This window comes from Musa acuminata, chromosome BXJ3-11 (genome assembly GCF_036884655.1).
Source record: "Musa acuminata AAA Group cultivar baxijiao chromosome BXJ3-11, Cavendish_Baxijiao_AAA, whole genome shotgun sequence".
Taxonomy (NCBI): Eukaryota; Viridiplantae; Streptophyta; class Magnoliopsida; order Zingiberales; family Musaceae; genus Musa; species Musa acuminata.
In genome coordinates, this window is record NC_088359.1 from 6,375,443 (window position 1) to 6,436,390 (window position 60,948).

A 60,948-nucleotide genomic window follows, 5' to 3' on the forward strand; every position below is an offset into this window, starting at 1 on the left:
ATCCACCGGCCCGACGTCCAATCTTCTGACATGTTCCTCCGGTACAACATGATGTTCCTGCTTTAATTGTCTCATCCTGATCAAAGCATCCTGCGTCACTCAAAACGCATATTAAATCATAAACATATATCAAGTAGTTTCATCATCAAAATACGAGATTCAACAATCTCCCCCTTTTTGATGATGACAACTACTTGATGACGGAGTTAAACTTAACTCCCGGAGTTTAAACAAACTCCCCCTATCAATATGCCATATTGATAGAACCTTGAATTCAAACTGAATTCAAGTCATTGCAATATTCATCATGAATACTTGCAACACGTCAACATGAACATATGCATAAACTTATGCATCACATGTCATGTCATCAACATACTTCTCCCCCTTTGTCATCAACAAAAAGGAGAAGTACCACAATCAAGTGTTTGTAATATAAGTTTCAACTTATTGCATGAAAAACATATTATCAAGTTTTATCATCATGCAGTTTTGAAGCCAAAAAAAAAATTTAGCAAATGTTACATCATGCTTAGAATATTCAGGCTATCAAGTTTTAGATATGCAAGTTTTACAGCATACAAGATTGCACTTTTAGAACATGCAAGCTAGTAGTTTTGAGATGTTCAAGAAAGCAACTCTTGCTTCTTGAGATATGCAAATTTGTCAAGTTTTGCTAGATGTGCAAGTTAGCATTTTTGCCTCTTGAGATAGGCAAGATAGCACATATGCTTCTTTTGAGATAGCAACTTTTCGCTTCTCTTTAGACTACAAGCTAGCAATTTTTACGATATACAAGTTTCGCACTATACAGGCTAGCAAAAATTTCGAAAGCAAATGCAAGATAACTTTCTTGTGTAGGCTCATGATTATTGCTTCCTATTGTAATGTGCAGGTTGCAAGTCTTGCTTCTTGAGATATTCAAGATAGTGATTTTCAAGAAGACAATTTTTGCTTCTTGAAATAAGCAAGTTAGCAATCAAGTTTTTGCATCTTCTTGACTTGTGCAAGCTAGCTATCTCCCCCTTTGTCATTGTCAAAAAGAAAGGAAGAATATAGTTTTGTAGTTCTTTTTCCTTTTACAACGATTTCAAAATCATGACAAAGGATGAATAATCAAGTTATGAATGTCAAGATAATTTTTCATCATGCATATTTTATCATTGCATGCATCATTATCATAGGTTGAAGTATTACATGCATAATTTCATATCACCATTCATAATTATATTAATGTTTCAATATAGCAATTTCTTCTCAAAGTGTGTAACTTAGCACTCATCATGATTTACATCATTTGCAATACATCACATCATAATTAGAAAGCACAAGTATTGCATGCATAATTGCAAATCATAAATGTTTCATATCATGATGGTATCAATTTTGTCAAATTATATCCTACCATGCATGATCAATAACTCCTCATTTGTATTGCATGCATTATTTCATTTCATCTCTTAAGGAAAATATCAAGAAAAGTTATTGGATGAGGAGATAAATATTTTATGAATACACGGAATTGTATGAAAATCATATCATAAGTGTTTCGTGTATTCATATTATCACATGAAGCATATTATCATTTTTGAGATTCATAACATGAATAACGTTATTACTATTTCATCAAAATCAATTTCGAGATTCACACAATATCATGAAATCATTAATCTCGATAAGATGGGAAAAGCATTTTGTTTTTAAGTGATTCTTTTAACACATCATAAGAAACTCATTCATAATTCAAGTGATTTACAAGATATCATAAATGAATTTATCACTTGTATTTCATCAAAATCGAGAACTCTAGAGATAGAAAATGATTGAAGCATTTAACATGATTGAAGCATGTTTCATATTTAAAGTGTATCTTATGTCGTAAATACGAATCAAGCATTTGACAAATCTGAAATCATCCTCAAAATTACATTCAATAAATTCATATATGAAAAGCATAGATTTATTGAAAGATCAATAAGATAGAGGATTACATTTCAAGTGTTCATCAATTGTAGCATTTCATCATATGGTAAGATATCAATGCGTAAAATTACGATACAAGTTCTTGATATCTTAACGCATGATGCAAACATGGCATAATGCAAATTTAGCAATCATAGCATCAATTCATATATCTCTTGATGATGCAAGCATGGGATAATCATAGCATAGTGTTTATAGCATCAATTCATATATTTCTCCCCTTTTTTAAGTGTTTCATCTTAAGTGATCGATTTCATGTTAGCATGCCTTTTCATTTATGTCAAATGAAAACATGCATCAACGTTTAGGATCGTAAAATGAATTTCATCATAAAACCATCAATCACAAAAATCATCATGTATATCTCATGCATGAAATTGTCAATCGAAATATTTAATTTCATCATTATGCATTTCTTCAAATCAAACATGATCTTTAATCAAAATCGAGAAATAACAATGGAAATCAACGTAATGCACATTATTACTTCTTAACCATGATTTCATATTTTCAATCAAGATCATTTTATTTGTTTATCATAAAATATGCAATATTATCATTTTCGAAATTACTTAGTATGATCATAATAATTTTTTTAACATGTAATTTTTAAGAAAATTAATTCTAAACTAAAAGAGAAAAATACATCATGAAAGCATCAAGTAATTTCAAAATAAATTAGGGGGATTTCGATTACCTCATCATTGTGGGCTGTTAAGGCGTAGTTTGCCGCCTTGCTTTTGTTGACTTTCTCTTCTTCGGAGGAGCTCGATTCATCCCAGTTTTTGTTCTTCTTCTTGCGTTTAAAGCAAGTAGTTCGATTCTTTTTGCTTTTTAATTTTCGTTTCATTTGTAGTTTAAGTTCACCATCACTTGAGCTTATGCTCGAGTGGTCTTCAAATGTTCTATGTCCCAAATCCTTCCTGTTCTTTGGAAGGTTGTTTTGTTCATTATCGTCCTCATCACTTGAGTCATCGCTCAAGTGGCATTCATTTGTCCAGAGTTCCAAATCCTTCCTGTTCTTTGGAAGGTAATTCTCAAGTTCTTCACGTGCATTGCACGTCATTTCATATGTGATCAATGAACCAATTAATTCTTCAAGTGGAAATTGGTTCAAGTTTTTCGATTCTTGAATAGCAGTTACTTTTGAATCCCAAGTTTTAGAAAGTGAGAGCAAAACTTTGTTAACGGGTTCAAAATCCGAAAAGCTTTTACCAAGTGATTTTAAACCATTGACGACATCCGTAAAACGGGTGTACATGTCAACAACGGTTTCGCTTGGTTTCATATGAAAAAGCTCGAAATCATGCAGTAAAATATTAACTTTCGAGTCTTTGACTCTACTAGTTCCCTCGTGCGTGATTTCAAGTGTTCGCCAAATGTCAAAAGCTGTTTCGCACGTAGAAATCCGATTGAACTCATTTTTGTCCAAAGCGCAAAATAAGGCATTCATAGCCTTTGCGTTTAAAGAGAAATACTTCTTCTCCAAATCCGACCATTCGTTCGTCGGTTTAGAGGGAAGTTGAAAACCGTTTTTAACGATATTCCATAAATCCAGATTTAGAGAAATCAAGAAAACTCTCATTCGAGTTTTCCAGTAAGTGTAGTCCAATCCGTTAAAGAACGGTGGACGAAAGACCGAAAAGCCCTCTTGAAGAGCCATTTCTCTCGGGTGTAAATCCGAAATGAGAAATACCCCGCTCTGATACCAAATGTTAGGATCGAGAGCACTAAGAGGGGGGGGGGGGGGGGGGGTGAATTAGTGCAGCATATATCTTTTAGCGATTAAAAACAAAAGCTACGTTCGTTCGATAAAAATCAGTTTTGAAGCAAAAGCCGACTCAAAGATAACTTATGACTAAGTGCAGTTTACGTCTAAACGTAGTTTACGTCTAAACACAATTTACGTTTAAATGCAGTTTGCGTCTAAACGCAGTTTTACGTCTAAACGTAGATTTACGTCTAAACGCAGATTTACGTCCAAACTCAGTTTACGTCTAAAACGTAGTTTTACGTTTAAACGTAGTTTACGTCTAAACGCAGTTTTACGTCTAAAACGCAGATTTACGTCTAAACGTAGATTTACGTCTAAACGCAGATTTACGTCAAAACGCAGTTTGCGTCTAAGCGCAGTTTGCATCTAAACATAGTTTGCGTCTAAGCACAGTTTACGTCTAAACGCAGTTTACGTCTAAACGCAGTTTGCGTCTAAACGCAGTTTGCGTCTAAGCGCAGTTTACGTCTAAACGCAGTTTGCGTCTAAACGCAGTTTGCGTCTAAACGCAGATGACAGTTTGCAGTTCTAAATGAAATCAAGACGTAAACGTAAACTGCACAGAACCTTGTTCGTAAAAGCGCAGAAGACAGTTTGCAGTTGTAAATGAAATCAAGACGTGAACGTAAACTGCACAGAACCTTGTCCGTAAAAAAAGCGCAGAAGATAGTTTGCAGTTGTAAGTGAAATCAAGACGTAAACGTAAACTGCACAGAACTCATTCGTAAAAGCGCAGAGAGACAGTTTGCAGTTTGTAGATGGAATCAAGACGTAAACGTAAACTGCACAGAATTCGTTCGTAAAAGCGCAGAGAGCAGTTTGCAGTTTGTAAATGGAATTAAGACGTGAACGTAAACTGCACAGAACTCGTTCTTAAAAGCGCAGAGAGCAGTAGCTATGTAGGAGGTTTGCAGTAATGATAAAGTGCTCAAAATAAACGCAAACCAGAGATTTAGAGTGGTTCGGTCAGTCTTGACCTACTCCACTTTTGGCTTCCTCCACCGATGAGGTTACCGACGTCAACTAGAGGCCTTCCTTCAATAGGCGAAGGCCAACTACCCTCTTACAGATTCACTCCTTTTGACGGGCTTAGGAGACAACCCTTACAGATGTTTTTCTCTCCTCTCTTTACAACTCAAACTTGAAGAACAGAAGGAGGAAAAACTAGCAGTTTTGAGCTCTAAGAACCACTGAAAAGATCAAGATTTCGGGTAAGTTCTTACTCTTTTCAGTGCTGAATGGGTGGGGTATTTATAGGCCCCAACCCAATTCAAATTTGGAGCTCAAAACGATCAAATCCCGGAATTCCGGGATCAGGCGGTTGCACCTCCTGACTGGAGAGGTTGCACCGCCTAGCAGAGCTCGAAGACTGAGCCCAGGCGGTGCCACCTCTTGACAGAGGCGGTTGCACCTCTCTGCCAGAGCTCGAAGACTGAGCTCAGGCGGTGCCACCTCCTGGCTGGGGCGGTTGCACCTCCCAGTCTCGCTGGGAGACATGGCCTGGGCGGTGCTACCTCTTGGCTGGGGCGGTGCCACCTCTTTCACTATTTCAGCTCACTTGGTTTGGCTCCAAACTTGGCCCAAACCAGTCCGAACTTGGGCCAAATTGGCCCCTACTTGGGTTATAGGATTAACACCTAATCCTAACCCTAATTAATGTGCTAACTATGATTTTAAAGACATTTTCTAAGCTATTACAAAGTCCGCAAGTCAAGACTTCTTCTGGCGAGCTTCCGGCAAACTTCCGGCGGTCTTCCGATGAACTCTCGGAAACCACCATTCTGCGGACTCCCGGCAAGCTCCTAGACTTCACGATTTGTTCTTAGCGAGTTCCAACGAGCTTCTTCGGCAAGCTCCGATCTTTCTCGGCGAGCTCCGCGAACTCCCAACGAACCTTCCGGCGAGCTTCCGAAAAACCCTTCGGCAAGCTCCCAACTCATTCTCGGCTAGTTCCGGTAGCATTCCCGACGAACCTTCGGACTTCCGTCGAACTCTCGAACTGGCAACAAATCCTTCGCGCTTGACTCCGACACTTTGTTTCGCTTTATGTCTTCATCGTTATCATAGTTAATCCTGCACAATTAAAACAAAACTTTGATCGAGACAATTAATCCTAAGCAATTAACCAAGTTGTCCGGCATGTCATTGGTCCCTCGACGCTTCGTCTGATTCTTCGGCGCATCGTCCTCTCCTGCGGCCTATTGCCCAATCGGCCAGTTGACTCTGCAACTCCGATATCCTTGGCACAATAACCGCTCTTCTTGCCCCGATGCTCGAGTCCACGGCCCGAAGCCTTCTGTCGATACGTCGATCGATCCACCGGCCCGACGTCCAATCTTCTGACATGTTCCTCCGGTACAACATGATGTTCCTGCTTTAATTGTCTCATCCTGATCAAAGCATCCTGTGTCACTCAAAACGCATATTAAATCATAAACATATATCAAGTAGTTTCATCATCAAAATACGAGATTCAACAATAGGTACACGGTAATTGAGGACAGACATGTCTAATGGATTGGTTTCCCTATATCGTCTAGGGACTACGGCGTAGTGGCCTAGTATGTCCGTAGTCGATGAGTCAAGTGAATTATTACAGAGATAATAATTCACTAAGTTAGAAGGAGTTCTGACAGGTATGACTCACGGCCAGCTCGATATTGGGCCTAGAGGGTCACACACATATGGTAGGCATTGCGATGAGTAGAGGTTCGGATATGAGATATCCGACGGAGCCCTTGTCTTATTGGATGCAGATCCAATACCTACTAGGGGAGGACCCATTAGGGTTTGGCAGGGGACCTCTATAAATAGGAGGAATTCAAAGCCTCATAGGCTAGAGCCTTTGCTTGCCTTTCCTATTCTCCTTCCCATCTCCACCTCAAAGCAGGCCTGGAGTTTTGAGGAGTGTCGTCGCAGCCCTACTGTGTGGATCACTGCTAGAGAGGAGGACACTTGACTTCCTTCACCCTCTCCTAAGGATCTGCAAGGAAACAGGGATATACGATCTCCCTATGTAACACAATCTACTCTATAAGCAGTTTTAAGTTTCGCGGATTTTGCGCACCAATCTTCGCACAATGACAAACATCTCTTTGGGAATTGGGGATTTTGTTTTCTTGTTCTTCCGCTGCGCATGTGATGTCGCCCCCAAGATTTCCCAACACCCCGGGCATGTGCAGTACCACCGCCTAGTGTCAGTTTGGCTGACACTGTCCTATGCGGTACCATCGCCTGGTACCTTGCCAAGGGCAGTATAACCGCCCAGACTGACGGTACCATCGCCTGACATAATCTCGAAGACTATGCCATGACGGTGAGTCTTCTTAGGGCACTGTTTGGGCCTCTTATTGGGCCAAACATAGTTTTTACATGGGCCTAGGTGGGCCCTAATTGGGTTGGCCCAAATCCAATCCCAATTACGTGCTAACTATGATTCCTAAGACATATTTTAAGCTAAACAAATCCCTATGTCAATTCTTCCGGTGATCTTCCGGTGAACCTCCGACGAACTCTTGGCAATGTTCCGGTGGACTCCCGGCAAGCTCTTGGACTTCATGACGATCTTCTTGGCAAGTTCTGACGAGTTTCTCTGGCAAGCTCCATGACTTCTCGGCTGGTTCCCGTAGAACTTCCGACGAACGTCCGGACTTCCGACGAACTCTCGAACTCCCAACGTGATCGCATCCTTGACTTTAGGACTTCATTTTGCTTCATACCTTGCTATCATAGTTAATCTTGCACAAGTAAAACAAACTTCGATCTAGACAATTAATACTAAGCATTAATCAAGTTGTCCGACATGTTATTGGTCCCTCGACGCTTCGTCCGATTCTTCGGTGCATCGTCCTCTCTTGCGGCCTATTGCCCAATCGGCCAATTGACTCCGTAACTCCGATATCCTTGGCGCAATGTCCTCTCTTCTTGGCTCGATGCCCGAATCCATAGCCCGAAGCCTTTTGTCGATACGTCGACCGATCCACCGGTCCGACGTCTAATCTTCTGACATGTTCCTCCGACCCAACATGATTTTCCTGCTTTAATTGTCTCATCTTGATCGAAGCATCCTACGTCACTCAAAATGTAGATTAAAACATAAACACATATCGATTGGTTTCATCATCAAAATCTGAGATTCAACAATCTCCCCCTTTTTGATGATGACAACCAACCGACGACGGAGTTAACCTTAACTCCCGGAGTTTAACCAAACTCCCCCTATCAATATGCCATATTGATAGAAACTCTTGGATTCAAAAATCTAAGCAAACATGCCATGATCAAATCATGCATGTCATCAACATACTTCTCCCCCTTTGTCATCAACAAAAAGGAGAAGTACAATTCTCATGTGTTTAGAAGTAGGAGTTCAAATCGTTGCATAATAAACATCAAGTTTTATCATCATACAAGCTAGCAAAAATTTGAGTTTTGCAAGTTTGTAAATTTTGCTAGATATGCAAGTTCAGCATGTTTGTTTTGCAATGTTCAAGCTAGCAAGTATTTAAAAGAGAAAGCGAGTTTTGCAATATACAAGCTAGCAATAATTTAGAATTGTATAAGTTTACAAATTTGTTTTTCTTTGCTATGTGCAAGATAGTAATTTTGCCTCTTTTGAGATAGCAACTCTTTGCTTCTTAAGATAGGCAAGCTAGTAATGTTCAAGATAGCAAGCTCTTTCTTCTCTTTTGAGAAGTGTCATTATTTTTGCTTTCTTTGCAAAAATGCAAGCTAACAAAGTGCTACATTGTTTTACAACATGGAAGCTAACAATTTGAGATGTTCAAGAAACAAGTTCTTTCTTCTCTTTTGAGAAGTGTAATTTTTTGCTTTCTTCTTGAATTGTGCGAGCTAACATCTTTTATCTCCCCCTTTGTCATTGTCAAAAGGAAGGAAAGACCTTTTATATCAATTTTCAGATTTTGACAAAGGTAAGTATCAATCTTATTTGTGCATCATTATATTTTCAAAGTAAAATATACACAATTTCAAAATCTTACATTTCATTTTTCATACACGATACCGAAAAATCAATCATAATTCTGAGCATATCATACATGATACTAAAAACATTAATTTTTTTAAGTATTTATCAACATTTTGATCATGATACCAAACATTTATCATTTAGAGCATTCATAATACATTATAAGCAATACATCACATACATCATTATAATAAGTATTGCATGCATCATTTCAAATTCATGAATATTTCATGCATTCATATCATCACATAAGGAATATCAAGAAGAAAATAATTGGGTGATGAGATAAATATTTCATGAATACAAGGAATTACATAAAAGTCATATCATGAAAGATTAGAACATGTGAATACCAAAAGGCATGATTCATTTTGACACATCTCCTCTTAAATAAATAACGTAAAGAATCTTAGGAGATCATGAAAAATCTTGATTCATATAAAAGATTTCATGTAATAAATCTCAAGAAATCAAGATCTTGATTTCGATAAAACCCATTAAATTCAAACCATCAAAATCAATTTCATGGTTCAAGAGATTCATAAAGATGATATAAATAGATTCATTAATCTCCTTTTTGAAAAAATCGATAAAGTCGAAAAAATAAATTTTTCAATGAGAAACCTTTCCACTTTTTAGCTGTTTTAATTCATGTGATTTATTTCATACATGCATGTGATTTATTTTTATGGGTCTAGTTGGCCCCTAATTGGGTTGGCCCAAATCCAATCCCAATTACGTGCTAACTACGATTCCTAGGACATATTCTAAGCTAAATAAATCTCTATGTCAATTCTTTTGGCGAGCTTCCGACGATCTTCCGACGAACCTCCGACGAACTCTCGATAATGTTCCGACGGACTCTCGGCAAGCTCTTGGACTTCACGATGATCTTCTTGGCGAGTTCCGATGAGCTTCTTTGGCAAGCTCCGTGACTTCTCGACTAGTTCCTGCAGAACTTTCGACGAACGTCCGGACTTCCGACGAACGTCCGGACTTCCGACGAACTCTCGAATTCCCAACGTAATTGCGTCCTTGACTCCGGGACTTTATTTTGCTTCATGCTTTGCTATCATAGTTAATCCTGCACATGTAAAACAAACTTCAATTTAGACAATTAATACTAAGCATTAATCAAGTTGTCCGGCATGTCATTGGTCCCTCGACGCTTCATCCGATTCTTCAGTGCATCATCCTCTCTTGCGGCCTATTGCCCAATCGGCCAATTGACTCTGCAACTCCGATATCCTTGGTGCAATGTCCGCTCTTCTTGGCCCGATGCCTGAATCCACGACCCGAAGTCTTCTGTCGATACGTCGACCGATCCACCGGTCCGACGTCCAATCTTTTGACATGTTCCTCCGGCCCAACATGATTTTCCTGCTTTAATTGTCTCATTCTGATTGAAGCATCCTACGTCACTCAAAATGTAGATTAAAACATAAACACATATTGATTGGTTTCATCATCAAAATCCGAGATTCAACAGTTCTTTCATTTGTCAGATCTCAGAGGTATACATCTGAACCATTGTATTGATTATTTGGTTGGTAAACAACACAGAGTTTCATTTGCTAGTCTTACACATGAGCGAGAAGGGACTGCAAGTTCTTTCATTTGCCAGATCTTAGAGGTATACATCTGAACCCTTGTATTGATTATTTGGTTCGTAACCAACATAGAGTTTCATTTGCTAGTCTTGATTTATCTAGAAAAATACATGTCTTGGACCATGTTTATACAAATGTGTGTGGTCCTCTAAGGACAAAAACTTTTGGTGGATCTGTTAATGTTCCTTGTATTGGTGGTACACTTTATTTTATTACTTTTATAGATGACTTTTCCAAAAAGTTTGAGCCTATGCTATAAAGACAAAAAATCATGTTATTAATGTCTTCAATGAGTTTTATACCAGAGTTAAAAGGGAGACAGAAAGATAATTAAAATACATAAGATCATATAATGATGGTGAGTATATAGAATTATTTAATTATCATTGTATGTCATATAATATCCAACATGAGATAATAGTTCTTGATACATCTCAGCATAATGTAATTGCATAAAGGATGAACCGCACCATTATAAAAAAAATCAAATGTATGCTTTTATAGGCTAAGCTATCCAAAAATTTTTGGGATGAGACTTTAAGGACTACAGTTGATATGATCAACTTGTCATCCTATACAACTCTATATTGTGATATTGCAGAGCATGTATGGTTAGAGAAAGATGTTTCCTATAGGCATTTGAGAGTGTTTTGTTGTCATGCACTTACACATATTTCAAACAATGAGAGGTCTAAGCTGGATGGTAAGACTAAAGAATATATTTTTCTTGGCTACTTACATGATCAGTTTAGTTACATGCTTTGGGATCTAAAAAAGCAAAAAGTATTAAGAAGCAAAGATGTGGTCTTCTTTGAGGATCAAACCTTTGAGGATTTAAAGGAGGCACTAGCCAAGACTTTTGTAGAAGGATTAGCAAATTATGACCTAGTTACTCCTCCAATATATCAGGGTGATAAGGATATATGTAGAAAGATGGTGTAGAGCCCGATATTGATATACTTGTAGGACATGTTGAGCAAGAAGTTCGGAAGCAGCTTCTCATAGAACCTCAATTGAGAAAATCTTCCAAACTACATCAACCTTCTATAAGATACTCTACAGATGAGTATGTGATGCTTATTGATGCATGTGAACTAGAGAGTTACTAAGAAGTAGTTGAAAGTGAGCAAGAAAAGAAGTCGTTAGTTGCTATGCAGGAAGATATGGATACTATGTAAAATAATCACACATATGATTTGATACAACTACCAAAGGGAATAAATGCCTTAAAAAACAAGTGGGTTTTCAGGTTGAAGACTCAAAAATATTGTTCTCAATCAAAGTACAAGTTGTAAAAGACCTTGGTCAAAGGAAAGTATTGACTTTGAAAAGATTTTTTCTCCTATTGTTAAAATATCTTTTATTTGTGTTGCTCTTGGTATTACTGCTAGCCTAGATTTGGAGGTTGAGCATTTAGATATGAAGACAGCTTTCCTTTATGGTGATTTGGAGGAATAAATTTATATGGAGCAACCAGAAGGCTTCAAAGTCAAACACAAAGAAAATTTTGTCTACAAGTTGAGGAAGAGCTTATATGGGCTGAAGCAAGCTCCAAGATAGTGGTACAAAAAGTTTAATTTATTTATGATTAAAAATAGATATAAAAGACCAACTTCAAATAATTATATATATATATATATATATATATATATATATATATATATATATATATATATATATATATATATATATATTATAATAATAATAATTTGGTGATGTTTTTATTATTCTCTTACTTTATGTTAATGACATGCTTATCTATATGAAAGATATGTTTATAATTGATAGGTTGAAGAAGGTACTGAGTCCTTTGCAATGAAGGACATGGGGCCAACAAAGCAAATATTCGACTTGTAGATTTTTCATGACAATAAAAATAAGAAGATTTAGTTGTTACAAGAGAAATACATCGAGAAGATATTGGAAAGGTTCAGTATGAACAATGCAAAACCAATTGTTCTCCTTTTTCAGGTCACTTTAAGTTATGCTCAGAGTAGAGTCCGTTAAGTAATAAGGAGAAGGAGAAAATGCAAAAGGTTCCTTATGCTTCAGTAGTTGGAAGTTTAATATGTGTGATGGTATATACGAGGCCAGACATCGTATATGTAGTGTTTGTTACTAGCATATTTCTTACAAATCTAAGCAAAGAGCACTAGACAATAGTGAAGTGAATTTTCAAATATCTCAAAGGGAGCTCTAAAGTTTATTTAAACTTTGGGGGTGGATCGCTTGTGTTGACAGGTTACACAGATGCAGATATAGTAAGAGATATTGATACGAGAAAATCCACATTAGGTTTTGTACTTACTTTTGTATGGGGAGCTGTGTCATGACAATCCAGATTACAAAGGTGTATTACTCTCTCCACCATAGAGGCAGAATATATTGCTGCTACAGAGGTTTGCAAATAAATGCTATGGATGAAAGAATTCTTACAAGAATTGGGGCTGAAACAGAAAAAGTATATGGTGCATTGTGATAGTTAGAGCGCTATCCATTTGTGTAAAAACTTAACTTTTTATTCCAAGTTAAAGTATATAGTTGTCAGATACTACTGAATTCGAAATGTACTTGAAGAGAAACAATTACAACTTTAGAAAATTCATATATATGATAATAAAATAGACATGCTAACAAAGACCTTACTGAAAGAAAGTTATGAGATGTGTTGACAGTTGGCCGGTATGATTTCATATTGAGGAGTCATAGGGCAGCCTCCCTTATGTGCTGAAGGAGGTTGTTGGGTAGACAACCCATTAGTTCAACCCATAGTAGACTTTAATAACCCTAGTCCACTTTAGCCTTAACTCTTTTCTCTTTTAACTTCAACCCTAACTCTTTTAACAAAATGGGTGTGGCGGCTGGGGAAGAAAAAGGGAGCAATGGTGGCTTTGAAAAAGAGAGTAGCAGCAGTGGCAATTAAGGGTAGAAAAATAACAGAAAAATGAAAAGAAAGAAGACAAGGATAATACAAATGTTGTTCTTAATCATCCAAGTAGTATTCTCATATTAAGTTAGATTAGATTTGTAGTGAATTTTTTTATGATTACTTGAAGAGATTTTAGATATTATATACAGGGATGTAATCCTTATATCTAAATTATTCTCTTATGATTATTACTTAGGTTTTAGACAATAGATTTTTAGATTTGTATATTCATTATTCTTATAGTGGATTTCTCTAGCTTACCCCATAATTTTTTATCTTTCATGTTGGAGAAATTTTTTTATGTAAATCTTAATATCCTATTTGATTATAATTTTTATTTAATTCTACTGTATTATATCTATTTATATTTGTTTATATATAAAATTCATCCCATCAATCGTGATAAGACATATTTTGGGTCCTAGTTACGTCATAACCAATGCCACCACCAGGTCAGTAAGAGGAGCACTCCCACATGCTGAACCGGAATCTGTACCAAGGCGTTCCTCGGCACGTCCCATCCCGAAAAGCTCGGGATGGCATCGTATGGCGTCGTCCCATATTTCCTGGATGGCAGTCGCACAAAGGTACCATCTCGTCCCTCGAGGATCGGCTGCTACACCAAACCAGCGCACAGCCGACCCTCATACAGTAGTATAGAAACCCGATCGGTATCTGGCCCAGGGAGGAGAAGACAGAAAAAAATAAACTCCCACCAAGCATTGACTTAATTGTCGGAGGGACTAAAGTCGGTAACCAACTGACGAGGGCCTTCTGTGCAGAAAAACGGCCATCATAGAGCCACAATCACTATCCCGATCGAGAGACGTCAACTAACACTCTGCTGCCAGCACCACTGTCGCGTGATCGACTTCGGTAACCAGCTAAACTGATCATGGACTCCCGATATCGACCCGTGGACCAGGCGTCATCAGCCACATCACATAAATTCATCAACAAACCGCAGCCTACAGCTCTTGCCCCAGCGATTGTGGTCGGCTGGGGATCCGCTGTCGGCTACCGTGCCCGTGCTTCTCCACGTACTCCACCAGCTTCTTTACCCCTCCCGACTCGTCTCGGTTGGGAGACTTCACCATTGCTGCCGTAATCCAAAGGAGTCCACTGTTGAGTTGGCTAACAACACATGCATATACAAAAAGATGAAAGCAAACCTAATGGTGGAGAGAATTCCACACAAACAAGGGTTGGAATCTGAACTCTGTTTCGGCTCAGGTTCTGATGGGATTTTATAGTCTCTTGCTTACACTAACAAAAGGAGAACAGTGACCAACATCAATAATAATTATTATCGTACTTGCTTGCCCTCGCTAATGGATAAACACATGCATGCTTGTATTTGTTTTTTAAATAAGACATGGGTTCAGCTCATACGTGGGCTTGGACAATTGGGCCTATTGAATCCAAATCAGAATTAAAAGAAAAAGATACGAGATAAGATAAAATACTGAGAGAGAAAAGTTTTTTTTTCGTACATGGTGTGAACGGCGGAAGCAAACGGCTAAAGAGAGAGAGAAAAGAAAAGAGACAAGGAGAGAGAAAGATTAGGTTTATGAGTTTTCTATTTGAATAGCCAAACGTTGTTAGTTTTGACCCAAATTTTATGTGGAGAATCCTTGCAGCAAACTCTATAATTCTAACGGCGTTGATCTACAGTTTACCATCTCTAAGGTACTTTCTTGCTATACCCATTTTGTGAGATCTAGAATTCTCTTTTGAGGAGATCCATCATAATGATATGCTAGAGCCAATATCTATGTTCTTGATATTATTATGATCCTCTAGTTATTCTAGAAAAGATTTACTGTAAATCTGTTATCATTATTATTGATGGTGAAAGTTTGAGATAGACTACAGTCCCATGATTTTTTCCACATTGGGTTTTCCATATTAAAAGATTTGATCCCACTGTGTGATTGATTAATTACTCTATTGTTTATGTTGTGTTGATTGATATTTACATTTTTGATATCAAGTTGGTATTTTGATGAGGAACCTATTTTGATACACAAAGACAGAAAAACATTATTCCGCTTCCGATTTTTTCCAACAACATGTCCTTTAATATGTTTATGCATGCATGCACGTACCTTAATATGTTCATGGATGCAAGAAAGAAATTCATACAAATTACAAAAAAAAAATTATTAACCAAGAATGATGAAAAAAAAGGGGTTCATACATGGGAGGAGAGAGCAAGACTCAGAAAAGGATGTAGCCAAAGAATCATCGAATTTAGGATGAGATTTTAGGGTTTTTGGGATCTTTGGGTTGAGTTATATTTTTAAAATTATAATCGGTTCTGTTGGAAATGAATCAAATAATTGAACCGAAGAGGAATATCCACTCAAACTAGAATCATTTACGGTCTTCAAAACTAAATTATTGATGAATCAATTCGAACCAAACCAATTCGATTCCGATTCGATTCGACTTTTCAATTCAATTTAAACACCTACTTAGTCCATGTGTATGTGTAATTTTATGAGGTCAAATGTATTCTTATATAATCACTTATGTTTGTACTTATTTACACATGAATTTTTTTAAAAAAATCTCAAGTTTCTATTTTTTTTTCTCGCATAAAATATTATTTTATTTTATTTTGAAGATTACTATTTGTAGCCTTTTATTTTTGTTTACAACCTATTAAGAACTTTGAATATTCTTAAGTTATTCCTTTATAAATAGACATATATATCCTCAATTTATAATTTAATTCTAATAAAATCTTTTCACTCTTTAGTCCTGTAATCTTTTTAATTATTATTATTATTATTATTCTCTCCACCTCTTAATTATTTTTTATGTTTGTTAAAAGAATTTAACATTTTAGAGTTATGTAAACATTCTATAATAATCCAAGAGACACCATCTTCTAGATTAATTGTATTAACTCAAAAGATGTTATATCATGAATCTTTGCAAACTACCCAATAGAGTGCGTGAGTGTTGGGGAGAATCAATGGACGTAGTCAATGTAGGCGGGGAAGGAAAAAAGAGGATAAAATATAAAATTAGAGAGATTGTAAATAGTAAAATATTATTTTATTAATTTTTAAGAGATTATGAATAATAAGAATTAGGCAAGCCCCATAGTATTTTTTATTTTCTAAAAGATGACATTACCCTTGTACGTTTCGTCGCCTTTTGTCAAGTCCTTCTCACGCATCATGGTCATATACCTACCTCGAAGGATAAATTTGAAAATTATATACTTTATTTATTTCTATAACATATATATATAATTAATTATCTTTCGTAAATTAGGTTTTGATTAGAACTCTAATCTGAATTGATAACCTTTAAAACCCATATGATAAATATTTAAGGTACTTTTATATTTTTATGGACATCTTTAATTCAAATGTCATTTTATCATTGTTAGAAATAGTTAATTTGGTTTTTTTTTTTTTTGAATGGAAGTTAAATGCTTAAAATTCTTCTTTATTCTAGTTTAGATAATATGTATAAAAAATATTCTATCACTCAATCAAATAATCATCCTAATAGTTAAGTTATTATAAGAATATCTATTTATCTCTTTCCCCGGTGAGAAGATGGATATATTAATCTCTTACTTGTATTTATTCGTCCTATGTTGCAATGAATATGTGACATAATAACGAAATGGGCGAAGAAACGAGGACATTAGACCATACCGTATTTTACTACCTTTGAGCATCATTTATCAGAAATGAGGGACTGAGATAATAACTAATGTTGTGATGGAGAAGACCTATTGCGATTAATATTGAGCATGAGTACCTGCACATCTGAAGAACAGAAAACCAGTTCGATGACAAGGTTAATTTGGATTGTACTCGATATCTCAACTTCAAATTTTAAGAGGCTAAAGAATGCTTGGTTGTTCTTCCAAATGAAATAATGAGTTCATCCAACACACGACATCTTCTTCCCCCACATATATGACGCAGTAATACCGTGAGAAGCTTTAGGGTGGAGATTAGGTGGATGGTGGTTCCTTACAGGTGCGTCGATCACCTACTTTGCTCCTATCATGTTATCCCCCTCTGGAAACGGCTTTCCCTTCTCTCTCAGCTTACCACAACCTTCATATCCTTCTTCCTAAATTTGTATTTCCATTAATGTTTCTGTTCTAATTGCATGTTTATGAGTCAGTTGTAAGCAACATGTTTTGAGTAATCAAAACAATAATATCACATGACTAAGAAAATAAAATAGAATCGATAAAATTGGCTCATAAAATATGAACTCAAGATAATATCCTTATTTATTTATTGCATGGATATCCTTAGCCCCATGATTGCACCGTGACACGAATAATTTCAACAAAAGGATCGTCTTCTTCATCTCTTGGAATATGTTCTATAGGCTCCTACCACTGTCTCCTCGAGTTCTAAAGAGACGGATTACTCGAACAGGAATCTGACACTTCATCACGTCCTACTCGGTGTATTACTTACTGTTTAGGATGCAGTTTACTGACTCGAGTCAAAATCATTTTCATGGTAAGAGATTAGGTAGGAGTACTTAATGGTAAAGTCAACGGCTTGTTGCTAAAGTAACCGAGCAAATGGGTGACCTGTTCATGTGGTCAACGGACAAAAGGCCACATAACTTTGAAGATGGATGTTTTGAGGCCAAAAACATTAACCCCAACGTCTCGGAACTCCGAAACTTGAATGGCTGTCTCCTTGTCGCCTTTAATCAAAGTCAAACCTGTCGGCCAATGACCTCGAAAGCTTGTTGCGTGCATGACAACGTCCCCTCTCAGCTTCTTATTTCCTTAACGTAAGATGCAACCACAACTCCGACCCAACTATATCTTCCTGTCTTTTGGTTACGTGCAGCTCACCAAACGTCTCTGGCTGTCAGCTACTGCATCCTACTCGCTCCTCGGATCACACACCCAACAGAAGTATGATGATCGAGAACTAAAAATTGTTGCATCTCAAATCTCACATACACTGAATGAGAAAAGAAACCCCTTTTATTCTTTATCTATCGGAACATATACAGCAGCTTGTACATAAAAAATGATGCTGGAGATGCTATCTGTGACGTACGCTGGTGATGCATATTGCCGGTTTCCTCGTGTGATCGATGAGCTCCTGTGGTCTCTAGGGTGCATCAGGCCATGACATCTGGCTGCAGCGGACGAGGAAAGAAAGAACATGTTATGCATGCGAAGTCGTATGGTGGAGAGGCAAAAGAAGATCTAAGAGTCTTACTCTATGATATCTTTCCAGCCAAAATGACTGTCGAGGTTATCCGACTTCATCAGGTTGTCCCAGCAGGTCTCGAAGGATTCAGAGGCCAGTGTGTTGGTGTACAGGGTATCACTCGATTGGACCAGGTCAATGTTCTTGGTCTCGGAAGAGGCAGAAACCAGTGGATGGGTCGAGCTCGACGCCGGAATGGAACTGGTGCTACTGACGTTGCTGATCTCCGCGCTCGGCTCCTCCGTTCTTGAAGCATCTGATGCTGTAACTGCTGCCGCGTCCGATGGAAAGCTGCGCTCGGGTGTAGGCTGCAATCCAATATTGTTCAGGTAGTGACTCAAGATCGAGAGGTTTGGGATCATCGGAATCGAGTTCTGCAGGCTGAGCGAGCCTCCGAGACCGCCCTCGATCTGGCGGCTCAGCTGCAGGAGATCGCTCGGTTGGTGGTTCCCGAGAGGAGGCGACCGGAAGAGGTTCATCAGGTCCATGTTTGGAGTACCGTAGCTGCTGGTTAAGACCTGGATCAGGCTCTGCACCAGCTGCAGCTTGAGCAGGTGCGCGACGTCGGCCTGCAGCTTGAGAGCGTTATCCAAGTGGCTGGCGGTGCCGCCGAGACCACCAGCCGAGAGCAGGTTGGAGAGGCCGGTTAGGAGATTGAGGTTGGTCGCCGGCCGATGCGTCACCGGATCGATACCCATCCGGATGAGCTTCTTCCTCAGGTGCGTGTTCCAGTAGTTCTTGATCTCGTTGTCCGTCCTCCCGGGCAGCTTCGTCGCGATCGAACTCCACCTGCATGCCAACAAGAAACGCACGCGTTCGATCAAGCCCGATGGGAGATGAGTCGATGGAGGAGGTAGCCGGCCTTTACTTGTTTCCGAGCATGGAGTGCAGGTGGATGACGAGCTGCTCTTCCTCCTCCGTGAACTTGCCCCTCCTGATGTCAGGACGCAGGTAGTTGGTCCACCGCAGCCTGCAGCTCTTGCCGCAGCGGTTGAGGCCGGCAATCTTGGGGATCCGCTGCCAGCTGCCGCGCCCGTGCTTCTCCACGTACTCCACCAGCTTCCGGTCCTCCTCCGGCGTCCACGGCCCCTTCTTTACCCCTCCCGTCTCGTCCCGGTTGGGAGACTTCACCATTGCTGCTGTAATCCAAAGGAGTCCACTGTTGAGTTGGCTGACAAGACATGCATATACAAAAAGATGGAAGCAAACCTAATGGTGGAGAGAATTCCACACAAACAAGGGTTGGAATCTGAACTCTGTTTCGGCTCGGGTTGTGATGGGATTTTATAGAGTTTCCTGCTTACACAAACAAAAGGAGAACAGTGACCAACATCAATAATAAATATTCTCGAACTTGCTTACCCACATTGATGTATAAACACATTCATGCTTGTATTTTTTGGCTAGAAACGAGACACGTACTTTAATATGTTCATGCATGCAGACATATCAAATTACTCTCTACCTAGTATATATATATATATATATATATATATATATATATATGGCTATCATATAGCTATAATATTGGAGCTTTGAAGGTGGGGGAGTAAAAGGGCTTTTTGGGGATGGAGTTCAAGAAGTAGCCCTTCTTTGTGGAATTCCACGTTTGCTGACACGATTGCAGGTGAGTAGCTGAGGATTAGGTTTTGCCATGCCATTTGAAGAGGGGTTTACAGTCAAAGAACTTACTATTTGTTTTCCAAGGGGAATTGGCTCAGAAGAACAACCTGTTCCACTGCTCTGCAGTTTTATTGGGGTTCAAGGATCGACTTAAATGTTCCTAATGCAGGCGCATCCTTTTCACTAGATTTATATACATACATACATACATACATACATACATACATATATATATACATATATGTATATATGTTGGTGACATAAGAATGCATGGTTGTTAAATAATCTGCAATCAACACAAAACAATGTAAAACAATTCCTTAGAAATTAGCTCAAAACAATACAAAGAGTATGTTCGTTATAAACTACTATCACATTACTGATGGTGGGTGTTCACTATATGTATAATTAGCTAATTAATTAAAATAAGAGCAAGGGTGAGAGATCCAAATTCCTGTTGGATTCTCTAGATGACCAACAGATACTCCACCAGTCATCTCTGCAGGCTGAGATCAACTTGCAGTATTCTTTGACATTGCTTGCTTTGATGGGAATGCCTTCATGACCTGGTGTTGTTATGCACGCATGCATGGCTCTTGAGCTCCTCCATGCATCACTACGAGTACAAACCATTTTGTAATGGATGAGCATGAGACACCCCCACCATAATTCATAATAGCTCAGCCCAATCAGAGAGAGTGTGTGTGTGTGTGGCAGAGTAAGATAGTGTGGTGTTTGAATCCCAAGATTCCTTGCATTGTTGAGCAAGAAAGGGACGACTTTGATGAATACATATGGTTCTGATCATTATGTGATGCCAATCTTAAGATAATAGATAGAAAGAGTTCTGATCACTTCTACTTGCTGGAGGCCGAGAAGGAACAGTGATCAGGAGGCATCTTGCAGGAGCAGCAGTCTAATGATGGATGCTCAGATTCATGCATGTTTTGGAGCAAAACTAAGCTCTATCCACAGAAAAAGATTTCATAGTTAAGGAGTTCTAGCGATGGAAGCCATCTTGAAAGGCTGTTTGTTCTTAATGTGTTGGAGTTCAAGAATGTCACTGGGAAGAACAGTGCCAGACAATAACAGGATAAGGAATGTAGAGTGACCGTACTTTGATTTGCAGCAGCAAAGTCTTTAGTTTTCCAACCACTTTCTTGCTTGTTCAGCTCAGCCATCAACCAAATCTGAGACTTTTATAATCCACCACCATGATCAAAACTAATTGACTAATTTGTCAAGCCGAGACCGGTATTACTATGATGAGTTTAGTATTTGGATGAAGCAACATACCACTTTTTTGCAGAAATATTTTGAGTCATTTTCATGTTAGTTGTGCCACACCATTAATCAAGCATTTGGCATCTAACTTTGATAATTCAGTAGCTTTTGTAGATTTTATTAGATCTTATTCTTCTTTTTTTCGGTCACCATTGTCGTCACCCATCAGCATCATGAATCATAAAATGAGGAAGCAGTCTCTGCATTCCTTCCTCCTCCTTGATCTCAGTGTTTAGTTAGGCTCCCTTCACCAAACAAGTTGTTAAGTACAAGAGTCTTTTAATGCCCATCATGCTTACTGGTCCAAGCTATGCCCACTTGCAATAATAAACACACAAGGGATTCACAATGCATCAATGCCATTTCTATAGAAATCTTGTCTCATGACATGGTATTCAGAATCATTCTGTTACATGTTAATCTTAATAAATCCAGATCTTGTGTCCAATCAGAAGAAGTTTGCATATGTTTGAACAAAAGCAAGAGGATGTAATTTTGTGACACAAAGACTGATAGACTTTCAATTCTTCTTGGTTTCTTGTTGTGGTGTGCAAATTCTGTTGAAGCAGTGACTTCCTACATTACAGGTTGTTTTGTAGAATGCTTCAACCTTCAACATTACAGGTAGTGTTATGATGTTATTGTTGTAAACAACATTTTTTTTAGGAAGAGAACTTGTTGTTTACCGACAAAATCCTTCTTAATCTGCTACTTCTCAGTATCTACTCCACCATCTTTTAAAGAATTGTTTAGAAAAAACATATTACAGGTCCGTAAAACCCGATCTGTAGGAGAAAAAAAAAAAAGTAAACAAAAGTTGTTTTACTTTAATTTTAAAGAGTGAAAAAATGTAATTTTGAATCAAGTAAATTTTTATGCTATTCACTCAATTTTAGAGTCATGATTGGCAAAAAAATCTTGAGTTCATGTGTCATCATTCTCTTGGAAACAATAGTCACTCATTGGTAGTCTTAGGATATTCCAGTTGCCAAAAACAAAAGCAAGCTTGTTTTTTATTTGTCTCCTTCCCCATTGATGGGGTTATCTTATTCTTTTGTTTTCTTTTTATGGTAGGTTGAAACACAAAAAGGCTTATCTTGGCAATCATGGATGAGATAAATGAATCCTCTTCAGTAGGTCTCCATCAGATAAAGCCTTCCTGTATATACAAAAGCTGCTCTGATTAAGATGTTTTCTGTTCAGAATTCAACAGATTATTATTATACACATCCTTAAGCACAATCAGCAATTAATAAGTCAACCTGAAATGAGCAATTCTTTACATCTTGTGGAGTAAAATTATACTGAAGCAAGCTAGTAATTTATTCAAAACAGAGGAACTGCAGTGGAAAAGGACTGTCTTAATTGTGCTGCAGCTTTGACCACTTCTCTGGTTCATCAATGGCACTGTTTCTAGAAGTAGAAGAAAACTCAGATTTCATAGATTTGACTTGCATAATAAATGTTGTTGTTAGGTAAGAATTGGTTGAGAATTGGTGTCATCAAGTTCAAACTTCAAAAGAAGGGAGATATGTCAATTCTTTCACTCAAAGTAAATGTGGAATGCCTTCCTTGATTGACTTCAGATTGATAACATTGTCAGTTTGAGGATCTCTTCATGATGCACATCAACTGAAAGAACTGTTGTGTTACATTCTTTGGCACATCATATCATATGAACCCTGAAAACATTTCCCCTTTGGAGTGCTTGATAGACTGTAGTCTTGATTAATATGTGCAGTTCTTGCTTTATCTAGTCTCAGGAGTATTTTGGACAATTGTACAAATGGAAAATGATCTGCTTCTAGGGTTTCTATCTTCAGTGGTTTTGATAAAAGATGATAAATATAGTTATTCATAAATTATTATCATCAAGAAATTAATTTCTACCCTCTTGTTGCAGTATGATCCTGCAATTTGGAATCTGTTTCATGGTATGATTTGGTTTCTAACTTGCTATCTTCACTGCAGCACAAAGAGAGACAAAATGGTGATTCACAATAATTACTAGTATGCAAGGTTTAATGATAAGAACTAAGCTTTGGCTTCACAATTACATTTCATATTATATTAATACAAAATATAAGTCCAGTTAGATAGAACAACAAAACCTTAGTATATATATACTGTATGATATCTGTCAGTAAGCTATAATCTCATGCATCCAACCATAAGAAGAGACAAAGACTCTGAGTTTGAGAAATTGCTATAGTATGCATATTTTTGGTTTCTATTCAAATGATGCCACCAGATTAAATGTAAATAGCTTGATTGATATCCACAGTGTCATGCATAGTTCTGCTATTCTTCTCAATCACCAGAATGCATGACTCACTGCAATTTTTTGTTGCTGTTGTGCAACCTAGATATCCAAATCAAGTGGTAAACTAGCTAAGCCAAGTGATGCCTTAAGCTGTTATCCTTAGGAACAAGCTTTGTCTTCAAGTCTCTTGGGTCACTGTTTGAACATACTTGGTATGGAATACCACAGTACTTACATTAACAAAGTGGCATTCATCATGCTAATTCAATCTGAAAACTGAGAGATTAGCACTAAACTTTTGGGTTCCTGTTCTAATGATGGGAGTAGGAGCCTTGCATGGAGGGGGGATATGTGCTGATGGAGTTTTTATGTGACCATCAAGCCAGAGTAGTAATCAAAGACAAAATACTACCAGCTTTTATGCTCTTTGATCTCCTACCAACTGATGTGATGAGCAACAGCAAATGTATGCTGTTCAACAGAAGCTTGGCACCAGCTTTCTGTTGGGCTGATGGCCCATATTCAGCCCATGTGGGCTTTATCAGCCCACAGCCCACATCCTCTCTTAACCTAACCCTAATTAAGATTAGGGGGTGTGGTGGTTGCATTTTAGAGGCAAATTAAGGCTATAAAAAGGCAGCAACGAGGCAGATCTTTGAGGCCACGGGATTCCAAAGAGAAGAAGGAGATCAAGGCAGAAAAGGAAGAGAAAGAAAGGGAAGAAGACAAGGACAACGCAGAGAGACTGTTCACAATCATCTAGCAGTGCTCTCATCTCAGGTTAGATCAAATCTACAGTAGACTCTTGCTGTGATTACTTGGGGAGGTTTTAGATATTGTGGGCAGTGACGTGATCCTTGTATCCCAGTTATTCTCTTGTGGTTGTTGCTAGGGTTTTGGGCAAGAGATTGAGATTTGTATATTCATTATTCTCATAGTGGATTATCTCTAGTTTGCCCCGTGGTTTTTACCCTTCACATTGAAGGGGTTTTCCACGTATATCTTGGTGTTCTGTTTGATTGTGTTTCCATTTTATTCCGCTGCGTATTTTGGTCTTCTAGTATTTGTTCCTATACAAAGGTTATTCCTCTTTTTATCCCCATCAACTGGTATCAGAGCGGGGTTTTGGTGATTTAATTTTTGTATTTGAACATGGAGGCCAGTAATATTTCTCGCATGATTAGTTTAAATGGAAATAATTGGATGATATGGAAACCAAGAATGGAAGATCTCTTGTATTGCAAAGATTTGTATGGACCTTTGCAGGGGGATAGTGCAAAACCTACAACTATGACAGATGATGAGTGGAAGAGGTTAGATCGAAAAACAATTGGGTTTATTAGACAGTGGCTTGATGATAGTGTCTTTCACCATGTTTCTACTGAAATTTCTGCATATTCTCTTTGGAAAAAATTGGAAAGTCTCTATGAGAGAAAAACAGTTGGCAACAAAGCTTTTTTGATCAGAAAACTTGTGAACCTAAAATATAGATAGGGTGCTTCTATTGCTGAGCATTTGAATGAAATGCAGAGTATTACTAACCAGTTATCCTCTATGAAAATGTCTCTTGATGATGAGTTGCAGGCATTGTTACTTCTCAGTTCATTACCAGAAAGTTGGGAGACACTGGTGGTTTCCCTCAGTAATTCTGCGCCAGATGGTATTGTCACTATGAGTCAAGTAACAAGCAGTTTGTTGAATGAGGAGTTGAGAAGAAAGAGTTCAGCAATATCTCAGAATGATTCACAGTCACTTATCTCAGAGAACAGAGGAAGGTCAAAGTTCAGAAGCAGTTCACGTATGGGTAGGAGCAAGTCAAGATCAAGAAAAGATATTGTTTGCTATAACTGTGGTGAGAAAGGACATTACAAGAACCAATGTAAGCAACCTAAGAAGAACAAGAAAAAGGGAAAAGAAGTGGAGTCTACAGAATCAAAGGATAATACTACAGCTACAGTGCAGGGTGGTGATTATTTGATTTTGTCTCCTTCTGATGATATTTTTTCTTGTGTGTGTCAGGATCTTGAGTGGGTGATTGACACAGGTGCTTCTTATCATGCTACACCTCGGAGGGAGTTTTTTGCTACATACAGGTCTGGAAACTTTAGTGTTGTCAAGATGGGCAACTATGGCACAGCAGACATCATTGGCATGGGTGATATCCATTTAAAGACCAACCTTGGCTGCAAGTTGGTACTTAAGGATGTGAGACATGTGGTTGACTTGAGGCTGAATTTAATTTCAGTTGGAAGACTAGATGATGAAGACTATGAAAGCAGATTTCATAGAGGGCAATGGAAACTCAGTAAGGGTTCTCTTGTTATAGCTAATGGAAAGAAATGTCATACTTTGTACAGGTTGCAGGCTAAAGCTTATGGTGAGCAGTTAAATGCTATAGAGAAAGACTTCAGTATGGAGTTGTGGCATAGGCGATTGGGACACATGAGCGAGAAGGGGCTGCAAACTCTTTCCAAGAGAGAGGTATTACCAGATCTCAGAGGTATACATCTGAACCCTTGTATTGATTATTTAGCTGGTAAACAACATAGAGTTTCATTTGCTAGTGCTGCTTTGTCTAGAAAAATGCATGCCTTAGACCGTGTTTATACAGATGTATGTGGTCCTTTGAGGACAAAAACTCCTGGTGGATCTGTTGATGTTCTTGGTATAAGTGGTGCACTTTATTTTGTCACTTTTATAGATGATTTTTCTAGGAAAGTTTGGGCCTATGCTTTGAAGACCAAAGATCAGGTTATTAATGTCTTTAAAGAGTTTCATGCCAGGGTTGAAAGGGAGACAGAAAGGAAATTGAAATGCATAAGATCAGATAATGGTGGTGAGTATACAGGATTGTTTAATGACTATTGCAGGTCACATGGAATTCAACATGAGATGACAGTTCCTGGTACATCTCAGCATAATGCAATTGCAGAGAGGATGAACCGCACCATCATAGAAAAGATCAGATGTATGCTTTCACAGGCCAAGCTACCCAAAAGGTTTTGGGATGAGGCTTTGAGGACTGCAGTTGATGTGATCAACTTATCACCATATACAGCCCTAGATGGTGATGTTGCAGAGCATGTATGGTCAGGGAAAGATGTTTCCTACAGGCATTTGAAAGTGTTTGGTTGTCGTGCATTTGCACATGTTCCAGATAATGAGAGGTCCAAGCTGGATGGTAAGTCTAAAGAATGTATTTTTCTTGGTTACTCACATGATCAGTTTGGTTACAGGCTTTGGGATCCAGAAAAGCAGAAGGTGTTCAGGAGCAGAGATGTGATCTTCTTTGAGGATCAAACCTTTGAGGATTTGAAGAAGAAGGCACCAGCCAAGACTTCTGCAGAAGGATTAGCAGATTGTGACCCAGTTACTCCTCCAGTATATCAGGGTGATGGGGGAGATATGCAGGAAGATGGTGTAGAACCTGATATTGATCTACCTGTAGGACATGTTGAGCAAGAAGAAGTAGGAGAGCAAGTTCCCGTAGAACCTCAGTTGAGAAGATCTTCTAGACAACGTCAACCTTCCAGAAGATACTCTACAGATGAGTATGTGATGCTTACTAATGCAGGTGAACCAGAGAGTTACCAGGAAGCAGTTGAGAGCGAGCAGAAAGAGAAGTGGTTAGCTGCTATGCAGGAAGAGATGGATGCTCTTCAGAAGAACCACACTTATGATTTGGTGCTGCTACCAAATGGAATGAAGGCCTTGAAGAACAAGTGGGTTTTTAGGTTAAAGACTCAAGAATATTGTTCTCAACCAAAGTACAAAGCTAGATTGGTTGTGAAAGGCTTTGGTCAAAAGAAAGGTATTGACTTTGAAGAGATATTTTCTCCTGTTGTTAAAATGTCTTCTATTCGTGTTGCTCTTGGTATTGCTGCTAGCCAGGACTTGGAGGTTGAGCAGTTAGATGTGAAGACAGCTTTCCTTCATGGTGATTTGGAGGAGGAAATTTATATGGAGCAACCAGAAGGCTTCAAAGTCAAAGGTAAAGATAATTTTGTCTGCAAGTTGAAGAAGAGCTTGTATGGGCTAAAGCAAGCTCCAAGACAGTGGTACAGAAAGTTTGATTCATTTATGACAGAAAATGGATACAAAAGAACGGCTTCAGATCATTGTGTGTACATCAAATGGTTTGGTGAGGATTTTATTATTCTCTTACTTTATGTTGATGACATGCTTATTCTTGGGAAAGATATGTCTAAAATTGACAGGTTGAAGAAGGAAATGAGTGAGTCTTTTGCAATGAAGGACATGGGGCCAGCAAAGCAAATACTAGGCATGCAGATTTCTCGTGATAGGAAAAACAAGAAGATTTGGTTGTCACAGGAGAAATACATCGAGAAGGTATTGGAAAGATTCAGTATGAGCAATGCTAAGCCAGTTGGTTCTCCTCTTGCAGGTCACTTCAAGTTGTGCTCAGAACAGAGTCCGTCAAGTGATGAGGAGAAGGAGAAAATGCAAAAGGTTCCTTATGCTTCAGCAGTTGGAAGTTTAATGTATGCAATGGTATGTACGAGGCCAGACATCGCATATGTAGTGGGTGTTACTAGCAGATTTCTTACAAATCCAGGCAAAGAGCACTGGGCAGCGGTGAAGTGGATTTTTAGATATCTCAGAGGGAGCTCTAAGGTTTGTTTAAGCTTTGGAGGTGGACCACCTGTGTTGACAGGTTACACAGATGCAGATATGGCCAGAGATATAGATACGAGGAAGTCTACTTCAGGTTATGTACTTACTTTTGCAGGGGGAGCTGTGTCATGGCAATCCAGGTTACAAAGGTGTATTGCTCTCTCCACCACAGAAGCAGAATATATTGCTGCTACAGAGGTATGCAAAGAAATGTTATGGATGAAAGAATTCTTACAAGAATTGGGGCTGAAACAGGAAAATTATGTGGTGCATTGTGACAGCCAGAGTGCCATCCATTTGTGTAAGAACCCAATGTTTCATTCCAAGTCAAAGCATATAGATGTCAGATACCACTGGATTCGAAATGTATTTGAAGAGAAGCAGTTGCAGCTTCAGAAAATTCATACAGATGACAACGGAGCAGACATGTTGACGAAGACCTTACCAAAAGAAAGATAGGAGATATGCCGACAGTTGGTCGGCATGGCTTCACATTGAGGAGTCATGGGACAGCCTCCCTTATGGGCTGAAGGGGGAGGTTGTTGGGCTGATGGCCCATATTCAGCCCATGTGGGCTTTATCAGCCCACAGCCCACACCCTCTCTTAACCTAACCCTAATTAAGATTAGGGGGTGTGGTGGCTGCGTTTTAGAGGCAGATTAAGGCTATAAAAAGGCAGCAACGAGGTAGATCTTTGAGGCCACGGGATTCCAAAGAGAAGAAGGAGATCAAGGCAGAAAAGGAAGAGAAAGAAAGGGAAGAAGACAAGGACAACGCAGAGAGACTGTTCACAATCATCTAGCAGTGCTCTCATCTCAGGTTAGATCAAATCTACAGTAGACTCTTGCTGTGATTACTTGGGGAGGTTTTAGATATTGTGGGCAGTGACGTGATCCTTGTATCCCAGTTATTCTCTTGTGGTTGTTGCTAGGGTTTTGGGCAAGAGATTGAGATTTGTATATTCATTATTCTCATAGTGGATTATCTCTAGTTTGCCCCGTGGTTTTTACCCTTCACATTGAAGGGGTTTTCCACGTATATCTTGGTGTTCTGTTTGATTGTGTTTCTATTTTATTCCGCTGCGTATTTTGGTCTTCTAGTATATGTTCCTATACAAAGGTTATTCCTCTTTTTATCCCCATCACTTTCAAAGGCTTCATTTACATGGATTCTTTTGTTTCATAGTAAAATAAGAGAGAGAGTTGTTTGAGGAGAATCTTAAATCTCATAATTCTTGAGAGTATATATATCTCTTCCCAAAAATATTATTTATATGATTGAATGCTTGATGGGAATAGTGTATATAACCAAAATGTTCTTGAAATTGATGGAAATATATATATATATATATATATAGGGGTAAAAAATTAAAATAAGATGGAGAAGCAATTATTTTGCGCATAAAAATTATCGCCGTTGCCGGGGATCGAACCCGGGTCACCCGCGTGACAGGCGGGAATACTCACCACTATACTACAACGACTTGGTGATTCAACTCATATTTAATCTTAATTTAGTTAATTTTATATTCGTTTACTACTAAGATTCCATATTCCAATTAATATTATGATTGTGACAAATTATCATATGAAACAAACATTATTATCCAACCAATATCTATTCCAGCAAACCATACCCAAAGTTTAATTTCCGTGAACCACTGTCTTACTCCATCGACAGCATCCTCACATAATCCGCCTGTCTCCGGTGCCTCACCCGCCGCCGGTGTCCCGTCTCGCCAAACCTCCTCCTCTCAGACTCCACCACATTGCAATCCGGTAACGTCACCGGATACCGCAGAACGAGTAGCTCATGTAGCGTTGGCGGAACGCGCGCATCTCCCGCTGCTTCTTCGGCGTCATGACTGCGGCCATCGCGGTGCAGTTGGCGGCGGCGCCGGGGACCTGCTGGATAGGGTCCAGGCGGCAGCGGAGGAGGGCGAGGTCGGAGAACTCCGCTACGAAGGGCGCGCGGTCGTAGTCCACCTTGTACCTGCCGCCGGAGGTGGCCCAGTCGGACGCATCCCAGATCGTGGCGTAGATCGACATGGGTTTCGACGGGTAGTCGCCGCTCATGGCGTCGCATCAGCCGACCTCCCGGATCGGTGTGCCGTCGATGGAGAAGCTGTGGAGCGAGAGAGGAATCAGTGAAAGACGACATCGCTGAGCTCGAATGTGGCTTCAGTGAAGTCAGAGCTTACATAATACTGTGAGCGGTCCAAAGGATGGAGTAGCGGTGGAACTCCTTGGTGGGGTCGAAGGGGAGGAGGTAGCGCTCCTCGCGGCCGCGGCCGGTGCTGCCGTTGCCGTATACGTTGGTCTGCACCCTCCATTTCTCGCCATATACGTTGCCCAGGAACTCGAAGTCAAGCTCGTCGTGCGTCTTCTCGAACACGTCCCCATTCGATGTCTTCATCACCCAACGAGACAAAAACGACAATTAGTCATCGGCGCTTCAGAAGCATTGATCTTTAAATTAGATTGGATTTATTAATTAGATTTTATTTTTATTTCCTGTGCATAAAAAGGTAAATAAATATTAGAAGAAGGAAAATAAACAGACGACGACGACTGGTCTCGGTTGGCGATCAAACAGAAGAAGCCGTGAGTACGAAGTGGCCCGAAGACTACGCCGCACTTCCCGCCGTAAGCATGAGAAGATCTGAATAAATATACGAAAAATAAAAGAAAACGACGTGAAATTACAGTCGTTTCTATTCGTTTAACTTCAAGAAAAGTTTCATTTTTGGACGTGGATGGATGGATGGAAGGCAGTAAGAACACACGTAGAAGGCGACGACGACGCCGGCGGTGTAGCCCTGCGGCAACTTGATGGAGGCGCTGAAGAGTCCGTGGTGGTACGTGGCCGTCGATATGAATCCCGAACCTAAACGACGTGGAGAAGAAGGACCGCTATTAGTGCATGACAAGCGCAGCAGGCAGCGGCGGTTGCTTACCGGAGGAGCGGTCGAGGAGCAGCTTGAGGCTTCTGCCGTCGCCGGAACGCACGAGATTGGCCTTGCCGAAGAGCGTCGTCACGTCGAGGGCCGCCGCGACGACGGACGTGACTGTGAGGATGGCCAACACAAAGAGGAGTCCTCCGTCCATCTGCACGCTGTTTCAGAGGGAGAATCGAAGCGCGAGTGAGAGAAGAAGAGGAGGAAAAGCGGAGCGTCGTTACATGTACGTAACACAGGCAGGCATTTACTTTGGAGATTGGCAAGCATTACTGCCCGTGCCATGACATGACAACGTCTAAATTGCCTTCCCGTCAGTTGTTTCCATTGGCATTCTCTTGCCATTAGCACTTCTCCTATTGGCCGAGTGATCTAAGTATTGTCGTTTGATGTTTAGTATTTATCTATCCTCTCTAATCTAAGCAAAGAGCTGGAAGTGCTAATGATTCAATGTCCTTTGGTGATGTTAGTGTCCCAAAATTTGCAGCCTTCACAGGGTCATGGAATTGGATGGTGATTCCTTATTCTTCCTAGCAGGAGGAGAAGCTATATATATACATATGTACGTATATAAATATGTATTTATATATATATATATGTATGTATATACATACATACTTACTTATACATATATACACACACACACACAAATATATATATATATATATATATTCGTTTCACGTGCACCACGCGTGCCATCGTTAAAGAGTGAAGTGAGAAATATTACCATCTTCACGATTACCTGCTTTCTGATTGGGCCCACAAAGCCACGTAGATCCGTCAAATCATCGACCGGGTATAATGGAGAGGTTTATACAGACGGGCTGAAAAAGAATGCTTGTTTCTCCGGATATAAACCCTTGTGCTTCGCTTCGGCGTCGACGGCGGAGAGAAGGCGCGGCCGGTGTCCATCTGCGCTCACTCGTCTCGGGTTCGTCTCTTGATTTCTTCCCTTCTCCGTCGTCTTCCTTTCCTTTCATTGTATTTCTTGAAGTTTGTTTTGGATCTTTGCATCTCATCCGGTTGTTCTTTTTGGATCTACAAAGAATGATAATTCTGATGGAACGATTTCCTTTCTTGTTGTACGCCAAGACCCGATCGGTTGGAGTCCTAATGCTAATAACTTGTATCTTTGAGAGGGTTTAGTCCACCGTTGTTCGATGTGATTTCTTGCGACGACAGATCTACTCGCGTTTTTTTTATTCTTCTCTTTCTTGAAGGTTTGTGTCGATCTTTGCGTCTCAACTGGTTATTCTTTTTTGGATTCTTAAAGAACGATTATTCTGATGGCATAGTTATATTCTTCGTCTATCTTTTGGGTCGCCCAAGTCCTTATCATTTGGGTTTTAGGGCTGATAACTTGTAGTGTTGAGAGGGTTTGTTCTACCATCTGTCGATGCGATTTCTTGCGATGATTGATCTACTGACTGGTTCTTTGTTGTTGCTGCTGCTCCACGAACCTTGAGAAAGTTGCGTAATCCTTTGTGAGATGATGGGGGTCGGTGCTGCCAAAATAGGAAGAGGATTTTGTATGGCCGATATGACTCAGAATTTGTAGTAAATGAAATGATAGACTCAAATGGTCGGTAAGCAACAAAAGATCCGTGGTATTCATTAACGTGGGTTTTGAAAGAATAAATTCGGGTATGCCAATCAATTCTCGTAGAACGATGTTGGGAGGTGTAATGGGCTATTTGTGGTGTAGTCGGATTTATGAGTTTGACTAGAATGATGTTTTTCATTTTCATTTATATTAGGTTGGTGGATTGTCATGCAAGATTAGCTTGTGGAGGGGTAGATCAATCATCAGTTGATGTTAATCAAATCTAGGGCTTATCTTATAACTCATTTAAATTTGCTAAGATAAGTGTTTTATCATGATCGGAAACCAAGAAGATTGTTTGCAGAATACAATAAGAAAGACAGTGGAGACAAATTGGATTAGTGGTCCAGTGGATGCTCTCATTTGACTAGTGAGATTTCCCCTCGGGTTTGAGATGTGAATAGACCCCAAACAATTGGAACTTATGGCTTGTTGCTGTATAAAGTTTCTTATACTTTTGTTGCATGATTTTTCTGTCTGAACTCTAGAGGATCTCATTAGGTTCTTTGCCTTTTGTTCCAGTGACCAGCAAGCGTAAGAACGTTCATAGCCTTCTAGGCCTTGTGTTAGACTGTGGTACATGATTGTGAATATTGTTCGATTGACCAACCAATTTTCTTCCGGCGTGGTAGACATTTCTTGTGAACCCCAAGTGTTTGTGAACTTCTTTGCTACTACATTTTTCATATCTTCCTTCTATGTCAGTGTTATTTTCTTTTCATATTTTAGTGAAAAACTGTCAATGTGTCTTGTTTAGTCTGTTTTCAGATTGAGGAAAGCAAGAGTTGATAATGGCAAAGTCAAATGCAAGTGATGCCCAAGCTCTCATTCGTTCACTGCGCTCAGCTTATGCTGCCACGCCAACCAATCTCAAAGTATTTATTTTTTCCTCTATGCACTTGTGTGTGTGCCCTTGTAGAATTGCCACTTCATTTTCTAGTAGGGCCAGCTCGGTTTCTTTTTTGATGAAGTAATGAGGGTTAAGCTACATTTGACTTTTTTTCTCCATGTTTATGCATATCTGCAGATTATTGATCTATATGTGGTTTTTGCAATCGCCACAGCAATTATTCAGGTAAGAGTTTGCAATTCTTTCTGTCGTGATTTGCTTACTCTACCAATGGGTCTTATTATGACGAGAAACATTGTTGACTCTTTGGTTTTATTCATTTAGCTCATAGTTTTCTTTATCCTAAAACAAACTAGATTTTATTTATGGAACTTGTATGCTTCTCATTTAAGACTTGGAGCTTGTACCAGAAAATTTTTTTTATTGAAAATGTCAGAGTAATTATTGGCAACGAAAGAAGAGTATGTTGACTTTTCAAGAGACTCTTGGGAATTTTGGGGGAGTTTATTTTGGCAAATTACTTCTTCCATATGTTCAATTGACATGCTGAGCAGCGTTTGTTCTAGATTTTTGAAATTTTTTAGGCCATTTGCATATGAGTTTTCAATAGGATAAATCTTTGTTTGATCATTATTTTATGATAGTTAAATACAATAAAGAAATATGAGATGAGATAAAAGTCCATGCGAAATAGATGCTTTATCATTTATCTTTTGGTGATTTTTGAAGTTGATAATTTGGTGGCATTAATTCATTTACAAGGAAGCTTAAATATAATATGCCCTCATTGGTTTCTGACTCCATTTAAATTCAAGTAATTAAATTCCTAGATAGTTTTAGTTTTGAAGCATCCAGGGCCCTAAGAGATTTGGATATTTGTGTGATCATCGGATACCCTTGAGATTAAAAGTAAAGTTTTATAAGAAAGTTGTGAGACCAATAATGCTTTATAGATATGAGTGTTTGCGAAAATTTTATTAAGTTTATTTTAATATTGATTACATTGATATGGAGAAGTTATGATGAGGAACAGATAGGTGGAATTTATAGTCAATAAGTAATGAGGGCGAACCTTAAGGAAAGCTAGATTGTGAGTTAAAGAAGATTAATGTGTAAGCAATGCCGTCTAAACTCTCAAGTAGCAATATGAAAACTGCAAGAATATCAGTGTTGTCATGAGACATCTAGGCGTTTAACCATGGTGTCTTAAGGGCTATGCGAGGCGCCTTTTGCTAGACCTCATTTAGGCAGGCACCTCAATTTATCTTAACCCATTGAAACCTAGTTTGAACCACACAGACCCAACTCCCCTCTCCTGTCTGCAGTCGGTCGCTATCATTTTCACTTCACTCCTCTTCCTTTGCTCTTTCCCTTTCCCTCTTCTCTCCTTCTTTCCATCTGCCATTATATCCCTTGTCTGCTCTCCACCTCTCCATAGTTCACTGTCGACATCATCTCTCCCCGCCCTCCCACTTTCGTTTGTTTTCTCCTCATCTCTTCAGCCGGCAGTCAGTACCACTACCGCCCTACCTCTTTCCTTTTTCTCTCTCCTATAGATGGCTAGATGAATGTATTTTGATGTTTTTGCAATAATCATCTTGCACATGTAATAATAATCCCTAAGAATTCTTGTTTGAATGATGTACCTTTGATGTACCTTACATATTTTTTGTAAGATAAACATTTTGTTTTGCTTAGGAGAGCACCTAGAATCTTGGGCAATAAGGGATATTGGCACCTAGAATGCCTCAAAATATAATTTAACTGTTTATCCATGTCATTCTAATTATGTTTATCCTCATATGATGATGATGATGCTAATGGACTAGGAAGAATGCATGTGTTTTGGTGACTAAATTGTGATTTAGAAAATGTATTTTGTAAAATTTGTTTGCAACACAGGTTGTATACATGGGAATAGTTGGATCATTTCCCTTCAACTCTTTCCTCTCTGGTGTTTTGTCCTGTGTGGGGACAGCAGTACTGGCCGGTAAGGGGCAACACCACACCACTTCTTTAATTCGAGGTTTGGACTGCATTTGGATCATTAAATAAATGCTTTGTTTGATAATGCAGTTTGTCTCCGCATTCAAGTCAACAAAGAGAACAAGGAGTTTAAGGTGAACACTAACAGCCCCTCAGGGTTTCTCTTTTGAATAGCGTTCGTTATTATTAACAAGAACAAGGGATGCAGGATTTACCTCCTGAACGGGCTTTCGCTGATTTTGTTCTCTGCAATCTGGTACTCCACCTGGTGATCATGAACTTCCTCGGCTAGCTAGTAGCACTTCCAAGGACTCTCTCTCTCTCTCTCTTTACTGGACCAAAATTTGTGACCTCCTTAGCCATGCATGCTTCATGTTACAATTACAAAGTTCTGTATTGGACCAAAATTTACACGTACTCTGGTGGTGTTGTTAGTGCTTTTGTTAGAACATTAAGAATATAGATTATTATTCTTCACCTTTAAGAATATAAGAAATGGCGGTACTTTGATGTGATGCGCCTACGGCGGTAAAAATCCGTTCCCATGCCCTACGGCTATTTAAAGAGCATTGCCATAGCCCAGTAGCACTGTCAGATGCGATGCGCCTCGTGGGAAGGGTATCTGAAGAAATAATGCACACAAAGAGAGGAGAATCCTAAACAAGTAAAAAAGATTAAGTTAAAACTAGTGCTGTGTATGCAAAATTATCAAAAACCCGGCGCTGCTACATACACAGGTTCTCACATTTCTCTTTTTCTTTCCAAAATTCCTCAGATTACAAAACACAGGGGTTTGCTTCTAATGATTTGGTTAAACAACCAACATTCATCATCATCATCATCGACTGAGTAGCTAGCTTTGTCCATCAGTCCCCCAACTGAAAAAGATGAAAAAAAAGAAAAGAAATGAGTTCCTATTTCGTATGCATGCAAGCGATAACAACACTGATTAAAAAGGTATAAAGTTTTGTTGGATGACTTCCTATTCCGTATGCATGCATCATATAATGGTTTGCATCCACACTATGCTGAGAACAGAAATGAGTGTTCAATAATATATAATCCGGGGCAAGCAAATTACTGAAAAATGCATGATTAGCAACTCATTCCATAATATGACCAAAGAAGACAATTAGTTATATCACTCACCTCCGCATCTCAACCTAGAAATTCTCAAGGACACCATTCCTGGTGACCACCATCAGATGTGAAAGCACAAGATGCACCCATTCGGTTGAAGAGACAAAAGGCCATCAAGTATCCTCAAAGCTATGAATTGGGACATCTGACGACAAAAGTGTTCCCCGGAAGCCTTCCTCAGCTTGTCTGGAGTCAAACTTCTGTGCTGAAAGTTCATCTGCAAAGCAACCGGTGGATAAATCAATCACAAGCAAGTACAAATTTCTGTGAAGTATCTCTCGGGTGTGGTGCAGCTTATTACCGGCTATATCACGATTCTCATAAATCTCAGAGTCTGTGACCCAGAGAACATCTCCTGGAAAAATGTTCTTGTCAGCTAGGGTGGCAGAATCACCATCAATCTCTGTGGAACCTTTGTGAAGCTTTTGGTTCTCCTTGACAACCTTTTACAAGTTAAAAAATGATTTAAGACCATGAGTCAAGGGGAGACTTCTCAGTCATAAAAAATTTTGTACCACAAATGTAAATACTAGTCAGCCACAAAAAAAAATAAACAAGAAAAAACACTTGTCCAGGAAATACTAGACAGACGGTAATCTATTCGATTAACCAGGCCCTGCAATGGCAAAAGCCTTGAGCAATTGGCAACCCTGTCTTTTAACATGGAAGTAATCATAAGCAAGACAACTAAATATGCATATCTAGATAACGTTTGAGGTGCTATCAAAATGTTATTGCGCATACCCCAAAAGCTTCCCAAATCATCATTTTCAACTGGTAGATGGATGTGGTTCCTGAAACTCTTAAGTTGACCGAGTTACCAAATGATGTTTTCCTGGATCGCTTGGAAGTGCGACGATCCGGTTCAGAAGCAGATGCAGAGGCTTCCATGATGGACTTTGGAACTTCCTTTCCACGCACAAGATACACACAAATAGCTTCATCACAATAATTGAGCTTGCGCATCAATTCACAGCTCTCTCTTTCTCCAATACAATATTCACATGTCTGCATCATAGTATTTCCCAATTAGCAAATAAAAGTGGTCTGCAATGAAAAGCTTACAGCGATCAGCCAGAACTACTAAACATTGCAAAAAATTGCTCAGACTCAATTAACCACAAAACAGAACAACTTACTGTTTGATTACGACAAACATGAATGACACAGTTTTCAAATTGATTAAACTCATTTGATGCTCTGTGATCCTTGAATTCTAAGTGGTTCATGCGCTGAATATGCAGTATGAGATAATTCTTTAGTTAAGAAGACAATTGACAACTTTGACTTATATTCAGACAGAAGCAACAAATAAAACGCATTTTGATATCAGAAGAAACCTCAATAGATTACTGAAACAACACAAAGAAACGTGGCAGGAAAAATGACATCTTTATAGGTAAATATCCAAAAGTTTTGAATAAATATGAGGGCAAAGAAACAGAGAAGGAATTTCTGAAGGAGAACCAAAAAAAAGGCAAACTGAGAAGTCCAAATGAAAGAACACTCAGTAACTGTTGATCAAAGCTAAAACCAACAAAACTAGAAGAACTGATTGCATTGGCCAAAGATTCACAATGGTGAACTTTAAGCAAACAAGATTTTTTAGTATAACACCTGTTGTCAAGAGACAGAAACAGTTGGTTAAAAAGATAAACCAAGTCATATTTGTTTAATGATCAATATCGCATATGATGATTCCAAAATATTTAAATGCATAAATCAGTCATTATTCACTTATCTTTCAAATTTGTCGGGATTTGGAACAGAGTTTTGCATAAATATTTAAATGTATAAATGGCTTTTCAGATTGCAAGCAATGATCCTGTAACAATCTTACAAGAAGTCTGTGCAAGGATAGGAAGGCGATAAGCTATCAGACATAGGTGAATCATACGTACTGTGGACAGAAGATTTTAGTATGCTGCAAATAGCAAATGAACAAAAACCACATGACATTACGTGTCATGGTGGAACCACTTGAATAAGGTTCTGCTAATAATTATAATATTAATACCAGGACATGTCTTCATCTCCAATAAGTTATGGATTAATTACCATTAAAATAATTTCCGACTTTACCTCTGGATAAGTTTTAATAAGCAACTTTCTAGCCTCCAAGCCATCATTTGCTTCATCTGTTGAGTGGTCCAAATCCTCATCCGATATTGGCATGTCATCACAGGAACCACTTAATTTAATTGCAGGGCTGCTGAGAACTACAATTTCAGCAGATATGCCTTTGTCCTCTTTAGCATTCCACTCTTCGCAAAATAGTGACCAATCCATCACTGTAATAAGTACTAACCCATCTGTCTGCGGATCACATATAAAGGCAAACCTTAGCATAGTAAGAAAGAGACCCTAACATGTAAGAGTACTAAATAAGACAAGGTCCAAATTGGCAATAAAAAATTATTATGTAAGTAACAAAAAAAAGTACGAATATAGTCATGCATATTGTTTTGTAGCTTAAATATTTTATTGCATGATGTTTCGGGGACTATTGTACAAGGTAGCATTTGAGAGAAAAAGCATTAAAGCAAGTAGGTAACTTATCAATAGAAGATCATTATGAAACAAATAGATACCAAGATTATCAAAATAAATCTTGTTGGGTCTACAATCAATCACTATAATCCCAAATGCCCACCATTTAGATTGAGTCAGTAAAACTTAAAAGTGTTGTCATTTTTTATTTTGATTTCCAAAGATCAAAATCCCAGCTCACTAAGAATTTTGTGAAACTAATCTCGACATATATTTTTAAAGATGAGGTACAGAGATCCCACCATTAAGTGGAAGGAACTTAACCAGTCAACAACAAAGGATCCTACTGAAAGAATTGCCAAAAACAAGAAGCAATGTCCTGCCGGAGATGAGAAAGCTACTTTGTTGCAGCAAAATGACATTGGAAACACACACAAAATTCATTCAACGTTCGAACAATATTCAATTCAAATGGAGAATTTAGTAGCCAGAAGGACACAGAATGCAATAGACAATCTTACACAGGTAATATTTTTATCAACAGCCACATGATTTATGACTTCATAATTACAAAAATATTGGAAACAGATTGGTCCATTCTTTGGCCATTTTTGGTTCACAACATTGCACTCTTTTATTAATGTCACCATAGGTCAACTATTTTCAATTATTTTAATTAAGGCTTTGAATACATGTTTCCTAAAATTACAAATCCCAATATTTTCTTCAATAACTTAGGAATCACTAACTATGTTTTAATGTGTGGCTTTCCTTATTAACATGATGGTCTCTCTCTCAGTCTCTTTTATTCCTTCAACCTCTCCAATGAAATGGCATTTCCAACCAGTGATTTAAAAAGCGCTATGCGCCAAAAGACGCCAAGGTCTAAAAACGCTCAAGGTGCTAGGCGTTCACCCGACCGAAGCGAGACGCTAAAATATTAAAATATATAATATAATTAATAAATATAATTATTTAAATAAAAATATGATATTAAATTAAAAAATCTTACAAAAACCACAGTATCACATTAACAAAAAATCTCAAAATTCAAAACAATAACAATAATTTCAAATAAATAGAAATTAGCAATATTAAAATCAAAATAATATATTATTAATCTAATAAATAAAAAAATATTGTTACTAGTATACTGTTAATATACTGTTAATAGTATACTATCAAGTCGATGTGATAAGAGATAGCAGCGAGCAATGGCAGCAGGTGCGCGAGCGGGAGAGGCGAGCGGCAACAGTGGCAGCGGTAGCAGCGAGAAGCGACAGCGGGAGTGGCGACAATGACAGCAGCAACGATAGCAGCGAGCAGTGACAGCGACGGCAAGAGCAACAGCGATGAGCAGGGTTAGGGTTGGGAAGTCGCGAGAGGAAGGCTAATATCGGTGCTTTAGTTGGTTCGATTGAACGAACTAAAGCACCGGAGACCGAACCAGACCTAAAATGTTGGTTTGGTCACCTGGTTTAACCCGGGCACTCGCCCGAAGCGCCCAGTGCCTGGGCTCGGGCAAGCGCCTCTTTGAAGCGCGCCGCATGGAAATGAAGCGAGGCACTCGAGCCTCGCCTCGCCTCGCCTCGCCCGAGCGCCTATTGAAATCACTGTTTCCAACAAAATGATGACATTTTTTAGTGATTACTTATTCTTGACGGGTACTGCCTAGAACATATCAAAGACAAAATTAGTGAAGGGTTGTTCCTTTTGTGTGATGACACTCTTTTCATAAGGTAAAGCTTCAGATTTAAGGATGCCAAGGAAACCATAGTTTAGTTCTCTCTCTTAAGATGTTAGTGCTTTCCAAGCCAACTAAATGACAGAAAAATGCACAAATTTAAAAGACTAATGTCAGATATATAAGGTCAGAGATGTCATTCAATGTGATTCACAATACCAAATCATTCTTCAAAACTTGGTTAAGTTGAATAATAGAAAAGGCTTCAGGTGAATGGTCTAATACCAATAGACCATAATATAGTTTTGATAAGATAGAAAAGCAGTTTGGCTCTTGCCAAAACAAGATGGACAATGTTTTACATTACCCACATTTGGACAAAATTTCAATGTGTTCGCCTCGCTTACAAGAGAAATTTGGTAGAATATGAGCAAGTTTCAGATTGAAATAATGCTATATTAAATGGTCCTGACTTTCTAAGAAACTCATTTAAGGAAGAATGTCTACCAAATTTGGTTCATACTAATCCAACTTTTAAGAACAGAAGATATGCATGATAAAACAGGACACTAATGCATTCATTACCTGATAAATTCTAGTAGCTTATCTTGAACAATCAAATCTAAACCATCTCAAGATGTGACTCCCTGATTGTTTGATCTCCCTAGCTCTTGTAAGTCGTTCACAATTTCATATTACTGAAGGTTTCTCAAGTTGGTTTGAGATATTAGATTTTACCAAAAAAAACACATTACTGTACAGTCATCTAGTATCGGTGAAGAGATGTAGAGGTGGCAAAGGATTGGATACTTATCAAATACTGAAAACAACATATGTAGATACAAATGTGGAAATAAAATATTAAAGAGATACTAAATTTTGTAGCTCATATGACAAATGGATTCAAATAGGATTTAAGGTGGATGTAGATGGAAATATTAAGTGAATCAAATATGCCATCAACAAATTATTAACACACCAATTAAAACCTATAAATAGCATATGTTGAATAACAGGACTTCAAAGAGCATATGAGAAACAAAACAAAAGAACAAAAAAATGACAAAGAGAAAACATAAATGTAAATACCAAAACACAATAGAATATATTTTTGATTAGATTAACATAGGTTACTTAATACTTAAAATAAATTTGAAATTCAGATGTCTGAAAATATGTTTAACTCAAACCATAACCATACCTGTATCAGATGATATTGCATAGCAAAATTCAGATAACATGGAACTACTACCTCTGCACATTTAGGAGATATTATTTGATCAACTTTCATGGCTATCAAGAAGCCTTGATATCCATCTCTATAAACAATTAAACCGCCTACCAATATTCTAAATGATCTAAAGACCACAAGCACAAAATGTTTTTTAAAAGTTCTAGTGGTGCTAGTTATTTTCTCAAGGAAAAATGAGAACACAAAGAAAGCATCATCAAGGTAAAGCGGCGGTGAGTCATGCAATCTCCTTGTCTATGCAGCAATACATGTATTGTACAATGAAGTAACAAGAGCCATGTAACAGAAAAGGCACAAGACATGTCTACTTACAGCAGACATTTTCTGGGTGATGACACCACGCTTGCAAACTAGTTCAAGAGGCCTTTCGAGCAACCGGGAATGCTGCATATAAAGTGAAGTTATTGAGATTAGGAAAAAAGCATAATAGCTTGTCTTAAAAGTACAAGTCACCTGCTAGCTATGGGGAAAAAATGTTAGTTGGAACACAGCAATTTGAAGTATATATGTGAAACAAAGAAATATCTGATCTTAAGAATTTACCTTACTGACAAGTATTATCATGAAACATATAATAGATATTCCATAAATTGTACTTCATTTTTAATTAAACATAATGTTACAACAATATCACCTGGTATGCACAACATTGTGTTCCGTGTAGCTCATTAGAAACTGACGTCACCATCTTAACTATGAACAGATGCATTTATTACTAAAATTTCAATCTTAAAATCCACAGTACAAAAGAAAGTATCTATGGTCTCTTATAAAGATACCAAAGGACTAACTAACTAATATCAGTTGAAAATACTCATATAATGTTTGAACAGCTATTCGTGGTGTTTTCTTCCAAAAGAACAAATATTCATCCAATCTATTGAAACAACAAATTATGTGCTTTCAAGTATACATCCGTCATTGTAAGATCAGAAGGAAAATTTATCAAAATAACAGAATAAAAAGAAAAATTCACAAGCACAAGTATCAGATATAATGTTACTCCATACAATTTCAGCAGAACTTTATTTCAACTTACCTATAAGACACCACAAATGTCGACCATAGGGCAATTAAAAAGAATATGCAGACAAGAAGATACAAAAAAAACATTAACTTATAAGCACCTTGCAAAGAAAAATGACAAAAAAAATCCAAAATTATTTTATTGACAGCATACAGTTTCAGCTTTCCAGACAAATCCATATCCTATCCTTTGTGGCCAATCAGACGAAATATCATGCCCATTATTTATACAGTGTCAGAAACCTTCTTCCACTTAAAACCTACCTTCTAAAGTTTTTCAACATAATAAGAATAATTGATAATGTCTTCAAACAGATTGGAAATCAAAAAGAGATTATGAAAACTAAAAATGTATCAAAATAACCTTATGTTCTTACAAACCTAGAAATAGAATCAAAATCAAAATCAAAACCTATCATCATCTTTTTAATATATGACACAAGGTTTGCCATATCAATGAACAAGAACAAGAGTGTCATTATTTTTTAACTCAAAAAGGCCATCATTGTCTGACATTGATGCAAGATTTTTCGAAACAACATACAAATAACCCTTCAATCCACACGAGTAGGTTTATGGGTAAAATTCCCACGACACTTAAGGAACATAAATTTAATTGGTTTCACAAATTGACAAGCATAAAGGATGATGGGTACCTTCTTGTCATTATCATTAATACTCCAGCATTAAGTATGTGTCAGAAATGCCTTACCTTTGCTTCATTAATTGCTGGGAAATTTTATACATCATAAAGTTCTATATTGAACAAAATTAGGCATCTTTCTAAACAGAACCATGATGTCTTCTGGACAAGACTATTTCTTTTCTCTTGACTGATTTATTATTCTTTGTGGTATGGCTCACTGAAATGAAGATCCGACACCAACAATAGACACAGCCAAGATTTTGATTTCCATCAGCAAATTCTATGCCAGTAACATATCAGCATGATATAGAATGAACCCCCTTTCCAACAAATACATGCTAAGATAATGCAAAAATGTATATAGCACAAATGCAAACGTAGCATGAAACCATCGTACCACCCAATATCAACAAATAGACGGACAAGCCCATTTTTGGCAGTGCTCAATTAAGGGTAGTTGTACAGATCGGTACACCTCCTATATTGGCCAATATGGCCAAAACTCGACTGTTACTGATCAATACAGATCAGCAACAGTAGGAATTCGATTGTTGGGCCCTATTTTGACCCTTTAAAACCTCCCTCTCCCCCCTCTTTCATTCACTCTCAGCCACTTTCTTTCTCACTTGTTCTCACAATCTCACTTGTTTAATCTTCCTAATCAAGGTTTAGTGAATCTCAACCTCTTGATTAAATAAAATATGAATTGGGACATGGAATTTCTCTCTAGTTAATGTATTTAGCTTTCTTCAATGAAGGACTGTGCGACAAAGTTGTTCCTCGATCGATCCAAAAAGATAAATTCAATTTTTCATCCTTATAACTAGAACTTATATCCATTTATGGCTTAGATACACTTTATTTAAATATAGCTTCTACACCAAAAAAATTAGGAGAAAAAAAACCTAAAACAGGAATTTATTTTGAATTTCATGCCATTTTTCAGCCCTTTTTTTGGTTTACCAGTATGTACCCATATATGGTACTGTGTATCATAACTATGAGTCCAATACAGGATTGATATGCCCGGTCAGCTCGATATGTAGTCCTTGCATGAAACCTCATGTCACTGACATTATGCACAAGGACTTCCCACAAATCCAAATCATGGCATAAGCATAATTTCATGACCATGAAATATCACATATCCACACCTTTTTATGTAGTTGTGGTTTTCATAAATTCTTTTCTTAGCTCACAATGCCACCAATTTGGCAACTGCTAACACAAACACCTTCTAATCAAATAATTCCATCAATGATATACCCTCTCTCGGTCTAGATTAAATTTGACTGTCTGATGGTTGTATCGCTACTCATTGTGTGCTGCTTCTCAAAATGCAACAACCCATGTTTGTGTTTCTGCAAAAAACTGGGACCCACAAACTCTAGCTGCAACCATTGTGACTTATGTTCATGTTGGCAAGATCTTGTGACATGGGATCTCCAGGCTCATTTTACTTAGGTATAAAATGAACCCAACCTTAGATGACCATCATCATCACATATCTTAACCATGCACTTTCTTGCACCACCTATCCTCTCTCGCCTTTCCATTTGAAGGCATCCTGGTGCCACCAACATCCACCAGAAAATTACCTTGGCTGTTTAAAATTTTAAGAGCATCCCTCTTTCTCTTTGGTGTCCTACGCGTATCGTGTTACATACAAGGTCTAATCCTGTTCCAAGATAAATCACAGGGGTGGTTAAATTGGGCTATAGCTCAACCTCAATGACCAGATAAGTTAGAGATCTTATGCCAGATAATTAGCTTGTTGGTTCCATCGTTGTATCGGGGCCTAAAATTACGAGGAACCAATTGAAGTCGGATTGGGCCATTTCACAAATTCAGAAATTTGGAAGCATATGGTCCATGAGTTGTAGCAAAGACTAATTTTGCTTGACAAGTCCCATCCATGTGTTGGACAGACATGGAGAAATAATATTAGACCCATATCCATGGATCTTAAATTCTTAATTTTTCTAAATTCAATAACTTCAATGAAAACATTCATTAACAACAATATCCTCTAAACAGATTATGGTGGCAGTTTTCATTATGGTCTGAAATTTTGTTTATTGGACCCGTAATTGTCCTATGCAGATGGGTACACATCCGGTATGTAACAGCATACTGATTGGCAATGAGAAGGGGGAACAAGGAGAGGAGGGTTGGTGTAGGAGGAGATGAGGAGGATAAGGAGAGGAATCGAGTAGGAGAATTACAGAGGAGGCATGGAGGAGGAAAAAAAGACCTACCAGCTGGGCAGGCAAGCAGAGGCAGCAATGAGCAGTTGGTGTGAGAGAACCGAAAGAGGCCGACCATGTGAGCGAGCAAGCGAAGTTTGCATAAAAGACAGCAACAACTATCAAATTCTTTGGAAAAAACAACCCTCTCAAGCCACCCTTAAGTGCACTTACCGTCCATATCAGGTCGTCCATTATCGAGCTAGTAATCTTGACATCAAATTAGACCAGGCTAAAAGCCTTAGTCTGTGTGCCGTTCTAGACTTAAATTGGTAAATACCACCCGGCACCTACCAGTCCAGGCGAAATTTTAAACCTGGTTTTGATAGTACAATACTACAATCTTCTAAAAGAAGAATCCCAAAGACTTCAAAGAACTTTGACCATTTTTCATATTTTCATTTCAAATAAATGTGAATTAGTCCACAGGAGAGGAGAGTAATTTGGAACCAAAATTTACATAGCCCTGTGCACAACATTAAATAATATCATAAAGAAACTGTCAAGAAGTGTTGATTGAAGGAACAAGAATGCTGCTGGCTATATTTGGATTAGGAAAGGAGAATAAAAAAATTTGTGAACAAAGCCAGTGAAATAAAAACCAATATATATCACCTATAACCAGACTAATTTGGCCACAATCGAAAGCATTATGAGATTAAAGTGAGGGAAACAAGCTTCATGCACATGCATGAATGTAGCCATGAGGTAACCTTAGTCATGCTTTAACTAACAACAGGGAACACATCAAAAAAGAAATTTTTGATCAATTGCATATTCAGTTTTTTTTTCTATTGACTGAAAATGTTAGCATTTTTTTTAAAATACCGTACTTTGTCATAAGTCAAACATTTCATGGATCATTATAGCATATATCTATTATGTCAATCTCAGAGTGTTTCATATAGCAATATGTACAGAAGTCATGGATGAAAGGTCCTTCCGCAATGGTATCACTAAGAGTTTCACTTATAGAAGATTAGATGGGTTTCCAAAATGTCATTAGAAGTCATACAACATAAAATCTTCCAGAAACAAAACACATGCAAACCTCTTAGTATTACAGACAAAAAAAACTCCTTCAGTCCTGGAGATCCTACAAAAAAATGTTTCCATGGATTCTTTTTGCCGTTTCGCATTAAAATTTATTTATAATCAGAAATATGTTTTGATAAATACCGATAAGTTACATAAGATATTTCCCAAACAAAACTAACCCATCATGCCACAGGCTACTCTCAGAGAAAAATCACAATCAGACATGTATTTTATTTAACTCCATCTGATCTAAAACTCATAAATATCCTCATTATCAAAAATATTACATTGCTTCCAATCTTACACCAGACAAAGAAAAAATTTGTAGAAGACAACCAAACCTTTTTAATGTAAGCTACACAAATATTAAGAATGATTTCCTAATCACAATATATGATATATTTTACAGGCATAAAGATATGCATTAAAGCTAACAGTTTACCTTCTGACATACAAGTGAATCAATGATCACTTCTAGATTTTCAGGTTCTGCACAAGTAGAGACATTTTTTCCAGTTGCTGTCAGATAAGCCCTCCATTTTGCTAGCCATGATGAAGGGACTAAGAAGTACTTGCATCCAGGGTGAAGTGCAAAAGTTTTCGCCGTAACCAACTTCTCATGATTTTGTCGTTGCTTAAGCTTGGATGCTCTGCAAAGTTCACTAAAATGTCAACTAGGAGCAACCATCACAAGATCAATATAAAACATAAAACTCCAACTTACCTAAGGCAATCCTCCATGCATGCAACTTCCTTCAATTCCCTACTGCAAATTTCACATGGCTCAGAATCAGAAGAGAATGTTGAAAAACCCAATAAGTTATCAGATCTGGATGAAATGGCAGTCTCAAAGAAAAATATCCAGAGGCTCTCAGGAACCAGCACGCGCTTTGCCCCAGCAGCTTGTTCTGGAAGAAGGTTTCCGTGAGAGCATCGAAGGGGAGCCGTCGGTCCAGCATCAGTGGGACAAGGAAAATCAGCATTTTTTCTACGCAGCCACTGTACCAACCTTTTTACATGAATTTAGATTTTTGTTAAAATCAACATTCTCAAGAACAGAGGACTGTCTAGATTAAATAAAGGTATAAAGGCACGATCTTTTACTAGTCAACATCCTAAAGAAGTAGCCAACATTAGCCATGGGATATTCAGAAATGTACCTTGCTATGCACCTAGTGAACAGGTTTACTCTCCCTTCTCTTATTCAAAACCCATGTGTTAAAGTTCTAAAGTTCTAACCCCCTCAAAGAAACTCAGTCTAATAAGAGGGCAAAAACCATTATTTACATTGATATAGACAAACAAAAACAGTGGTAAAAAGTCCATTTCAACTCAAACAGTGAACAATTTGAATGAAAGATCGGCACCATTGAACATGATCAAAGGTACTTATACTGCTCAGCAATAAAAATTCAACTCTTCCTTGTGTTCTTACCGATGAATGCATCAACGGAAATAAAAAGGATCTTAATGTGGACATAGTGCATGAACGTACAAGGTAGAACATGTATTCTAAAAACCCAAAACACAAAAAAAAAGACTAAATTATGGAGATGTGCTATGCAGTCATGCGCTCAGACCTGCCTTACAGTGGCCTCACAGAGGCAATTGGTGGAGCAGCTGGATTCCCCAAGAGTGTAAACTTCTAATGGTGCCCAGACACAGTGTGTCAATCATGCATGTGAGGCCACCACAAAGTTCCCATGTGGCTTCCTAGAAACCGTCCAGACTATCCAGATGATTTTAACTCACAAATTAAATCAAAACATTTATTCTCATAGCATTGAAGTTCATTTCCGAACCAATTGATGAAGGCAGAAGAGATGCTTTGCTGAGACAATTTCTCGGGTGAACAGGCCTCATGAGTGGGAGATCAAAAGTATACTTCAACCTTGTTGGGTTGTTAACTGAACAAGCATGGAAATCATGACATGTCCAAGGGATCATATTCTAGGAATTCAAGCCATAATAAAAGAAATCTCACCTTAATTTTTAAAATTTTAATCTGTGACATACCAAACATTAACCATTTGATTATGATGGTACAACAAATAACTTGTTAAGCATAATCAGAAAACAAATCTCATATGCAACTGTTGGCATCAATTTTGGTTTTGAAAGTTTTGAACTGACAATATATGAAGTCAAAATAATGACGTAGACATCTCAGATCAGACGAAGACATGACACAATAGGCCTTGAAGATGGTGCACTTAATATACTTTTAGCTTAAAGCTTAGACTTAAATACTGACAGAGATTAATGAGCCCAGGCTTCTAGCATCTTTGTCAAAACACCAAGAGAAGCACTGGATGAATGGGACAGACCAGAATTTAATGAACCAAAAGAGCCTAATACAAGGATTGAACCAGAAGTACAAAAAAATCACCTTAGAGAAAATAAGGAATACCATACACAAGCATCTTACCATGCCCTAGATACATAATATGAAGGGCCATCTGGGCAATTTCCAGCAAGGGCTGCTTCTGCAAGTTGCTTTAAGGAAGCTTTCCGATCACGATAGTCATCTGCACATACTGCATTTTTTGCCTCATCTCTTAAACAATCAGCGCAAACATCATTGCTGGTCAATGTTGGGCCGCCTCCATACTGTTTAGGTGCAGATGAGAGCAACCAATAGGAAATGGTGCAATAAATCAGAAACTATGGACCCAGTCAGTAGCAAAAAATATATGCCTTGGCAATGGTTCAAATAATGGAAAATTTTAAACAAGCAGAAAATAGTAGGTATAGCTGAAAAAGATGTAAAGATAAGGGCATCAAAAAATCAAATGCAGCATTCTTTATGATGTATTCCTCAGCCATGGTGTGCTTAATGCAAAACATGAATATTAGTGCAGCCAAGAATGATACTGGAGATCCACAAAGAAACTATTATCCTCTGTAGCACCATCATCCACATGGAGAAAAATTGCATCAAAAGCAATATCATTCAATGAACCAGAAGAGCCTAATACAGGAACTATCTGCAGTAGCTGTTTTAGTCACTGGGAGCATTGAAATACCAAATCTTGTGAATTATTACACCTCTCAAAAGAGCAAAAATGCAGGTTCAACTACTAGGAAACACTGATCTAACAGAACTTGCATAAGCTTATTATAATTGTTATAAGTCTAGAGTCTAGAGTAAAAGGCAGAGTGAACATAAAGCAACATAAAAATTATTTCCAGTTACAAATTTTCCGATCTTTTTGTCTGCCACTAACTTATTTACATCCATAAATCTAAAGGTCTAAGAGAGCATTTCAGGCATGTCACCTGGCTCAAACTTCAGCAGAACTGGTTCAAGCTGAACTGTGATGTGAACTCAAATAGAGAGGAAGGTATTGATTTTGTGTTATGCTATGATACTGGTGAACGGCTTTTTTGCTGGGTGTAGCTTCTTGGAGCAGCACAGTATTTTGTACCTGGAAGCTGCTGCTACAGGGAAGATCTTGTGGCTTTGAGAGAGGAGGTGAGCCAGATATGCATTGAATCTGACTCTGAGTCCATTTTTTGTATTCTACAGGGAAGCTCCCAACCAACCTGGAGTATCTTAACTGTAACTAAAGACATAGTTTTGCTCTTAAAACAGGTTGCTCAATTAGTGATTACCCATGTTTAGGCAACAGAGTTGACAACTTGGTTGGTGAATGACACCAGGTGTTCAAGAGGTAGTCAATTTTAATGAGGGGAATAGCCCTCTGATCTTCTTTTGTTAATCTCTTCTGTTAGAAGGGGCAACTTTAGTAATTTTAAAAACTAATTTACATCCATTATTCCCAATCCCTATGACGAACTTTAATCTAACCAGTGGTTTAAATAGGCACTCACCAAGGCGCTCGGGTGAGGCGAGTTCCGAGCGCCTTAGGGCTGCCTCAGGTGGTGCGCTTCAATGAAGCGCTCGCCTGAACGCAAGTGATGGGCACCTCGAGCGAGCGCCCGGTTAAAGCAAAGCTAGCTTAGTTGGTTCGATTGAACCAACTAAGCTAAATATCTTTACTAAAGCTAAGCACACAAACCCAACACTCGCACCCCCCCCCCCACACACAACCTCGACCCATTAACCCTACTTCGTGTGCAGCCGCTGCCACCCCTTCCTCTGCCGTCGATGCACGGGATCGACGCTTCCTTTGCTATCAACCAACAGGTACAAAGGTCTAGCTTTCGTGCGCAGTTCCTCTGTCGTTGCTGCTTCCGTGTGCAGCTCCTTCCACCGTCGACAGAGAGGACCACAGCTTCCTCCGCCACCGACGAACACATCTGAAGCTTCTTCCGCCCATGACGTCGCCATCCGCAGCTTCCGTCGACACCGCTGCCACCGTTCAAAGTTTTCTCCATAGTAGCTACTGTCATCCATAGCTTCCTTCGCCATCGCTGCTATCGTTTGAAGTTTCCTCTACCACTGCTGATGTCGCCCACAACTTCCTCCACCATTACTATAGTCGTCCGAAAGTTCCTTCATCATCGCCACCCTCTCCTTCCCACTTTCCACCGTCAATAACTCTTTTCTCCCCTGTAACTACTGGTAACAGTGGATTAAATACTATTTACCAATTATGTTTTTTTTATATTTTAATATTTCAAAGCATCTCGCTTCACTCGCACGAGTGCCTAAGCGAGCGCTTAGCACCTCGAACATTTTGAGACCTTTGCGCCTTTTGGCACCTATCATTTTTTAAATCACTGAATCTAACAGTCACAAACTACCTGTCATTCCAAAATAACTTCCAAAAAAATTTTAGCCATAATGGCAAACAATTGCACCTAATGATAAGCCTTGTAATGACAAAAACAACATGTTAGACTTATGATCTTTTCTTGTAAGTTGTAATTTCAAACCATGATTATTGTACCACCCAAAACATTATGGTACGAACGGTATGTACCAGTCCGGGCACGGCGCGATACACGGACCACCCCCATTTCGGGTGATCTGATTAAAATAGTAAAAAATCAAAAGGTGGTGGGCCCCAGTCCATTTCAGCATTAAAAAAGAAAAAGGGCAAATTACGGCTTACGAACATGAGCCCTCTTCTCGCGTACAATGCTGCAGCCCTCACCACTGTAGTGCTGCAGCATCACTGCCTCTTTGCCGTTGTAATGCTACCGCTGCCGCTTCGACACTGTTCCTGCTTCCCAAGTACACTGTCGTTGCACTTCTTCTCCTCTTCTTTCTTCTTCTTCTTCCTTTTCCTTCTTCCTCCTTCCTTTCTCCTTCTTCCTCCTTTGTTCCTCCACTGTCCCCCTTCCTCTTTACCCTCTTTTTCTTCCTTGTCAAAACACTAGTATGCACCAGCATACCATGTGTTGGTACACCGGTACAGATCGATAGTGTACCGTTCCAGCAGATTGACAAAACAGGTTCGGTACCCGAAAAGGAAAACCGTGATTTCAAATAAGTCTAGCATGATGAACAGCTTTTTTATCATAAGAAGCTTTATTTGTAACTGCAAGTTCAATTATACATTAATGGTGTCTGGAAATTTAATTAGATATTTAATAAATATATGTACATACTACATATATGGATATCTAAAGATAGTTATTTATTCTCTTAGATTTACTGTACAAAAGACAGAGACAGCCAGCATATATTGACAAAAACTATTCGCATCTGAATAACAGTGGAACTATACATTGGAAATAGGTCAAAGAGACTAACAAAGAACACCAAGAAAGAAAAAGAGCATAGAAGTTTACACGACTATATCATGTAACGATTTAAGTCTATGGAACTGAGAAATTAAATAAGGCATACAATCATGTTAATAGCAAAAGGAGCAACAATCATGTTAATAGCAAAAGAAGCATATTCGCGTACTTGAGAAAACAGCATCTGCCAAGCTGTATTTGACAGCCGCTTCATGGAAGTCACTTTTGCAATAGGAATTTTTCCGTGTACACACTGAAGTTCGCTGTTGTCGATGCAACTGCAGGAAACAGCAATCCATTATAATGACAGCAGAAGCACAAATAATTAGGGTTTGATTAACTGTAAAAGCAATGAAAAAATAGCCACAAGTTTATTTATTTCTGGACACAAAATATTTCCTTTTTCCTTCATCCTTTGCATAAAAATAATAGATTCCAATAAAATAATATGATTCAACCTCAGGCCCTTTTGAATGTAGCAGATAACAGCAGAGCTTAAAATTGATGTGTATCTGTATCATAGGAGCTCGTAATGTACTATGCCCACAAAAATAATTAAAAATTTAACTAACATAAACAATCATAAATTATAATAGATTCATGAAAATTCTACTATGCTGAAATGTGCAACCAAAAGAATCATTATGCAGCAAGGTAATCTAAGAGCAACCAAAACTGCAATCCTAAAACAACAGTTCTATTTAAAATACTTAGTTACACAGTGACATAAAATGATGCTTACACATGAGACGCACAAAAGACACAAGCAATTAAAATTACTTTTAAGTAATACTCGGACAAACTAACCCATAAATCAGGATGCAGATTTTCTTCCTACCAATTTAAACTTCAGTCAATTAAATAAATTAGCATTGTCATCATATGATAACCAGTAATGTATACAGGAGATATCTGATACTACCTACACCTGAAGACACTGCACATATTTATTAAGGGACTTTGACAAAGATAAGTGTGTTTACAACCAACAAAAAGGAATATCCTACATATTGTTTAAGAATTTTTTTATCATATTCATATATGTCATTATCAAAATAAAAGAAAAAATTGCCACATCCAGTTTTCATATATTGAGAGATAAATTATAAGCAATTTTTCTGAAGTTTAAATCTTATATGTTTAGCACAAAAGGTAGAATTTCGTTCACTGCGATTTTTTGGAAAAAGAAAACAAGATGTGTATCAACTTTCACTCTTAAAATCAGAAAACAAATTTGTGTCTACAGTCTTTACAATCGTATAAAAGGGAGTCAACAAGTTTCCAAAGGGTCATACTGCAACAAACTAAGGTAATTCAGAACTTACGGAGGATTAATACTATCAGCCCATAGACGAAGCCACTCCACTGAAATCCAAAAGTATGAATCATCAAGTAGGTCAGCAGGGGCTTTCGAGAGAACCAACTTCACTTCCTCACGTCGTTCAGTTATATATGCAACCTGACTGTCTTTTCTCTTTTGGTATTCCTCACAAGCACTTGCATAAGAGGCATTTAAAGTTTGAATCTCTTCATAAAGATAGGATGGAAGAGAATTGCTTCTTGCCTCAAGATCCCTCTTATTGATCTTGTTCAAGTTGTCTTTGTTTTCTTTCTCAGTTCTAAGGTTATACATCAACATATATGCATCAGTTGACGAAAAGAACTCTTCCTGCATTAAGGCATGGAATTCTGAGGTGTGTAGATTATCATCTACAAGATTACCGATGGAAGCAGATTCCAGTGGCCCAGAATAAGCCAGCTGGGCCTTTGTATGGGACTTAGAGTTTGAGACTTCTCCAAAAGGGTGACAGCCCAACTTAGACACATGCTCATCATCGAATTCCCACCAGTGCCCACTGTTTTCATCCTTAATATGGGCCACATAGTGGCCACTATTAACAGCAGTACCCTTGTGAATCAGAATTGCTGAAAGCTCATAAATCAAACCTGACTGGGAGGGATTTGATAACCTTGTTCCCATGTTCAACCATCTTGGAAAACTAAAGGCTGAAGTTATTTTTTTCTTAGTTGTTGTCTGCAGATGAACAAGCAAATAACAAGAAATTAGCAGTAAGAGCTATGCCATATGACATGCACCAAAATGAAAAATCAACTTGTAAGCAGTAAAAGAGAAATTTAAAAAACAGAAATCAAAATTTGCCAGTAGGTAGTGAGATGGCACCTTTGGGAGGAAAACATAACGTTTTAACTGGAAATTGAGCACCTGAGGAAGTGAACGAAGTTTAATGCAACGTGTAGCATCAACTCTTTTGCCACATGAATCACAGAAATACTGATTTTCTCCATTCAATTCTTCCAGAGTTAGGTAATCATCTAAACTTTCATCTAAATTGTTCAACCCCTTTATGTTCAACTCAAGCTCATAAAAGTCTTCCATTTTTGAAGATGCTTCAGAATCTTTACCACACACTGAGCACCTTCAAAAAAGATATCATTAAATTTGATTCAATTTTTGTTGCAATATGATAGCATGACTAATCCAAAGAAAGAATTGCCATTTCATGGTATGAGAGTATGTTGATACCTATTTAGCATACTACAAAATATATCATGCCAACTTGTCAACTGTGCCAACTAGCTAAGAGTTTGACGAATATACATCATCTGAAGAATATGTAAAGGTAATTTTCCTACTCATACACTAGCCTTCAGGAACATTATTCCAGAATATGTAGGTCCATTCTGACCACAGAACCATGGACATATACTTTTGGACTTAAGTCTTGCTCAATTTCATACCAAAAAGAAAAGGCGTTCAAATTTCAAATCATTTGATAATTTATACATCAATCACAACTTATAAATGTAAAAGCTAAATCTATAAACCACAGCACTCAAAAAAGAACTATTAAGACTACAAGGAAAAGCAGAATTCATGTGCTCCAAATTCATGTATGGTAGCATTTCAATATTCACTATACTAAAATGAAAAACTCAAAATGAATTTTTTTTAAAAAAGCTGCAAGAATCTAGCAGCAACAACCATCTCTAGCCAATAGTAGAAAGAAGTTGACATTAGATTAAGTTCTGACCCACTTTTTCTTTAGCATTATGGCAATGGAAGGCAAAACACCAGTATGAAGCCAACAACAGGAATATAATCATAAAGCCTGGCATCATTTCCCGCTTCCTGGTGAGAGTTTTACCATTGTAAGTTATAATCAACCCTATCCGGATGCATATTAATATGGGTATAGCTATGTGATAAATCCGATGAACTTATTGACAAAACTGAAATATACAAGTATATAACAATAGTTCATGAACATTTTTTAGAACAAACAACACTTTAAATTGCACCACAAAACCAAAGGACTAAACAAGGACATATGGTAAAAGGCACTAAACAAGGGCAGAAAATTAAAAACATTATGAACGACAAGAGCTAACTCATCACCACAGAAAAAGTCCAATCAAGATTTTGGAATAAAAGTACAAACATAGAACTAAGGAACCCATCCTCTTACCGGGTCACATGTGATACACGCCCCCGGAATAAATCTTGCACCGCAGTTTTAGCATTGGCAACCTGTGAATGACTTAAAGACCGTTCCAATAAAGAAAGAAATAAGGTAAGAAATTCATGACTATCCTGCTGAACACCATTGTCCAGCTCCAAGGTTTTAATGAATGGCGCTGAGTCAATAAATGACATTTTGCTGGAGTGCAGCTGTGCAAATAACCTTGCAAGCTGATCCAAGACAGGATGTTGCTTCAAAAAGTCAGGTTCAACAGAGAATATGCAAGTGCGAAATGATGTATTCATATAAAGGCATTGAAGTATGCTGTTAGCATAGCAGGTGGCGCCCAAATTAGTCAGGCCAGCTGGAGTATCTGTTGAAGAACGAAGATCCTTGCAAGGATTTGGACCAAGAGAAAGGATGATTTCTGGCATCCTCTGCCATAATCCAGTTTTCCTTGTTCCATTAGGTGGTGGAATCAGCCCACAAAAGCAATTAGGGGAATCTTTTGAATTTCCACGGCAACCTTGACAAATAGGCTTTAATACAGAATAAAGCCGCCTTATATCATCTTTGGTAGTTGCACCAGTTAAGTGTATTTTCCTGGAAAAATAAGGCAAGTCACCAGCAAGCAAAAAGGGATTTAAGTTTTCAGTTATTATCCTGTGGAAAAAAGAAAAGAACCTCAGAGTCACAGAGGACGCATCACTGCTGTCTTCGGATCTTTGCCTCTTATTCTTGTTGCGAGTATTCGGTCTACTCATTGTACTGCAAATTTCACTTCAAAAACTATGTTCTGATGAGCATTCTTCATTTGAAGGCCAAAAGATTTGATTAATTCATCGTACGCCAAGCACACAACTGGTGTTTTAAAGATGGACCAATGCCACAATGCCAAATCAGGAATTGTGAACCAGCCAAATATACCTGGATGAACATAGCAAAAGAAAGTTAATTCCAGAATAATTATAAAGACAAAAGGATCAAAGGGAACGATTGTAAATGGCAACCAGGAACATGAAGAAATAAACAGAAGAGAGAAAAGAGAAGAACTGTGCTAAACACTCAAGATAGAAGGCATCACAGAACGAGCATAAGAGAAATGCAGTTAACCTGTTCTAATACAATATAATGTTTCTTTCACTTTTTGGTGGGAGATTTTAATTTGACAATCTGTTGAAAGCCTAGTTTAACTACAGCTGAAGAAAAGTTGGAAGTATGGAATGTTTGACAGGGGAAAAAATTACCAGAGGCATTTCTAGCTTATCATTTACCTAAATTTTATTCCTTGATACAGAATGGATAAAGGAAGGGGATAAGGGGAGTTAAGCAGACAAATTTTGACTGCTAAAAAAATTTGTGCACAGAGTACATACAGAAGGGATAAAGGGAGAGATGACAAAAACTTGCTTTCTTTTCTTTCCAAGAGATAACAAGCCCACTTGGTTCAGAGAAATCTCCCAAAAAGGAATTAATTTGCAGGTCTATGTGCTCAAGAAGCAGGACTTCAATATAGCATGTATATCAGTAGGCATCAGAAAATGCCTGCCTAGGTTGAATGGAAGGTAAAGCAGTGCATATGTCCATATAACAAAACTAAAAGAGAGAGAGAGAGAGAGAGAGAGAGAGAGTGAGAGAGAGAGGCATGTTTCAGGAGCCCACATCACAGGGTCATGGCCAGCATTCAGACAAGTCATCTGTTGCAACCAGTAGCTGGATTGCTGAATGGAGAAGCCTCAATGTAAGACAACAAGCAAATTCTAATCTCAACAGAAATTAAAATGCTTGATCTTCAGCATTTTTCTCATCAATAACATTAAGACAAATACTTCAGCTAAACGGTTCTATGGCATGCATTGATTGTTGTAAACCAGTGAGCCTACAAAGTTACTAATACAAAAATTACCTAAGCGTACGTTTTCTTAGAAGGAAATAACCTTTAACGTTAGCACAATGTGCGTTGCATTAGTATTTTAGTCGTGACCAAACAAAGAAAAGATAGAGCATTTATGAGATAGTGCCATGATAAACATGATAAAGTTGCTCATGTGCATCATGCATGAAAAAAGTGCAAGTCATAGAAATAGCATCTTTGTATGCAACGGTAAGGCTGCATATATTGCATGTCTCTGTTGGCAAGAGCACAATTCACTAGGCTTCCCTTCTTTAAAGGTTGTAATATGAGATCTGAGCTATTAAAGAGTGCTATATTTGTTACAGGTGTTGATATATGTAAATGGTTTTTTTTTTCAAAAATGCAACTATTTTGTCTTGATTTCAAATACAAATTGAGTTGGACTAAAAAAGAGTGGGAACAACTAGATAATACAGTTAACATAATAAAATTTTCAACGGTATTCAGATCTTCATCAATGTCATCATAATTATCCTTCCAAGCATAGCAGTGATAACATGATTGTGGGTCTGGAGAAGTATTTGGTTATAATTCTGAAAACTCAAAATGACATGTGATTCTAGTTATTTTATGCTAGTTAATGGGATTAATGAGAGACTCGGCTACTTTTGGATAAACAACCTAAATTGAAGAAAAACTGCCACATGTATGTTTGCCCCCACTACAAAAATTCCCATGCAATCTAGTTATGTGGAAGCCACATTGGTGTATAGCCACTATAAATTTCCCACTTGATGTAGTTAGGTGGCAACCACATTGGTCTATAGCCAAAGAACAAAATGACAAACACTCATTTGTTCAATATATAGGAATCTGACCGATCTTGAACCAATGCAGATCCGAGATAGTCCAATTAACACACGATTTACTTAATTAGCTTTCTTTGTTCCTTTTCAGTGATAAGGTAAAGAACCCATATGCCTCACTCGGTGACATTCTTCGTCCCAATTCTCTGCTGAAATCTTGATTGACAATTTATCTAAGCAGAATGTGTGCATTCTATATCCCCATCCTCCTTTTGTTAAAAGGATCAACAATTTAACAAAACCAGGAATACCTATATGAATGATTCACCATCCCTTCATTTCGCCGGCATCACTGCCACATCAAACATAGCAACATTCTCATGTTATGCCCTCCCTCAAAACTTGGCAACCAAGAGATCACCTGTTACAAGAGGCTTCCACAGCATTACACCGCCTTTCTTTGGCTTGGTACAATCATGTCACAAGCCATGAATGACAAATAAAAGAGACCGAATATGCATTACGAGGATATAGTATCTTGATTTTTACTCGGACTTCAACTACACCGAGTTGAAACCCGTTGTCTAGTCAGTATGCTTCTAAAAATAAACAAGATAAAGAAAGAAACAGAACAGGTTTTACTGCAAGAACTCAATCTCCGATCGTTAGCAACAGTTGAAAAGAAGAGGGTAACGAAGACCTAATTCTAACCCACGAAGGCCAGCAAGAATGGGTCATCGGCAAGTCTTTCTCGATCATAACGTACTGAAACACCAAGAAAATGGTAGTTCTGTCGAAGAATAAACCAAAAGAAACAAAGAAACGATATGAACACGATTCTTGCGAACCCTACGAGTGAAACAGACACCGTACGAAAAGAACTGCCAAGAGATCGATTGATCGCCAAGGAAAACGACAGATGGGTTAAGATCCCACAATCCGTCGGAGTAAAGATCCAAGAAACGAGCGAACCTGGTGGGGAATGCGATCGCCAAAACCCTCCTTCTCCCGAATTCCCAAAAGCCGGAGCCGAGCGAGGGAGAAAGGCGAGAGACGGGGGGGGGGGGGGGGGGGGAGTACAAGAGGCTATTAGGAGAAACACCGATTCGGGGTAACGTCACCGGGGGTCAGCCGTGTGGGTGCGGATATAAAAGGGCGGAGTCCACGGCCGAAATGACGGGAATGCCCATGTCACTGCGTGGTGTACTTGGATGAGTCGACATGGCGCCATTGGCGAGCCTGTCGAGCGAGTCGGTGGAGGGGGAAAAGCAGCGGATCCAAACCCGAGCGAAGTAAACGCGTTCCTTCGGCTCACCGGGCGACTCAAAGGAAGCGCGAACGACGGGATTCTTCTACGCAATTACAAACTTGCCTCTGTCTCTCTACCCAAAACCCCAATTTACCCGTCGGACAAGTGGAAGAATCTTCGCTTGCGAACACGCACCACGAAAGCGTTCCTTCGGTCACCCATCTGCGCGTTACCCGCACGATCATTGGCTTTAAGATGGGACCCACACAAGATTGACGTTTTGTGGATTTTGGGTACGCTGCCAGAGCAGTAGTATACGTGGAGAGGGAACACACGTCGGATGTAAACGCCGTCATTGACGGTAGCAACAACGCTTTGAAACCGTTAGCGTCGCCGGGAGATGGGGGTTATAAATTAGGTGATATTTTGATGCTTTTATAATAATATTATTCAAGTACATTTTTTTATTTTGTGAAAATTAGTCTCGAGTGTTGCGATTATTTATTTATTTATTTTTATTTTATCCGAGAAAATTTCGAGTAACAACAAAAGATGACCCGATACACGAATCATATTTTGGGTGAAGGGAAAATTTCAATTGTTTGCACAGAATTTGGATGAAGAGAGGAAAATGGAGGGATGCACATAGGCTCTTCATTTCGAGAAAGTTC

General features: G+C 38.3%; 3 protein-coding genes, 1 non-coding gene and 1 pseudogene across 12 annotated transcripts; 1 reads left to right on the forward strand and 4 right to left on the reverse strand.

The window, feature by feature from the left end:
* Positions 1 to 18,270: 18,270 nt before the first annotated feature.
* LOC135582338 (transcription factor MYB53-like) lies at positions 18,271 to 19,853 on the reverse strand. 2 transcript variants are annotated; one of them, XM_065173091.1, is made up of 4 exons: positions 19,718 to 19,853; positions 19,377 to 19,647; positions 18,518 to 19,297; positions 18,271 to 18,434 (listed from the first exon to the last, which is right to left on the reverse strand). In XM_065173091.1, the coding sequence occupies exons 2-4, from the start codon at positions 19,640 to 19,642 to the stop codon at positions 18,407 to 18,409; spliced, it is 1,074 nt and encodes a 357-aa protein (XP_065029163.1). In that variant the 5' UTR covers positions 19,643 to 19,647; positions 19,718 to 19,853; the 3' UTR covers positions 18,271 to 18,406. The 2 variants fall into 2 exon arrangements, with proteins under 2 accessions (XP_065029163.1, XP_065029164.1); XM_065173092.1 differs by having other exon boundaries at positions 19,377 to 19,644; positions 19,718 to 19,800.
* A 9,871-nt stretch (positions 19,854 to 29,724) lies between these two features.
* TRNAD-GUC (transfer RNA aspartic acid (anticodon GUC)) lies at positions 29,725 to 29,796 on the reverse strand. The gene has a single exon. It is a non-coding gene; the product is annotated as a tRNA-Asp (tRNA).
* A 182-nt stretch (positions 29,797 to 29,978) lies between these two features.
* LOC135652345 (probable xyloglucan endotransglucosylase/hydrolase protein 30) lies at positions 29,979 to 31,420 on the reverse strand (annotated as a pseudogene).
* A 676-nt stretch (positions 31,421 to 32,096) lies between these two features.
* LOC135653118 (dolichyl-diphosphooligosaccharide--protein glycosyltransferase subunit DAD1) lies at positions 32,097 to 36,185 on the forward strand. Of its 5 annotated transcripts, none has more exons than XM_065174627.1 (7): positions 32,107 to 32,200; positions 33,395 to 33,500; positions 33,630 to 33,747; positions 33,900 to 33,947; positions 35,625 to 35,712; positions 35,799 to 35,842; positions 35,917 to 36,185. In XM_065174627.1, exons 3-7 carry the CDS (start codon positions 33,664 to 33,666, stop codon positions 35,998 to 36,000), a joined length of 348 nt encoding a protein of 115 aa, XP_065030699.1. In that variant the 5' UTR covers positions 32,107 to 32,200; positions 33,395 to 33,500; positions 33,630 to 33,663; the 3' UTR covers positions 36,001 to 36,185. The 5 variants fall into 5 exon arrangements, with proteins under 5 accessions (XP_065030697.1, XP_065030698.1, XP_065030699.1 ...); XM_065174629.1 differs by having other exon boundaries at positions 33,641 to 33,747; XM_065174625.1 differs by lacking the exon at positions 33,395 to 33,500 and having other exon boundaries at positions 32,097 to 32,200.
* A 180-nt stretch (positions 36,186 to 36,365) lies between these two features.
* LOC135582351 (ubiquitin carboxyl-terminal hydrolase 26-like) lies at positions 36,366 to 60,084 on the reverse strand. Of its 4 annotated transcripts, XM_065174622.1 has the most exons (15): positions 60,001 to 60,084; positions 57,052 to 57,294; positions 56,374 to 56,970; positions 55,068 to 55,323; positions 54,211 to 54,920; positions 53,055 to 53,163; positions 49,659 to 49,840; positions 47,955 to 48,239; positions 47,673 to 47,880; positions 42,587 to 42,658; positions 38,931 to 39,164; positions 37,593 to 37,856; positions 37,150 to 37,291; positions 36,858 to 37,065; positions 36,366 to 36,586 (listed from the first exon to the last, which is right to left on the reverse strand). In XM_065174622.1, exons 2-14 carry the CDS (start codon positions 57,129 to 57,131, stop codon positions 36,962 to 36,964), a joined length of 3,243 nt encoding a protein of 1,080 aa, XP_065030694.1. In that variant the 5' UTR covers positions 57,132 to 57,294; positions 60,001 to 60,084; the 3' UTR covers positions 36,366 to 36,586; positions 36,858 to 36,961. The 4 variants fall into 4 exon arrangements, with proteins under 4 accessions (XP_065030694.1, XP_065030693.1, XP_065030696.1 ...); XM_065174621.1 differs by lacking the exon at positions 60,001 to 60,084 and having other exon boundaries at positions 49,659 to 49,894; positions 57,052 to 57,275; XM_065174624.1 differs by lacking the exons at positions 57,052 to 57,294; positions 60,001 to 60,084 and having other exon boundaries at positions 55,068 to 55,315; positions 56,374 to 56,511.
* Positions 60,085 to 60,948: the final 864 nt, after the last annotated feature.

Coding starts and splice junctions, on each gene's coding strand:
- LOC135582338 (XM_065173091.1), bottom strand. CDS start 19,642: ATGGTGAAGTCTCCCAACCGGGACGAGACGGGAGGGGTAAAGAAGGGG. Junction 19,298..19,376: donor CACTCCATGCTCGGAAACAA/GTAAAGGCCGGC, acceptor GTTGGCATGCAG/GTGGAGTTCGATCGCGACGA. Junction 18,435..18,517: donor GGCTGGAAAGATATCATAGA/GTAAGACTCTTA, acceptor CGTCCGCTGCAG/CCAGATGTCATGGCCTGATG.
- LOC135653118 (XM_065174625.1), top strand. CDS start 33,664: ATGGCAAAGTCAAATGCAAGTGATGCCCAAGCTCTCATTCGTTCACTG. Junction 33,748..33,899: donor CCACGCCAACCAATCTCAAA/GTATTTATTTTT, acceptor GCATATCTGCAG/ATTATTGATCTATATGTGGT. Junction 33,948..35,624: donor TCGCCACAGCAATTATTCAG/GTAAGAGTTTGC, acceptor TTTGCAACACAG/GTTGTATACATGGGAATAGT.
- LOC135582351 (XM_065174621.1), bottom strand. CDS start 57,131: ATGAGTAGACCGAATACTCGCAACAAGAATAAGAGGCAAAGATCCGAA. Junction 54,921..55,067: donor GTTATGTTTTCCTCCCAAAG/GTGCCATCTCAC, acceptor GTTCATCTGCAG/ACAACAACTAAGAAAAAAAT. Junction 53,164..54,210: donor GCTGATAGTATTAATCCTCC/GTAAGTTCTGAA, acceptor TGTTTCCTGCAG/TTGCATCGACAACAGCGAAC.